The sequence below is a fragment of the Rhinolophus hipposideros genome (genome assembly GCF_964194185.1).
Source record: "Rhinolophus hipposideros genome assembly, chromosome: 9".
Classification (NCBI taxonomy): Eukaryota; Metazoa; Chordata; class Mammalia; order Chiroptera; family Rhinolophidae; genus Rhinolophus; species Rhinolophus hipposideros.
Window position 1 is genome coordinate 64707620 of NC_138055.1, and position 72089 is coordinate 64779708.

Consider the following 72089-nt stretch of genomic DNA (forward strand, 5'->3'; position numbering starts at 1 on the left):
TTTCCTCTTTGCCTTCTACCACCTGCTGAGCTCAAGGCAACAGATTATATGTGTATATATATATATATATATATATATATATATATATATATATATATGAAGCTAATCTGCACCTGGCAGGCAACTTACCCTGTAATTATAGCAAATCACCTAAAAGTAAATAAGAGCCTGGAGTCTTTGAGTTAAAAAATGTTGCTCTGTAAGGTGATGTTGCCATCACACCCTTTTTTATTTTACACTGCATGCCACTGATACCTCCTTCTTCTTAAAATTCTCAAAATGTTTTTTAGTTGACCACGTAGACAACAGAACATTTTTAGGTTTAAATTGATTTACTTATTGTTTTTGTAGTTGTCAATGGCACAGCTATCCATTGTCTGATTGTAGTAAATATTTACTGTCTGTCAGCTTTCACCAAAATGTGCCCCGAAAATAGTAATATTACATGATTCCCATCAGACTTTCTGCAGGCTAAATAACTTTGTGCTAAGCTACTTATATAAATCATATTTCAAAAGCATAAATTGCACATTTTCTCAATTTAAAAGAGATGAACCTGGTATTAAGACCCCAAATGGCTCTGAATGGATGCCTCTTTAAATAGAAAATTCACCAGCTAATACAAATCAAGAAACCAGTTTGCTCAGGCAATCAAACATTTATAGCATTTCTCTCCTGTAAAAATTCTTGCATGTTAAAAAAGGTGATGATTCTGACTAAAGGCTTTCCCACATTCATAACTTTTATCAAGTTTCTCTCTCGAGTATGAATCTGAATTACATCATGGGAAAGTTAGACTCCTTTGGAATAGCTGTGGTCTTCAATATGGAAAGTCAATTAATCTGTAACATAAAGCATAATGGTCAAAACATTGTATGTGAATGTTCTTTGTGAACATTAAAGTGTTATACAAAATTACAATATTATAAACGATGATACTTTATACTGTAAGCTAGTCCAAGGAAAGAATCATGCCTTACTTATTATTTTTTTTTTTTTGGTACGAGTTTCAGTTCCAGGCACAACATAGAAATCTTAAATGTTTTTGAATGAGCAAATAAATATTGGCAGTAGCAAGGTGATAGCTGAAGTTAAAACAATGTTTAGGAATAATGATGAAAAAAGTGAAGTATTTGTGTCCTACAATCTTGACCATTGAAACTGAGGCTTGGTAAATGGGGAGAATGGGTGGGACAGAGCCTGACCCAGAGACCAGGAAGCCCTGCAGGGTAGGGAGAGAGAATCAGAGGCGAATGAATGATTAGACCACAGACAGAGGCCCTTAAGAGATCTAACAGGATACTATGGGGCTCAGTCTGGCAATCAGAGTTCAGGGAAAGTTTCCCTACCTTTAAAATGAGCAAGAGGGCAAAACTGAATCACAGTCTGAAAAAAACTTTCCTCCACTCAGCAAACCAACGCAGGGACCCAAGCACAGAGGCACAAGATAAGAACTAGTTGTTGGAATTACAACATAATGGGGTGATTTAATATAAACATGTTATATGAGTTAAAGGGCAGAAGTTTATTATGAAGGTGTCCCTGATCTAGAAGAGCCAAAAATAATGGCAGCCAGGAAGTGTTCATTCACAATAAGAAAGTCATGAAAAGGTCGGCTGGCACCCTGGTGCCTATGTGGGGAAAGCAGAGACAACTTGTTTCGTCTTTGGTTTTTCCAGTCTTTGGATCTTATCTGAATTATCAGAGTCATCCAGAAAATGGGAGACAGAGAGGATGAATCTCCAACTACTGTTGTATTACAAAAACATTTTAAGTAAAGAACTGGTAGTTTTAGGTATTACTCAAAATGCCTGATTTTTCTGGAATCCTGACTCTCTCAGCAATCACATTCAAATGCTACATGGTCTCTTAACACCACATATAAGGTGGTGAATAGTTGTTTCCTTTTTTTTTTTTTAATTGAAACTAACACTTGGCCTCCTGAGACAAATGAACTTATTCATTCCCATGCAGAGACTATTTTTAAAATGACTTTCCCACGTCATCTGATCCATTACACATGAGGAGTTCTCTGAGCCAGTTGGATAGGGATCGCGTATGGCATACGTAGCAACTGCCCCTCCTTCCCTGTGTTGTACACGCGCCCCATAGAAGCAGAGTGGCTGCATGGTTTGTGAGCTGGTATTATACAAGCAAGGGCTTTGTCTGGGAACAAGGACACAGAACAGGCATTCCCACTTTGCAAATGAATTTCAGTCTTTGGCTTTGACGTGTGTGTGTTGACAAGTGATTTTGGATAGCCTTGGGATTTCCTTGCTGATGGGAGAACTGGCTTTGTTGTCAATATTCAGTATCACTGGTTGTATCCCTCAATGCCAGCGCATTCATGGCGTCATGGAGATGAATGTGACACTTGCAGGTCACCCTGGCAAGGCCAGTGCACATCTAACCTCTGCAGAGCTTTGCTTTCCTTCCATTCTTAACTATTCATCAGAATTTAATTGCCAGTAAGCACTTCATCCTGAAGATGGCCACCAACAGCTAATTTTAAGAATACAAGAAGTCCCAGCATCACCCAAGAAGGACACTTTACCCAAGTACCTAAAATAGCTGCAATGTTCTCACGTGAGTATTCATAGCAAGAGGAAACAGTGCATGGAGGCCAAGTTGAAAGTGGAATTGTGAAGCCAGCCTCCAGTTCTTGACAAATAAAACAAAAGCATCAGGTCTCTTTGTGACAGCAGCATGGCAGTGAATGGGTGACTCCTTCTCTCCCTTTAGAAAATGTTTAGTGCCATAATTATAGAACTCTTTTCAGGCTTCAAGTTACATGTTCTGGTGGGAGAAATAAAAGCATCTATTCCTGATGCTTTGCAAAGAGCAAGAGGCACACAGCACAGGCTACCTTTGAGCCTTTTTCTCATCTTTGGTTAGATTGTCTATGTGTTTCCTCTGGGGCATACCTTATACTCTCTCATTTCCAAACATTTTCTTCCTTTGGTTTCTGATCAATTAAATGCATGCTCGGCCCCGCCCCACAACCTCCACCTTCCTAAATCATGACAGTTCTTTGGTTTGAGGCTTCATTGTCCCTAGCTGCCACTGAATACCACGACCCAGTGTTCTCTTCCCTTTGTGAATACCTCACGTTCTTATCATCTGTTACTTCCCGTGTAATGATGTGGGTGGCCATTTGTTCACATGAACAACTGGTTATCGGGAAAGCCAGCCAGGGAAAGTGAAACGTGTACTGGGTTAAAAATCAAGTAGCCTGAACTTTTGTTTCAGTTTGGCCAGATACGTGACTTTAAACATTTCATTAAATGTCACCATGCTTTAGTTTAGCTCATCTTGGAAATGAGATGATTGGACAAGATAATCTATTTTTCCCCTTTTAACTTTAGTACATCATGAGTCAAGTTTAGTAATGGCAAAAAAATGCATTTATCTTTTTATTGTTGTTGCAACAATACACAATATGTAGTATTATTCATTTACATAGAAAGTACTTAAAAACCAGCACCTACTAGGCCTGGAACTATTCCCATTCAGATATTTCTTCCAATATCTCCAAACCCTCTGACTCAGTATTATATAAGTATTGATTATGAAAGAGGTAGAGTCATGCTAATATAGAAAAGATACTGTAGGACATATGTAGGTTTAAGCTGTACAATGGGATGATTTGATATATTATGAAATGTTACCACAAAAAAGTTAGTTAACACCTCCCTCTCCTCACATAATTACCTTTTTTCTTTTTGGTAATAACATTTCAGATCTAATCTCTTAACTTTCAAGTATGTAATTTAGTATTATTAACCATAGTCACCATGCTGTATATTAGATCCCCAGAACTTACTCATCTTATAACTGTAAGTTTGAACCCTTTGACCATCATCTCTCCATTTCCCCCCACCCCCTGGTAACCACCAATCTATTCGCTATTTTCATGAGTTAGGAATATACTACATCTTAAGTATAAGATACCCCTGCAGCATGATGGAACATCAGTTGGAGTGGTAGAAACTAAGGAGGGAAGACGAGATTGCAGCAATTAAGCATGATGTACTGGACCAAAAGGGGACACTGGAAAAGAAGCTGAAGGGACAGACACCAGGACAGCATCTCTCAGTGATGCTCTCTGTTTTAGGGATATTGACAGATGTTCTACACATTGAACCCCACCACCAACAAAAACAACAAAAAAGTTAGGGAGGTAAATTCTGTGGTAAAATAAATTTGAGAAACAGGTGTCCAAACAATTAAAATATATTTCTTTTCCGCAGGACTTCCCAGAGACTGATGTGGGTTGTGATTCTCCAGGTAGACACATTTGGCCTAAGATTCCCTTCCTTTTTTTTTTCATAGTATCTCTTAGAACTAGGGTTCCATAGCACATGAGTTTGAAAATGAGTCTCTCAGAAAAGGGGAGAACTTAAGCATATTATAGAAATGAAAGAGAAGAACTTCAAAGCCCAGGATGACTGAAAATACGTATATTCTCTCTAGATAGATAAATAGATATATAAATCAAAAGTTGGGTAAAAGACAACTGAAAAGAACAACATATGGATTTAAAAAAGATAAGTTATACGTGTGGAATGTCTCCATTTTGAACTAAAGAAAATCACATTATTGTCAGTTTGAAGGGTTGTTGTTGTTGTTGTTGTTGTTATTTCTTTGACTAGTAATTTCCCCCCAAAAAAACATTCCACCACAGTTGCTATTTTCTGAATCCTATCCTCTACTACATCAAAATTCTCCTCATGACAAGGGAGTTTATAGAAGCCTGACTCTATAATACGAATTCAGATGTGCCATGAGTCCCCAATGGCTAAATTCCTTCTCCCGCAATCCCATTACCACCACCTTCTCCAACTGAACCTATAATTTCATGCTTAGAACATCATCCCCTCTGCCTTAAATAAAATTCCAGTTTAAGATGTAAATCCCCCTAGATGGAAAATTCCTAAAACCATTAAATGAACTGAGACTATAACACTTAGCTTTTACGAATTCAACCACGCAACAAGTAAGTTCTTCAACTCCTACTATGAGCTGGACACACTGATTTGATAAAAGTAACACGTGGTTTTAAGTCCCAAGGTGAAGGATGGGGATACTAAATAAGGAAAGTGAGAAATTGCCACAGCCAAGAGGAGTGTAAGAAGACATGACAACTAATTGTCATGTAGTATCTTGAATAAAATCCAGGAACAGAAGAAGGATATTAGGTAAAAATTAAAAACGTGAATAAAGTATGGACATTACTTAATAATAATGCATCGATATTAGTTCATTAATTATATCAAATGTACCATATACGGTAAGCTATTAATAATAGGGAAAACTGGGTGTGGAGTATATGGGAACCCTCTGTGGTATCTTACCAATTTTTCTGTAAATCTAGAATTGCTCTAAAAAATAACTATTTTAAAAAAGAAAAGGAAGGCTCAGAACACCAAAGAAAGTAGTAGAGGCATCCATAACCTCTCCTTTTCCTAACAGTGCTTGAATTTCCTTTAAATCACCATTCCCTTAACTTTGGTCAGTAGCTTGGATGGGATTGATTCCACTCCCAATGAAGGGTTTTAGGGGGTGATAGGACACTCAGCTGGAGATATCATGCACCTGCTTTTGAAAACATGTTAGTGAACTTCATACTCCACAACCAGGTGTATAAGGCCCTTTGTGATCTGACCCTGCCCACTTTCAGCCTCATCTCAGACTACCTTCTCTCCTTACTCTCTTTGTTCCAGTCACTCCTGAATACATCCAGGATTTGAATAACTGTCATTTCAGTGCCATTTGAATAACACATTTCAGTGTGTTGCTGCACCCATCTAAAACACATCTCCCAGCCTCTTTTCCTGGTCATCATGCAAGTTTCAGCTTAAATGTTTCTTTCTCTAGGAAGCTTCCCTCTGTGAGTGAATCATGAAGTCTGTCAGATGCCTTCCCCACCCCTGCCACCCCATGCTTTCATCGTCCCTGAATTCCCATCACATTTGATCACAGTTGCTGCTGTGCCCCTCCATATCCTCCCATGAAGGCTAAATTCTGTGAGGGCTGAGTGCTCAGGGTGGGGGCTGGGGTGGGGGCTGGCCTTACACCTTCCTCCTAAACCTCATGGCAGCACCTGGCACAGAAGCCACGTGATAACTAGTAATCCATCCATTCGTTCATTAATCATCTCATGCAATCTTTCTGACAAGTTATGTTAATAAGAGCGTGATGCAGTGGGGTCCTAGTACCTCCCCCTGCAACGAGGACAACAGCCCTGACAAGCTTACACTAGCTTGTATCAAAGGACTCGGGAGTTTCCACGCTTTATTATGCCCCTTAAGGATGAAGGTCCTTCAACTGTCTCCTATTCAAAAGATGTGCTGTTAAAGTGAGGAGAATGTTGCCATACGATGTACATTCAGATTGACAGATTGACAAACTGACTGATTCATTCATCCACTGGCATATAAACTCCAAGGGACGAAGGATTTTTATTCCTTTAGTTCATTGTTGTATTATCAGCATCTGCATTCATTCCTGGCTCACAGTAGGTTTTGAATTGTAGTGGGTGATGCGGTGTGCAGCCCAAGTTCCCCCACCCGCTTCAGGATCAAGCCCTGGTAGCTGCTGCTCACAATTGTCTCACCCCAGAAATTGCCCCAACGGAAGAGAGCTGAGTAGAACAAGGTTTCATCCTTTTTCCAGAGGTATAAAGACTCAGTCCTCTTGCTTTAAGGTGGGAGAAGCCTGAAGGGCCATCCAAGCTCCAGAATTTCCTGTGGGAGTGACTAAAGCTTTGCTATGACTACATTACAATTCAGCTCCTCTCTCTGTCCCATCCAACATCCTTCCCTGCCCACAGGTGTTGAATCCAAAGGCTCCTGTCAATAAACTGTCTGAAAGTCTGTTTCATGGGGACCCTGGCCTAAGACACTAATGATGAGTAAATGAGTGGATTGACAAATATGTATTGAGGACCTTCTATATGCCTGCCACTGTCCTGGGTGCTGAGGGTAGAGATATGAACAAGACAAACAATGGCTCTAATCTCAGGTAGATTTCATTCTAAAAAGGGAGGCAATACATAAAAAGGGAGCAAATATAATTTCAGATCGTGATGAGGGCAATGAGAAAACAAGATGTGATAGAGACAGATTGAAAGTGCAAAGCCTTCTTCAAATGGATAGGTCTGAAAGGGCCTCTCTGATTAAGTGTTATTTGAGTTGAGACTTGCATAATAACAAAGAGCCAGACATATAAAAATCTGACAAGAGTGTATCAGGTAGAAGGCACAGCTAGTACAAAGGCCCTGAGGCAAGAATCGGTTTGGTACCATTCAGGAACATAAAGGTCAGCATGCCTGCAGCCATGAATGAGCAGAAGAGTGGCAGGATAAAGCTGGAGGTGAAAGTTGGAAATTGGTCACAGAGGGTCCTGTAGAGTGGTAAGGATTTTGTATAAAGTATTAGGATACAACTGAGCTTTTAATGTCAAAGTTTTATAATTCTCACTTTTCTCATTTTGTATTTCTTCCTTGTTTCTATCACTAGTCCAGCCAGAGACAGTTTTGTTTTTTTTTTCTTTTAGGGCTTTTGTTCATTATAGAAGAAAAAAATACATCGCTATTTTTTCCTTCCTTGAATTAAAGCTGGAATGTATTTAGGCATCTCTTAATATGGTATATCTCTATTTAGTCTGGCTTCTGATGCCCCCAACATATTCCATCAGAAAAACCAATGCACAGCTAAACCCCAAATGAGAAGAGAGTGAAAGTTTTTCCTGGGATCACGTGTGGCTGGGTTGGGGGTAGAGAGTGGGGGTTGGCTACTTTTCATGCCAGGATAGCTGAGCATGAGCCCCAGCCCACGAAGACCCACCACTACAATTATGAACCCAGGGCATTTCAGATAAAGATAAGATAGTGAGCACGAGCTAGAAAAAGATAATTAATCAAGAAGCAGAAATTAAACTATTACCACAATTAAGTACTAAATTAATTCTGAGCTTACGATTACCCAAGGCAAAAGAGCAGTGTCATGAGACCTCTTTGTCTAGTCAAAGGAAAGATATGGGTTTTTAAGGAGACAAAAACTTTTTTTAAAGGTTCTAAAATCAAGGATGAATTATTCTTATGGATACTAATCACAGAAACGCTGAGAAATCGGATGGAAAATGTCTGTTTCGCAAAAACAGTTCATGTGTCATTCACATGGGCATTTCTTATATCAGCTCTTGACTAAAAGTAGTTACAGGTTATGGTATATAACTGTGGTTAAGTGAGGACATCTGGATGAGGCACTGGGCTTATATGATTCAAACGTATTATAGTTATTGACCAGAATGTTATTGGATGGATGGTTAATATTCACTTTGGCAGTTTGCACATATTCTTTTAAATTTTTTTAATTAATTAGTTTTTCAATTACAGCTGACATTCAATATTTTCTTAGTTTCAGGTGTACAGCATCGTGGTTAGACATTTATGTTACTTATGAAGTGATCCCCCAATAAGTCTAGTACACACCTGACACCATATATATTTATTACAACATGACTGACTATATTCCCTATGCTGTACTTTACATCCCTGTGACTATTTTGTAACTGCTAATTTGTACTTTTAAATCCCTTTACCTTTTTCACCCATCCCTCTAACACCCCTTCTATCTGGCAATTATCAGTTTGCTCTCTGTATCTATGAGTTTGTTTCTGTTTTGATCATTCATTTATTTTGCTTTTTTGGAGTCCACATATGAGTATAAAATCGTATGATATCTGTCTTTCTCTGACTTATTCCACTTAGCATAATAACCTCTAGCTCCATCCTTGTTGTCACAAATGGTAAGATTTAATTCTTTTTATGGCTGAGTAATACTCCATTCTGTATGTGTACGGCATCTTCTTTATCCAATTGTCTATTGACAGGCATTTGGATACTTCCATATCTTGGCTACTATATATGAAATGTCCTTCTCTGTCTCTTACAGCCTTTGTTTTAAAGTCAATATAAGAATTGCTACCCCAGCTTTTCTTTTTCATTTCCATTTGCATGAAATACTTTTTTCCATTCCTTTACTTTCAGTCTATGCTTGTCTTTTGATCTGAAATGGCTCTCCTGTAGGCAGCTTATGTAAAGGTTTTGTTCTCTCCTCCATTCAGCTATCCCATGTCTTTTGATCGGAATATTTAATCCATTTACATTTAAAGCAATCATTGACAGGCAAGTAGTCATTGCCATTCCATTATTCATATTTTTGAGATATATGGGCTCACTACCCTTCATTCAGTTTTGCTAAACAAAATTCTTTTTCTTTTAGTCTCTGAACTTCTCACGTATCCCATGGTGGTCGGTTGATGTGTATGGCATTGCTTTCACACTGCTGCCTAGCCTTATTATATTCTTCCTGTCAAATAATCACTACATTACCAAGAGAAGAAATGAGGATTTACACTAGAACTTACAGCAGGATGGGAAAGGAGATTTTCAGTACTGTAATAAAGTCACATGAAAACTACGTGGTACATCTTCCTCCCTTTAAAAATGATTGTGTGACAATAGCACTATCTGGTAGAAATATTATGAGCCATTTATGCAACTTAAGTTTCTAGTAGGCATATTTAGAAAACAGTGAAATTAATTTTAATAATATATGCAACTTAACTCAATCTATCCAAAGGACTATTGTTTCAACATGTCATCAACATGAAAAACCATATTGAACAGCATAATTCTAGAATTTATGACAAGTTTCTCAGGAAATATTTTGGTGAACCTCAGTCTACAGTACTGAAAATATTATGAATGAAAAGCTTTTACTAAGGAGCCAATATTTAAGTTCTAGGTAATATCTAGCATGCAATTACAGAATTAATTAATGTATTGATTGATTACACTGTTCATTCAACAAATATTTATTGAATCCTTAAAATATGCTGTGCGAGTTAGATGTTTCTAGATCCTTTGAAGATGTTTCTAGACTCTAGTTAGATGTAGAGTCAGGAGTTACTTGCTGATTGCTTTACAGAATAACAATCAGCTTTGCCTCTTCTGCGTGTACAGATATGATACAATTTGGTCTCTTTGCTTTCCTGTGTAGAAGGGGGAAAGAAGGGCTCTGAAGGAGCTGAAGCCAACAGGGTGTCAGGTTAGAAGCAGGCACCTGGGAGCACGCAGAAGAAGAACTGCGAATACTGAAATAATAGGAATAACTCCATATAGTGCAATATTAGGACCGGCTGTAAGAACACCCTGACTGAGCAGTGCCCATGATGCTCAGATCAGATCAAACACAACAAACAACTTTTCACATGCTATTTTTAACTGTGGAAAAAAATTGTACATGACTTGGAAATTACAGAGAAAACAAAGGAAAAAGAAATTGACCATAATTCAACAAATGTATTTCTAGTCCACATTTTGATGCATTTCCTTTCATCCAGTCTTTTAAGCCAGGTCTACTCCCCACCACTTAATGTCCCAGGTCTCACAAGTCTGAGGTGTGAGCAAATGTTATGTTTGCTTTTTATGTCTAACTTGTCATGATACGAGCCCCACCCCCAGCAGCTTAATTCCCAGGAACGAGCTGCCTCGAGGGGTCTCCTGGCAAGTTATCCTGGCAAGTCTCCTGCTGTCTCAGGAACACGCCACCTCCCACCCCCCACAGTTCCTCCACCTGGCTCTCACCTTGCCTCCTCATTGTGCCCCGACGCCCACCATCCTCATGATATCCCTGCTCTTTGGGGACACTGGTCTTGCAGCAAATATATCCTCACTCTAGCCCAGCTGAGGGGCTTCTGCAGGTTTCACCCAGCAGTTGCTATGAGATGTAGTGACTCAGAGTCTATAGAGCCCAATGCACAGCCAGTGTCCTTCCTCTTTGTGGTCCTGGCTAACTCAGCTCCTACCCATCAGAACTCAGTAGGCATTTCCACACCTTAAAGTACAGGCCCAACTGAACCCCCAAATGGAGGTTTTTCAGTTCCACAATTATTCTCCCAAGGATGGCTGACAGTGGGAACACATGTCCCTTTATGGAAACATTACGTTCATACAAGGATGTGGTCTGATCCTGCGGCCTTAACAAGGTAATCACAGCAGTCCAACAATGTACTTCTCAAGGCCTGGGCTAGCATCTTTTCTTTTTCTCTTCTTTTTATCCTTCTCTCTACTTTCCTTTCTTCCTTTTTTCTTTCCTTCCTTCCTTCCTTCCTTCCTCCCTTCTTTCCTTCTTTCCTTCCTTCCTTCCTTCCTTCCTTCCTTCCTTCTTTCCTTCCTTCTTTCTTTCTTCCTTCCCTCCCCCATGCCTTCTTTTCTTCTTTCCCTTTTCCTTTTTATAATTTTACTTATCTAAAATAGTATCAAAATATTTCCTGTTATAAAAGTACAACAGGTTCCTATTGTATAAAATGAGAAAATCCAAATGAATAAAAAAGTATAAAACAAAAAGACCCACAGACTTACCATTTCAGAACTAACCACTCTGCCAGTCTCACACATTAATATATTTTAAGAAGAATCTTAAAGCTAAGATAACCTCAAGTACTAGAACCCTGAGCTAACCTAGAAAGGAGTATATCCCTTCTGTAGAATTAAAAATAAGTTAAGAGGGAGAGTTCTAATAAAAATCCGGAGGAAATCTGAGGCCTAAATTAAGATTTGATTGATAATAAATTAGTATTTTCCAGTAAGTCTCAATGTACAGATAGACATTTATTTACAGAAAAGCTTGTTGAAATAATTTGTTTTGCTGCTTTATTAAAAAAATTTTAGATTTAAAAAAGTTATTTATCACTATATTAAATTACCACAACTATGACCAGAAAATTTCCTAAAAGCAGAGAAAGAATTTGGACTGGAACCCTCTAAGGTATGCATTAGTACCGGTACTATCAGATACAGATTAAGGAAATGTAGACCTCTGCTAGGACTTTTCAGCTATTACTATTTCTTTATCTTTTCTTTTTTGAACTAGTAAAAGAATTACAAAATAAAAAAATCAAAAAAAATCTAGATTCTAACTCTGCCTTTTTTACTATCTGGTAACTGTTTCCTTGATATCAAGTAGGGATGAGAAAATCTGTCTTAGATAATTTTATGAGGGATAAAATAAGATATTTGCTATTCAATAACTTTGAAATGCTAAATCAATTGTATGAAATATGGTAGTGTTATTTATTTTAAAAATTACCTTTCAAGTACTTTATTTTTAACGTGGTTTTTACCTTTATTAGAATTATTTTCCTTTGGTGAAAAATGACACCAAAAGGAAAAAATAACTTTGCATTGCTCTACTTTTATATTTTAAAATGTTGGGCTTGAGGTGCTTTAGATTGAAGATCTGTGAGTGACAATCTGTCTTTCCAGAGGAATATTTAATTCCAGCCTTCTAATTTTAAACTAATACCATTTGCTTAGTTTTAGCTATCATGTTTCTTAGAACTACCAAACTCTGTTTTTGTAAATAATTTAGACAGAATGCCATACTTACACCTCCATCACTACCACTAATTAATCTTAGAGACGTGTCTCAGGACTTCAGTTAGAAACCTTCACGCAAAACTAGCAAATAAAAAAATTGCTTCACAACACTTGAAACAGATTTTTATAAATTTTGCAGGGAACTTGACTGAAGAGCTGATGGTTTCCTCACAGAAGACAGTGGTATATTCAAAATTTACGTGAGCATACATGACAAAATTCTTTGCAATTCTACTAAATTTTGGAGAACAAGTTAATTCTTTCTTACGATGTACAGGACACACATGTTACCGACTAGCAAAGGAGCAAGTGTTCAACAGATTTACAAACACCGGTTCTACTATTGTTCCAGCTCCACGTGTAAACTACAGGGATCTCCACTCACCAGGTTAAAATAACATCCATCTGGGCCTTCTCATGACACATTGTAAAGTTAGGTGGCATGATGGTAGATCTGGTCCAGCTTAAAGGATGCCAAAAGTCCCTTGTTTTCTCCCTTTTTCTGTCTCCGTCTCTGTCTTTCTCTCTCACACACAGACACACACACAAACACACATACACACACAATTTATCCAAATAGATATCACTTGGAGTTAACTAACTGAAGATCCTGATTTATATACATATTTGAGGTGAAAGGGAAGTCCTTAAACCATTATGAGTCATCAGAATAAGATTTTTAATTTTACCAGAATACCTATCCAATCAATTTGAAGGAGATGGAACCACAGTCAAGAATATTGAAACTGGGAGAAAATAGAAATATGAAGTATGGGGCATCCGCCAGGATAGTTTGGGGCATGCTACATGGCCATGCCATGCCATAGGGCCTGAGACAATTCTAGGACACTGGGCATGTTGAGGTGGGAGAGGGGCAGAGAAAGAGTGTTCAGATCTGAGCATTTCAAAACCAGCAACAGACCAGGAGTTTAAGCAGCCTCATTGTAAAGGAAAGAGCAGAAGTGTCAGGGGACTCTAGCCAGGTAAGCTCGATTTTATTCACCTTGCATTTTCTCAATGAAAAAAACTTGAACACTGTGTTGAGGTTGTGTGTTAACAGTCAAAGACTCATTAACTCAGTACTTTAAAAGAGATTCTCAGAGACGTGGTACCTGAACCAAAGAGAAAATTTTGAAATTCTAGGCAGAACAGCTCTGAACATTGGGAGATGACCAGAAGAGAATAAGGAAAGGAGAGGGAAGGGTACACACATTATATTATACATCTTCCTTCTTTCCTCCTGGACCATTAGTTCAAGTGATAGAAGACAATACACAATAGCAGAGGCTAAAATCAACATTTAAAGAGAAAGAAAGTCCCCAAGTCAAATATGCAGTCAGTGGATATTGCATCTGGGGGTCAAGCTTCACTTACTTGGACTTTATCTGCAATGTTTGTGGGTTGACTGGAGCTATCTAGACCCCAGATCTTTTTTTAGTATCAGTTGGCAGTGCCTCTTCCTTCCTCCACCCATAGCTGTTAAGTCACCACCGAGTACCTCACCCTTGCCTCCTACTCCCTCCACTCACCCACATCCATCCATATACATACACATGCACACGCAAATGTGCACACACACACACAGATACAGAGGCATAACAGAGCACCCAAGATGCTTGCTTCGGTTTGTTGCTCTGTCCCTGGGAAACTACTTGCTCACTGTAGGAATACAAACTCAGTGGGGCCCTTCTGCCTTCCAGGGGAAAAAAAATCACAGGGTCCCAAATAGGGTATATTTCTGGGGCCTAAAACACCAACAGCTATGCGCTACCTTCAAATGTGTTTCAGCAGAGCTTATAGAAAACAAGATAGTTGATAAGCAATTTAGTTTATCAAAACCAAGAAAAATGCAAGTAATGAACTTGAAGCAACAGAAGGACAGGTCAGATGGAAAAACACCATTCACTTCCTTTCCTCCCCCACACGCTGGTCTTGCTTTCAGAATAAGGTTCTATTACCATGGGGACCGTGCTAAGAATACATGAGAGAAAGCAAAAGAGGGCTGTCACAGGGGGCTAATTCATCCAGCAGATCTGCATGGAAGTGTTGCTTATGAAAGTGTGGTTTAAGGTTATGCCCGGCTAGACAATGTGCAATGGAGATTTTTGAGGTTTTCACTTCACCCATGAGCTGCACGTCTGAATTCATGTGAAAGTAATTTGCTCAGTAAACTCCTGTTGCCAGATTAATTTCAGCTGAGAAAACTCAGCAGCCACAATATGTAAAAACTTGCTGAGACACCAGAAAAACCTCTTGTAAGGCTTCCTTGCCCCCATGACTATCCCATTACCTGGCGTCCAGTCACTCTCAGACATTGATTTGGTGCTCGCTGTGTGTGTAAGAAATGGTGCCAGATGCTTTGGGGACGTGAATCAGAGACATCTCTGTAGTCAAGGAGTTCACAGTCCAGCAGGGAGCTGAGCTGATACACAAATACATCTGACACCAAGTAGAAAGCCACACAATCCCTAGGAGAGGCAGAGAGATGGGGCTACGGATATTCACAGAGTGAGGCCATTCGAAATAGAGCTTTCAGGAAAGGTCTCCCGAAGGAGGTAGGTTTAGCCCTGAGGGAAATGGATCCTGCACTCCATTCAGAGAGAAGAGAATGAGCAGAGCACACGCCAGGGCACAGGTGTCCACGGAAACTCAGCTTCAAGAGCAAATGGGTATATGGAAGGTTCTCAAGGAGCAAGACTGTGGGGCTGTGTTTGGGGTCAGATTTGAAAGACCTTGAAAGATATGTGAGGATGTTGGGACTTTATTCTGAGGGCAACGGAGACCAATGTGGGTCCAGAAGCCCAAGGCGAAAGCCAGGCCTTAAGAGTTCAAGTTAACAAAGATTCTGACACTGAGAAGGACAGATCATTGCGAGGCTATTGCAGGAATCTAGACGAGAAGGATGAGGGCCTAACTCGGGAGAAGTAGGGCTAGAGAATGAGAGCAAGGGGTAGGAGAAGCAAATGAACATGGGTTGATGCATTTCTTTAGCCTGATGTTCCGTGACTCAGAAGCCCACAGCTGGAAAACCCAGCATGGAGGGGTTTCTTCCTGCATCCTGCTCCTCTCCAGCAAAGTAAGACCAGAGCAGAGAGGTGGGTAACTGGGGATCATTGACAGAGCCTGGGAATTGTCCCTTTACTCCAAATAGGCTGTTTGTCAATATGCTTAGAGTAGCAGAGGATGAGCAAAGCAAAGCATGGTTCTAGTCTCATAACAAAAAGGATTCAGACTGAGAGAAAATAGAGTAAAGTTGTTTTGAAAGCAATATGTATCTCCATATCTTTATTTAGACAAGGGGCATGTTTCAGAACATTTGTGTCTTTCAGAAACATTGCTTAAATGGATTTCAGCAGACGGGATAAGGCTACTTTTCCTGGGCTTCTGCACAACATCAGTAGTGCCAGGACGTGGAGGTTGGGGAAATCTAAAAGAGCCAGATCTACACCTGGAGAACTGAGTTGGTTTAACACCACGAGCCATGAAGTGTATGCTCCTTTAAAGCATCATTTGAGTGTGCCATGAATATCAGAAAATACATTTCCAAGAGAGATTTTGTGCCATGTAAGCTAGTTCTCACCTGCATCCAAGAAAAAAAAAGTCTCTGCTACATGACGGATCTTGGAATCTCTTTTGTGGTAGAAATAATTAAAGACGGAACTTACCTCTTGGATATCCCATCAGCTAAGGGCACAGAGCCAGGCAGGTTTTTGTTTTTTGATCTCCTGAGTAGATCAGTTACCACATTAAATCCAAACCAAACAACCTGGAGAGAAACATTCATAACACGTCAAACAGGATGTTTAATTTCTACAAAAAGCACATGAGGGGAATATTTTGAAATCCTGTTTCACAGCCATAATTCACACTCTTTGTACTTGTATATTCCCATAGGTTTTTGGTCACATGAAGCAAATATGGAATTTAATGAGCTCTACACATGGTGGGATGTAAGAGCAGCCTTCCAAGGTGTCAGCTTCTAAATGACTTTGTACATTTAGGAAGTAAATTGATGATGGTCTAGAACCCTTTCGGCACTATGCAGTATGTGCATATGAAAGATGTCACTGTTGTGTGGCAAAATCCAATTTTTTGTGCTACTATTTATTTATTTACTACTCATTGAATGCCTACTGTGTGCAAAGAGTTCGTACATGTGTGTATTATGTGATGTGGCTCTGGGTCCTGGACATAATCACATAATGGACAAGTATAGTCGCATTTAATTCTCACAGTAAGCCTATCTTGCAAATGAGAAAAATAAGGTGCAGAGAAGTGAAGTGCACAAGACAGAGCTGGGATTTGGGACCTCTACTCACTGCCGTTAAGGAGCTTTACTGAGCACCCCCTCATCCTGCTCTTCTCTGACACTGGCATTCTCTACCTATTTTCCTGGTTAATGCTTCTTTTGCTCTTCCTCTTTAGCTTGTTCTTAAATGCAGGTTGTTATGGGTTGAATCGTGTTCTTCCCCCACCAAATTCATATGTTAAATTTCTAACCCCCAGTACCTCAAGATGTGATTTTATTTAGAGAGAGGGTCTTTACAGAAATAATAAAATTTAAATAAGGTCAGTAGAAGAAGCCCTAAATCAATATGACTGGTGTCCTCATGAAAAGGGGGAATTTGGACACATGCACACAGAGATACTAGGATGTGAAGAGGAAAGCAGAGATCAGTGATGTTTCTGTAAGCCAACGAACCCCAAAGATGGCCACTAGATTTGAGAGAGGCATGGAACGGATTCTCCCTCACAGCCCTTAGAAGGAATCAACCCTGCCAACACCTTGTTCTTGGACTTCTAGCCTCCGGAATTGTTAGACAATAAATTTCTGTTTAAGCCACCTAGTTTGTGGTACTTAGTTACAGCAGCCCCTCTTCCACCCACCAAACAACTGTTATAGTTTCCCAGATACCCCATGCCATTCTGTGCCTTGTTCTTTCATTATGATATTTCCCCTTTCTGGAACACCTCCATCACTGTTCCATCTCAATTACCACCTCCTACAGGAAGTCTTCTCTCATTTCCTCTTATGCCCATTCACCAGGAAAAATTCATCACACCTTCCTCTGTGCCATAGCTGTTCCTTGTACCTGCTCCTAAGGTTGTTCTTAACATACCACATTGTAACCTGGGTGTTTATATGCTTACTTGTCTGTGTCCTCTACCCTAGGAGGACAAGTGCCCACCTCATTCCTTTTTATATCCCAGTACTAAGATGGTGCCAGGTGTTGATCCTCCTTGGAATCCTTAGACAGGTTTCCCCAACCACAATCCAAGGGATTGTAAAATATGGACACACAGTGAGAGGAGACAGAATGGTACCCTGATTAAATGCATGAGCACTGCTAGTAAAAGAATGTGTCCTTCCTCTGGGGATGGAAGCGGAAAAGAAGCATCTGTGAAAGCATAAAAAAGAGAAAATCGAAGTGGCAGGGCCTATCCAAAAATTGTCTGATGGGAGAGAAAGACAAATACCCTATGATCTCACTTATATGCGGAATGTAAAGAAAAGAATAAGTGAATGAACTAATCAGAAACAGTTTTGGTGACATAGAGGAAACACTGAGGGTTGCTAGATGGGCAGGGGGGTGGGGATAAGGGGGAAGGTGAGGGGATTAGAAAACAGTCGGTAACCACAAGATGGCCATAGGGTTTTGCAAACTAATTTGGGGAACGTAATCAATAATGTTGTAAAGATTTTGTAGGGTATCCGATGGACACGTGTCTCATTAGGGAGACCACGTCAGGGATGATGTAGATCCCTGATCACTGCACTGTACACCTGAAGCTGAACAATAATGAATGCCAACTATAATTTTATATATATGTATGTATATACTTACAAGAAGCGGAGTACAGCATTAGGAATAGAGACAGTGGAAATGTAATGACTCGGTGTGATGTCAGAGGGATAATGGATGGGGGAGGGGGTTCACACAGTGTGAGGGATATAAATGATAAACGTCTAAGTATTACTTTGTCTTGTGCACCTGAAACTAATAAAAAAAGAGTAAAAAAAATTGTCTGATGGGTAATCTTAGTTTTTAGGTTTCAAATCTTTTTAGTCACACTGGGAAAGTGATGTCCAGAGATGGATTCTTTAGAGTCCCTTGTCTCTTTGCCATCGAACAATGGCTTCATCTCATGGCCCGTGTTGTACATCCGTACTTACTAAACAATGTCCTCATTCCTTTTTCATCTCCATATAGACCAAGAATATGTATGGTATGAACTCCGTGTGCTTCTAGTCCTTGAGCAGTGATCTCTCATGGCAATCGGATTAAGTAATTTTGGATTATATTTGGTCCCCAGTCAGTCTGGTGACAGGGAGAAAAGGCTTGGTTTATGCCAACTTGAGATTTCCTGGTCTGTATGACAGCTACTCTTGTCAATTTGAATGAATCAACTGGCATTCTGGTAGCTACCCCATCTCCCACGGGTTTTGGTTAATGTGAGCTAGAAAATCGAATTAATGTTTATTTGTGATTTGTTAGGAAAGTAGCAACACTAGTTGCTAACACACAAACACCCTAAATATTCATGGTTTAACAATAAAAGTGTATGTCTCAAATGTGACCTCACATCTATTGCAAGTTGGGGTGGACGAGGACTCTGCCCCACACAATAATTCAGTCCTAGCTCCTCAGTGTTTCTTTTTCATTAAACTCGTCATTGTTAGGGGGGGGGAAGCAACTCAGAAGATAAAAGGGGTCTGAGAGATGTATACAGGTCTAGACCAGAAGTGACCCACATTGCAAACACTCTTAGCCAGCCAGAATTCAGTGACATGGTCAGTCCAGTGTGAGGGAGACTGAAACATGTGGCCCAGTCACATGCTCAGGTAGAAGAGAAAGGGGCGACTGGCCAGCCCAAGTAGTCTCTGCCACACAGGGGCACAACAAAGTGAGATTCTAAACCTTCCTTTTGGTAATACCATGACCACTTCTACATTCATCACCTCTCTTTATACCGATTGCTACACCCGTACCAAGAGGAGTTGGTGCACATTCACTGAACAAATGTCACCTTGGTCCTTTGCTCGCTCCAATTCCCTTGGCGATCCTGTGGTTTTAGTCATGCCTTACAAGTGGACGGGCTCCCAATATCTTCAACTCTCTTCTCTCTCCCGAGCTCCAGCCTTACATTTCCAATTCTTTGCTGGACACCTTCACATGAGGTTCCATCACCCCTTCAATTCAGCACAACTGACCTCAGCCACCTTTTTGGTCCTGGACTCTTCTTTGCCCAAAGACCCTCATTTGACTCAACTGTCTATCCCTGTAAACATTTCCCACAACCCTTTGCATGCTGCTGACTAGCAATAAACATCTTTAGTTATCTGAATACATTTTTTCTATTATGCATTTAAGCCACACTGCACTAAGATGTGCTTTGTAGCTTATTGTGATTTTCCTCACAAACATTTACCCCTCTGTAAAGCCAATCTAGTTGTAAACTCAGTTGCATAACATAATGGAAAGTCTCTTTAGGAACTAAGTCTAGCATCTTTTGAGGGATATTAAGTCTTCAGATACCCCCTTCCTCTGCTCCCAGCAAGAGGCATCTGTGTCAATGGCAGTGACCTACTGAATTCTGGCTCTGGTGGTCTGGCCTGCAGCCCTCAGATAGAGGATCTCTGATAATTTTCACCACAGCAACATCCCAAGTAAATTCATCCCCTGGTGATGTTAGTTGGCTTCTGCATGTGTCTCTATGGAGTCCCAGAACTCAAAGTGTGGAAGGGAACAGAGAGAGAACCGACTCCGTGCCCACTTCCCCTCGCTCATGCTGTAGGCCACTGGGTGCCTGCTGCTTCTCTCCATGTGGCTCACATGTCCCCTGCCCCTTTCTACTGCCTTCCTCAGGGGGCAGCACTTGCCAATGTTCCCTGGGGCGTGTGACGGAATGACTTAGGAGTATTACGGTGTGCAAAAGAGAAAATAACAAACACATTTAAAAATAGTTTTAAATGTAATAAACCATAAATATTTATTAGGTATCAGGCACTATTCCAAGAGCTTTTCTGATAGGAAATCATTTAATCCTATGACAACGAGAAGTGGGTACTGTCATCATTCCCATTTTACTGATGAGGAAACTGAGGCAGACAGCAGATAAACACGTGGGCCCAAGAGCACAGACCATAGATTCAGACCCAAGGTGGCTCTAACATCCATATTCTTGATCACTATGCTAAGCTGCCTGTCACATTTGTTTCATGTTTTCAAAATATTACTCCTAGTTGAGCTTACAACTAAAAAGATATTTAACTGCCTATCACATTTTCTCAGTTGCAGTAAATCCAATATGTTGAGTGAAGACTTTTCTATAGTATAGGGCACAAATCCACAAAACTGAATTCAAATGTCCATGGTCTACAGTCATTTGAAAACCAAAAATCATAAACCGTGACAACCATGACATAGAGAGCTTCAAAAGATTTGCAGTCCCCGAGATTCTCACTAGCCTTGAAAACTTTGGGAAGTGTGATTGATTTTCTTTTCTCTGGGTTCTCCTCCCAACCCTCCAATCCAGCACTTGGCACATGTTTGTGAACTTGAGCATGCACTCCTGCACACACACGCACACACACACTCATTGACAGCAAACGCCCGTTGGAATCCTGCAAATCCATTTCAGGATCCTCTGGGCTACCTACCAATTATGACAGACAGGGCCATTTTGGAGTATGACACGCAATTGTAAGATGTTATTCAAACAGTAAAGTAAAAACCTTTTGAATCACTATTTCACAGTTTAGATATGATGGTGAGTTCTAGCTGTGAAACTTCCCTTGCACACTTGCATTTTCTCTCTTAAAAAGGAGAGAAGGGAGAATTCGAACCAGTGAGGTAGAAATTGCACAAATCCTGTAGCCCATTTCTTTCACAGTTCAGAGTGAGCAACCTTTACTGCTATATTCTTCATAGACTCAAGGATTAAATTATTTGTCTGCTAAAACATTGTTAGGCCTAAACTTCTTGTCAAGAATGTCGACTTTGGTCAGATTACCAGGTTATTGGGCTTCTCCTGAAATTTTCTATTAGGTTGGTGCAAAAGGAATTGTGGTTTTTGCAATTATTTTTAACCTTTTAAACCACAATTCCTTTTGCACCAACCTAATAGTTTTGGCAGATGTGTGCTCCTTAGTCATAAAAGCTGACGATAACCTGATTCCTCTAGCTTTTCAAAAACTGATGTTTTATGGAAATATCTAGGCTCATAGCAAAGGTTTCTGGGATGAAATAAACTCAGGGAACTATCTATATTTTCTTTTTCTCTTGAAGTTTCAAAATATCCATTGTCATATTAAATGGTCCAGAAACCCTACAAAAAAGATATCTGATTAATTTTACATAAACTGGCATTCTCCCAAGTAAGATTTGATTGAGAAACCCTTAAGTTTTTCATGATGCATCTTATCATACCACAGAACTTGCGTCCCACAGAGTTGCTGGGAAATCTTGTTGGTAATTTCTAAATAGATTCTCTTTTATCTTGAGGATTTCTCCGTGGTTCTTAAAAAGAAGTCCCCTTCTCATGGGATAGACCTGGAGACACAATTTGTACTTTTTTATTTGGGGTTGTTACCCAGCCCATGGAAGAGAATGAGGAAACTGTGTAGGAAGACTGGGATGCCTTATCTGACCGACATGTAAAGAAGCAATGGAAGCTTCTCCCTACCTTTCCAGCACTTAAGACTCCTACAGCTCAAGAATTCAAGTCCAGTTGGAGGAAGTAATATAGAAGAGCCACATAATGACCCTAGCTTATAATGTTTAGCATTGATTCTGCACCCCTTTCCTCCAGGGTAATTTATCACTGCTGTTACTAATGGAAACATTGCAAAGGATAAAAGGGCTTGGCTCTCACTTCTCACCACAGAGCTGTGCAGTATCAAATGCAATGAAGTGCTTCTGAAACTGACAGCTGGAGAAAATCTTGTCACCACCGTCACAGTGTCAAGTGTGGCGTGACACCTCTGTGTGTGTTTCTTTTGCACCTAAGCACCACTTGGCCAACATGGACTGAATAATAAAAGAAAACTGGTTTTTGCCGGCACAGAGGATTAACTGTACTGCTGAGAAAACCGTCTGGATATATGGCATGGGATGGCGATTTAAACATTTTTTCCCCCAAGGATTCTGCACAGAGTATTTTTCTATGAAGAGTTTGAATAGAGTTACTTTTCCTCACGTTGGTCATGGAGAGAATTAGGATGTTAACTGTTGATCCAATTTATACTGCCATCTGATCACAGAAGTGCTGTACAGGACTCGGTTACTCATGGAAAACAGCTCTTGCCAGATCAAACACGCTCAAGGCCAAAGTCACAGGATTCTGACTTTCCGTGTTCTGCTCTGCCTCTGTTCCTTTTGCCTCTTGGATTGTCATGAACCCCCTGAGCAAGGAGGCCTTCCACCATGAAACCTGACCTCTTGCTATGAGAATTAGGAGTCACGCCATTTGGGTTCCTGCAAGGACTTTCCACGTGAAAATCATCCCAAGTGCAATCAAGGTAGTACTTTGTCATTTTCTTTTCTGTCATTGTCTTATTCGCACCTTGGAACAAAACTGAAAGCTTAAAACTGTATAGAAAAAAATGATACCAATGGTATTTGGTGTACCTACAACTTCCAGTTCTAGTTTGTGGAAAGGGAGGTGTGTGCATGTGTACATATGAGGTGTGATCATAAAATACGGTGAATGTTTAAATAAAAAAGTGTATTACAGAAAAGACACATTGCCATTAATTCTCCTCAGAATACTCCCCCTCACTTTGAACACACTTATCCCATCCTTCTTGCCACTTTCTGAAGCAGTTCTGGAAGTCCTTTTCTACGAATATCTTTACTTCATCCTCCATCATGACAATGCTCCATGTCACACTTTGCTCCTGGTATACAGCAATTTCTGACAAATAAAAACATATGGTATTCTCTCATCTACCTTATTCACCGGATCTGGCACCATGCAACTTCAGGCTCTTCCCCAAAGTCAAAATCACCATGAATGGTAAATGTTTTGCAGTTGATATCCAATTTCAAAGCTTTGTGATCAGAGAATATGCTTGGTATGATTTCAATCTTCTTAAATTTGCTGAGGCTGATTTTGTGTCCCAATATATGGTCTATCCTTGAGAATGTTCCATGTACACTAGAAAAGAATGTATAGTCTGATGTTTTAGGATGAAGTGCTCTATATATGTCAATTATGTCCAATTCATCTAATGTGTCATTTAGGGCTGCAATTTCGTTATTTATCTTCTGTTTGGATGATCTATCCATAGCTGTCAATGATGTATTTAAGTCCCCTAGTATAATGGTAAATGTTTTGAATCGATTCAAGATATTGAGGCAGTCACAAGAGTGCAACTAAAGATGCTCACGAAAGAGGACTTTCAGAACTGCTTCATAAAGTGGCAAGAACGATGGGATGTGTTCCAAACAAGGGGCAGTAATTTGAGCAAAGAGGCCTCCTTGCTCAGGGGGTTCATGACAATCCAAGAGGCAAAATGAACAGAGGGGGATTAATGGCAATGGGTCTTTTGCTGTATTAATTTTTTTTTATTTAAACATTCACTATATTTTTTTTATCATACCTCCTATTTACTTAGCCCTTGTTTCTAACAAACATCCTTCTTTGTGAAATGCATGATGGACTATTTTTACTTGAATGTTATCTCGGATTAAACATTTCTACAGAGCTGGATAGTATGTTCTTAAATCTAATAGACACTGGATCACGTTTCCCTAACTGTGTTCCCTAGAATATTAGTGGCCACGAATACTAGAAGTTCTATAATAAAAGGGCCCATTTTCAAAAAACTTTCTGGAACATTTTATTTTCAGCCCTTCCTTTTAAGGGACAGAAAATTCTATAATGCTGAAAACATCTGTCATATCTACATAAAGAATATATTTTTAACTCAGAGTATCTTTAATTTATTTGACTATTGAATTCAAAATTCTAATAAGAATCTACAGGCCAGGTAAGATTTGCCAACAATCAAAGTCTTTGGGAAAAAAAATAAAAAACCCGCATAACTGGATAGCTAAGTGGTCTTCCTCCTTCTAATTTTCCTGCCTCTATTGTCTGCTCTCTGCCATCACCAACAGGAGCTTTCTAATGCATCACTCTGATGTATTAATTAGGATATAAGCTCTTTGCTCCACTAGAGCTACCAAATAGCTGTGGCTCAAATAAAACAGAAATTTATTTTCCCTCACATAACTGTCTACACATTAGCAGTCCAGGATTTGAATGGTTTCTCTGAAAAGATAGACCCAGAGTCCTTTTATTTTATTCCTCTACCACAGAGTGTTTTACCTTCCACATAGCGCACCATGTCTCACATCTGTCTATATTCCAGGCAATGGGAAAGAGCAAAGAGCAGGACAGGAAATTCTCTTTCCATTCCAGAACATCATCTGAAATTTGCACTTATAACTTCTATTCACAGCCCATTAACCACAACTTTATTTCTTGATCACATCTAGCTGTAAGAGAGGCCAAATATTAATTTTTTCTTAATCTGATAACCATTGCCACACTAGAAAGTTTCTATGTTATAGAAGAAAGAAACAAAGGATATTGGGGAACAGCTAACAGTCTCTACCACTCTCATGACATCGCATGTTATCCTTACGATGATTTTTTTGAGGTGAGGATTTTTATCTCAAGTTTACAAAGGAGAAAATTAAGGCTCAGAAAGCTTAAATAACTCACATATTGCCACCGTGTCAAGAACTATTAAGGGTCTGGAATTTCATCTATTCCCAAGCTAATAATGTAGCCTGCCACAGTTGCATGGATTCTGCCAGAAGACACAAGACTCCTGAGTCCAAGACACAGGACTTTGTTACTTACAGCACAGCAGATAGCATAAGCATCATGTTCCATTGGTTTTTCTTTCCCTTCAAATCCTATGGGTGATGTGAAATGGTCCAGGGAGATGCTGCCCCTGCAGTGGGCTTACATCCCATTTGAGGAAATTTGAGCTTAGGAAAAGACAATCTTTTAAAGAGGTTGTAAGAAAACCTGCCTTGGAGGAAAACACTTTCTTTAGTATCCTAATAAAAAACCCAAATCTCTCTATTCAGGAGTAAAAACTATCTCTAACCTCCTTCAAGTTGTTAGCTCATTATACAACGTTCTTAAAAGATAGTTCCACAAAAGGCTGTCAGTCTCTCTGTTGACAAAGCAGGCAGAAACGGAGAGACCCATGGAGAATTTTCTCCCAACCACAGATAGTCTTGCTATTTTCATTATAATGAAGGCACTTCTTCAACAAGTCTCCCATAGTACCCTGACCCTGCCTCCATCCCGGCACTTCTCACTTTTTTTTTTAAATTTATTTATTAGGGTGACAATTGTTAGTGAAATTACATAATTTCAGGTGTACAATTCTGTATTACATCATCTATAAATCCCATTGTGTGTTCACCACCCAGAGTCAGTTCTCCTTCCATCACCATATATTTGATCCCCCTTACCCTCATCTCCCTCCCCCCACCTCGCTTACCTTCTGGTAACCACTAAACTATTGTCTGTGTCTATGAGTTTTTGTTCCTCATTTGTTTGTCTTGTTCTTTTGTTGTTTTTGGTTTATATACCACATATCAGTGAAATCATAGGGTTCTCTGCTTTTTCTGTCTGACTTATTTCACTTAGTGTTATACTCTCAAGATCCATCCATGTTGTCACAAATGCTCCTATATCATCTTTCCTTAACGCTGAATAGTATTCCATTGTGTATATATACCACAACTTCTTTATCCATTCATCTATCGAAGGACATTTTGGTTGGTTCCATGTCTTGGCCACCGTAAAGAAAGCTGCAATGAACATTGGAGCACACGTGTCTTTATGTATAAATGATTTCAAATTCTTTGGGTATATACCCAGGAGAGGGATTGCTGGGTCATATGGTAATTCTATTCGTAATTTTTTGAGGAACCTCCACACTGCCTTCCATAGCGGCTTTTTATTGCAGTTGTTTACACCTCTGTTTCTCCACCTAGGATGTCCATTCCTTGAAGGCAGTTTTTACTGCCTAGAAGCCCTAGTTTTTACTTTTATATCCCTAGCACCTAACATATTGCTTGGAATACAGAGCATGTTCAGTAACTATATTGAATGATGCATTTTGATTATAGTACATGAGAATGAGGTTTACTTACAAGATAGAAAACCAGCAACTATCATGTTATTGAATTTACTTAAGGTTCTTTTTGCATGGACCCTAGAACGAATGGCTAATTTTCATGATTCAGGCGTCAAAGACAATTCTTCTGACCTCTCTTTGAAAATATCACTCTAGATAAGTTTTCATAGAACTTATCAATATCTGATGTTATCCTGCTTGTTTCTGTACCTATTTATTGTCTGCCTTTCCCTCCTGGAATATAAATGCTGTGACTGCAGGGACTCACCTAACTAATTCATTACTATATCCTTACAAATTAAAACAATGTTCTGCTTACAATGTTCTGCTTATTCATTCATTTTTGAATGAAGAAAAGAATGAATAAATTCATCAGACATTTACTAAGTCTATATCATTTGCTAGGAACAAAATGTTTTACAGTGTCTCAGTGGTCCACAAGGAATATTGTTACTTTAGGTGGCTGAAATAATACCACACCAGGGTTGAGTTGAGTGTCAGCATTGCTTTTGCTGGGGCAATGAGCTTCCAATCCTCACTACAGGTATTCCACTGCAGTGTGGGCTGAGCTACACACACTGCCCTCCTTTGGTCTTACTGGCTAAAGTGTCCTGTATCAGCGTGGGGCTTCAGTTCCTTCTCCTCTCAGGACCTTTTCTGGTCCCTCTATTCAGAAAGTGCCATCTTTCTGAATAGGCACTCTCAGTTCTAATCAACTGCATCAGAGAACTTCCTGATCAATTCAGTGCGCCCCAAAGATCCAAGGATACTGTGTTTGTCCCATGAGGATTAGCCCCTGTTCATGGCTCATTTTCACTGGGGTAGTAGGTGGTTGTTTGACCCTTTCTCACCTTTCTTTAACCCTTCTTCTGCCTCTTGGTGATCTCCTGCAACAATCTTGTCCATAACATCTTTCCTAGGGATCCTTTGAGAAACTCTGTTGAGTGTCCCAGCACTGCACTCTGAAAAAAAGTGGTCAATTTGTTTTGTAAGGATATATCAATACTCATTTTGTTCATTACTCAACCACTTTCAAAAGTGATATAAAGCAGAAAAATGTCAATATTGAGCAACAGAAATAATAAAATCCCTTGGTGGGGAAAGATCATTATAATTTGTTTAAACACTGACATATATTGATACCAACAGTGAATGTGGAGATGGGGCAGGAGTGGAATGACCAAAGGGAAATTACTGGTATATTTAATTTTTCAAGCCATCATTGATTCTAAATGAATTATGATGGTAAAGCTTTTTATAGAAAATTAAAAACCTAAGAGTAGCAATAAATATTACGCATTTTTCCACTTTTAAAAATGAAGAAATTACCACAGCAAAGTCAAATAATTTACCCGGAGTCACAAAATAAGCAAATGATAGAGCTTGGATTCCGTTCAGGTCCTATGACTTCATCTCCATTGAATTTGTGTGCCTCAGAGATTATTGAAGTATTAAGAAGATGGAAACTGGAAGAGTTGGAAACAGAGAGCGTGAAGCAACATTCAAGTGGACAGGCATGAGGAAAAATGTAGACCTTGGCTGGGGAGGGGGGGTTATTTTTTGTGTATTCTAGTAAGAAATACAACAAGGTTGTATTCAAGGTTGAATATATCCTCAAATGTTTCAATCATTGACATATATGCCAATTTAAAAGATTTCAAATAAAAACAATTCATGTCCATTTTATTTTAAAACTGCCAGTTACAAGAATCATCTAAATGTCAGTCATATGCAATTTATGTCAGAGGATGAGCATCAGAAAAAAAATCTACAGTGAATGATCATTGCCACTCAGAAACACGTTTCCCCTGAATGTTACTATGAACTAAAGTTAAAAAGGAGCATTTTTAAAAAAGAAATACAATAAACCTGAGTAAACTCCTGAGTTAAACGGCTTTTTAACAAAATTCAATGAATTCATTTATTTTGGCTCATTTTTGCTTATATAATGAATAGAGTGTCATTTATGACAACATCTAAGAGAATAGTTCTCTGGGGTTGGCTTTATTATAGTACATTAATTAAAATAAATAAATGTGCCATTATTTTCTACAGTTATTCTTTAATCTTTCCTTGAAGATTTTCACACACACACACACACACACACACACACACACACACACACACACACAAACTTCCCTTCCAGAGAAGAAATACAGAAAATATTTTACCTTTATCATATACTATCACTAAGAAGAGAACCAATTTCTAGTTTTGCAAGTAGAAAGGATCAAACAATGAGAAAGAAAAACAGGTCTACTTGTCATACAATGTAAAACGTATAGTCAAGACACATGCAAAAAGGGAATGTCCACATTTTCCAGCTATTCAGTCCCTCTCTCTTGCTCTTAAAAGGGTTGAAGTTTGAATAGTTTTTGTTGTTGTTGTTGTTTTAAAGCAGCTAGGGACCTGAATTTTTCATTCTGGTGTTTTAAACTACAAGAAAATACATGACTCAATACTCAATATCAAAAGAGAATATTATTTCAATTTAAAAAAAACCTTAAAAATATAGGCTACTTTACTATCATTCCTTATGCAATGTTGAGATTTGCATCGTCTTTTCCTATTTAATGGCAGTCTGGCACCAAAAATTCAAAGTCTACTCTAGCTTTGTTGCTATCTATTCTGATAATACATTTTACTAACCAGCAAAAACATAGAATGTGTGGTGGGAGAATATTTTGTTTCAGTGAGAGTCATCCTTCATCTGGTATGAAATGACAATACTGGCTTCTACTTCAAGGCAAGAAAAATTATGATTGTTGAGCTGTGTGTAGGGGGTTATTCTTGATTATTCCTCTCTGGCAAGCCAAGAAATTACCCCAAACTTAAATTGACCCAATTGATAAGACTCTGCTTAAAATAATGAAGAAAATAGTTATAAATTTATTTTCTAATTATCATAAAATATCTGAGAAGGAGAGTTAACTCCAGAGACATAAATGGCCTAATGGAATAATTAAAATTATAATTAAATTAAACCAAGTGATCCCAAGCCTACTTAGCTCTGTAAGTCCCTCCAGAATTATTCTGGCATTTGAGGGTTGGGGCATGGAAAAATCACTTTTCAGGATTTTGTAGTGTAAGGGAGTCCTCCAGACTTTCAAAGCCTGAGAAAAGTCCAAGAAGAAATCAATACCAGGGCAGATGAGGCCAACATTACACCACTTCGTAGTCAGTTCTACTTTACTACCTATGGCTGTGGAGCCAAGGAATTTGACCTTACACTCTTCATCTTCAATTTCCTCATCTCCAAAATTCTGGGACGATAACAGGCATCAAAGAGTTCTTATAATGGTCAAATGATACCATGTATAGTAAGTGTTATGGGTATATTTGGTATTTAGCATTATAATACAAGTAATGCATCAAACGGGAATGTAAAGAGTATTACAGAACAGCTGGAAAAGATGATGTAGTAAATACGTTGAGTTGGGCGTTAACAGTAGAAAAGTTGGGTGTTAATGGTAGAAAAGTGCAGAGATGGAAATTAAAATTGCAAAGGCTCCATGTACAATGAGAATGGGACTCTGGGAATGGAGACAAAGATCAGGCATTAAGCAGCATCTTCCCTCCCCTATTAAGTGCAGACTCTAGAAAGCCTGTCACGGATCAAGAATAGGATAATGAGAAATGAAAGACAGTTTGGGGAATATAATCAATAATATTGTAAAAATTTTATAGGATATCCGATGGACACTTGTCTGATTAGGGAGACCACTTCATGGATGGTGTAGGTGCCTGACCATTGTAGTGTACACCTGAAGCTGAAGCTGAATAATGTCAACTATAATTTATATATATATATATATATATATATATATATATATATATATATATATTATATATATTTAATATATATATATATATTTCCCCCCCACAGGATGTGGAGTACAGCATAGGGAATAGAGTCAGTAGAATAGTAACAGCTTATATACTATGTTAGAGGGGTAGTAGATTGGAGGAGGGGGGTTATTACTTCGTGAGGGGTATAAATATCTAACTATTACATTGTTTTGTACACCTGAAATTAATTAAAAAAATATACCTAAAAAAAAAAAAGAGTAAAGGAGAAATAAAGGCTTTCTCAGAAAAACAAGAACTGAGGGAATTCATTACCAGCAGACCTGCTTTACAAAATAATTTTAAAAGTTCTTTTAGGAAAAGGAAAATGACATAGCTTAGAAACTCAATGTATTGGATGATTATAGCATATGAATAAGTGATATGAATAATAGCAATGCCATAAGGGATGGGAAGAAGGAATTGGGGATACTCAGTTACCTGTACTATATGAGAAATGGAACAATGTTACTTGAAGGTGGACTTATATTAGTTGAAAATGTATATTTGCTCTGTGCTATTTGCTCTAAGTTTTCTGTAAATCTAAAATTGTTCTAAAATAAAATCTCTTAATAATAATAATAATAATAATAATAAAAGAATAGGATAATGAAAATGAGGGAAGTCCAGTGAAGACAGAGGTTCCTGTTCCATGGGACACATAAGCCACTCTCTCAGCTTGGAAAGTGACCCAAGGTTTCCAAATCTTTTAGTTATTTTTTTAAAAATCAATAGCTACCCCCAGTGAATAGGATGGCTATAATCACAATGATAGACAATAACAAGTGTTTGCAAGCCCACGGAGAAGGTGTAACTCTCACTCACTGCTGTCGGAATGTAAAATAGTACAACCTCTTTGTAAAACAGTTTGGGAATTCTTCAAAAAGTTAAACATAGAGTTACCATATGACTCAACAATTCCACTTCTAGATGTATACTCAGGAGAATTGAAAATTACATATGCACAAAAACTTGCACACAAGTGTTCATCGAAGTTATTAATAATAGCCAGAGTGGAAACAGCCCAAATGTCCATTAACTAATGAATGGATAAACAGAATGTGCTATACTCATACACTGACATATTATTCAACCTTAAAAAGGAACGAAATACCTTAAAAAAAATTATGCTAAGTGAAGGAAACAGAAAAAGAATGCCTCATGTGGTAGGATTCAATTTATATGAAATGTCCAGAATAGGCAAATCCATACAGACATAAAGTAGATTAGTGGTTGCTGGGGGTTCGAGGAGGTGATGAGGGCGGGGATTGTCTGCTAATAGGCATGGGATTTCTTTTAGAGGTAATAAAAATGTTCTGGAACTAGATAGTGGTTATGGTTGTACAACTTTGTAAATATATTAAAATCCATGAAATTGTATACTTTAAGAGGGTGAATTTATGGTATATGAATTAGATCTCAATAAAAAAATTGTGCAAGAAAAAAATCAATTGCTAATGTAACAAACTATACTATGTTAAGTTGAAGGCAAATGGGGGCTTAAATTTTACAAAGATTTTAGTGAACCCACGTGAGTCACATAATTCCTTTCTGTTTTTCATTTTCCTCAACTGGAGGAAGAAACAACACCTGCCACCCACATTTGTGATAAGACCTGAGTGTATTTTTAAAAAGCCTGTGTTTTCCAGAAAAAAGGTGTTATACAATACAAGGCAACAAATACAGACAACACTGAACATAAGTACTTTAAATAGAGTCAGAATATGGCAATTGATCTTAAACATGGGGGCCAGTATTCATTTCTCACAGCCAGGGATTAGCCCATTTGATGCACTGGGCTCTAAATCAGTCACCCCTGAGGGCAAATCCTGGGACACACACATACACACACACACACACACACACACACACTAGCACACATAAATACTGCTTTGAGACTCAAGCTCTAGGTTATTACTTCAGTCATCATGGTGTCCTGAATATTAAATTCTGTTTTCAAAATAGATAATCTTGACAAAATTATCAACTCTGATGACTCTTAGAATATAATGCAGAACATTCTTCATCCTACCACAAAGAAAAATGGTGCTCATGAAGTGCTGTTCACATCACTTTTGGTGCCATCCAAAGGATCTCAATCCTGTTCCTTCAGAATTTCTTTTAAGACAGTAGACAGGAAGAATAAGAGACTGACATGAGGACAGGGTAGCTTACCCTACTGTCTAGATAGTAAACATTTTTAGTTTAACCTCTTACGCCAGGGAGAGGCAGATTAGGAAGGGCCATGCCTTGAATCCTGAGTTCTAAGCAGCCATTGCAAATGTGGCTGCCTATCCTTAATTCACTGTAAAACAAATACATTTATAACAAAAGAATCACCCTGCCCCTAATTCATTATTTATACAAAAAGTTCTAGGATTCACACAATGTAAAACCTAAAGCAGGTAGACAGACCCACAGTCTAGTCTCCCTACATGGCTGCTTTGTGCCTCTCCTGCCCCTCGCTGCAAAGCAGATGCACATGGGAGAAATCCTGTGTACTTTCATGGCATAGAGAAACACATGCCTACTTCCTCAGAGCCAGCAGCTAAAAAATAAGTAAAGCTGAATTGCATGTTGGGCTGAAAGGCCCTGGATCTAGTGACTCAACTCTTCACTCCAGTCTTTCCCTCCCTTTTAAACAACGGGAAAAGTAGAAATGACAGACAGGCATTTGTCTGAATAAAATAGGACCGTCACCCTCTTACATATACATACAGACACATGCAAAGACAGAGCCATTTCTCATAGGCAAATGCAAAGAAAAGAACATGATTAGGGAGGACAACGCTCTCCTTTACAGATGTATCTTCCAGGCAAGTGTGTGTGTGTGTGTGTGTGTGTGTGTGTGTGTGTGTGTGTGTGTGTGTACTAATGTTGTCCAACCCTACTGAGTCCCATTATAAAAATTAATAAACCCAAGAATTTCCAGTCAAGATGGCGAAGTAGGTAAATGCTGTGCTCACCTCTTCTCAGGATTATATCAATTACAACTAAACCACAGAACAACCATTGAGAATGGCTTGACGTCTAGCTGAACTGAAGCCTTACAACTAAGGACATACAGAAGAAGCCACCTGGAGACTGGTAGGAAGGGCAGAGATGTGAAATGGGCTGGTCCCACACCTGTGTGTGACCGTTAAAAATTGAGAGGGATATCTTGGCTGCAAAGGTCTTCCCCACCTCTGAGGAGCAAGGAGTTCCAGCCCCTCCTTAGCCCAGAGTTTCAGTGCCAGGGAGAAAAATCCCCATAACTTCTGGCTGTGAAAACCGGCAGAGATTGTAGCTGAGTGAAAGAGAGGGCAACTGCACTCCCAAGCAATCCACTAAAAGGGCCCATGCACAAACTTACTGGCTCACACTCACTCACTCTGAGCTCCAGCACTGGAGCAGCAGCTCGAAAGGTGCCAGGGACATACAAGGAGGAAGTGAATTATCTAGCATCAGAGTGAGGGCTACAGGGGCATCTTTCTCCCAGATGGAGTTGCTAACAGAAGCCATTGTTTCTTTCTTGAGTCTCCCACTCCCTGCTGGCAGACACATGCAAACACTATATCTGAGTCACCATCAAACTGGTTATCACCTTTTGTCTTCCTCACCCTAGTGATTCCCTGAGACCATGCCCACCCAACTTTTAGTCACAACCAAGCCACTTCCAGTGGCTCTTCTGTATAAAAAAGCCACCTCGGCTCATGCTGTGGACTTTCCTAAAATCTCTCAAAGGTTCGCAAAACCCAAACAAATAGCATCTTGTTTTGGCATGTCCCATACCTCTGGCTGAGAAGACCTAAGCCCAACACTAGTGACAGCCAGCCTTGGCTCATGACTTGGCATCTTAAGGCACTTCCAAGCACAGCCTGGGTAGAAGCCATCTCTGGAATGTTTTGTGGCTTATGCCAAGTGGCCCTGAGCATGGCACAGACTGCGGTTGAACTTGGCCTGCAGTGGGTCCTCTCCCAGGATGCCCTGGGGTTGGCAGGCCGAGTGGCCATCTTTGCACTGGGCCAAAGCATCACCTGGCCACCTCCAAGGATGACACACTCAAAAGGCAGACTGGGCAGGCAAAAGAGCTGTGCTAAAGTGAACCCTGACCTATAGGTCAGCCCCTGCACAACAGCTCCTCCATTGTAGTCACAGCCAGTCCTCACAATGAATCAGCCTAAGCGTCACTCCCTCTCACTAATGTGCAAACAGCAACCAAATCTCAACTACAACAGGAGGGCACACACAACCTACACAAGGGACAAAACTGGAGCACCTGGCTCTGGTGACTAGGGAGACTGTGCCACTGGGTCCCACAGGACAACGACTACATAAGGGCACTCTGCTAAGACTGGGAGGCATAGCAGCTCTACATAGAAACAAACACAGGGAGGCAGCCAAAATGGGAAGACAAAGAAACATCTTCCAAATAAAAGATTGGAACAAAGCTCCAGAAAAAGAACTAAACAAAATGGAGACAAGCAATCCCGGCACAGAGTCCCAAATACTGGTTGCTCAATGATCTCAGTAAGAACTTCAACATCAGAGATAAGAAACATAAAAATGGAGATAGAAGAAAAAAAGAAACCTGTCATAAGTAAAAAATATAATAACCGAAATGAAGAATAAATTACAGGGAATCAACAGCAATTTAAAAGATAAGGTATCAGAAAACATCCAATCAATCAGAACAGCAAAAAGAATCCATGCGATTGAGGAAAGTCTAACGGGCTTTTGAGACAACATTAAGCATACCAACATTCATATCATGGGGGTACCAAAAGAAGAAGAGAGAGAGCAAGGAATTGAAAACCTACTTGAAGAAATAATGACTGAAAACTTTCCTAACTTGGCAAAGGAAATAAATATACAAGCCCAGGAAGCACAGAGAGCCCCAAACAAGATGAATCCAAACAGATCCACACCAAGACACATCATAATTATGACACAGGTTAAAGACAAAGAGAGACTCTTAAAAGCAGCAAGAGAAAAGCAGTTACTTACAAGCGACCTCCCATAAGGCTGACAGCTGATTTCTCAACAGAAACTTTGCAGGCCAGAAGGGATTAGCAGGAAATATTCAAAGTGATGAAAGACAAGGACCTACAGCCAATATTACTCTACCCAACAAAGCTATCATTTAGAATCAAAGGACAGATAAAGAGCTTCCCAAACAAGAAAAAGCTAAAGGAGTTCCTCACCACCAAACCAGTATTACAAGGAACGTTAGAGGAACTTCTTTAAGACAAAAAAAAAAAAAAAAAAAAAAAAACGGATCAAAAATATGAATAATAAAGTGGCAATAACTACATATCTGTCATCAATTACTTTAAATGTAAATGGTTTAAAGACTCCAATTAAAAGATAGGGTGGCTGAATGGATAAGAAAACAAGACCCTTACATATGTTGACTACAGGAGACACTTCAGATTGAAAGGCACACACAGACTGAAAGAAAGGGACGGAAAAAGATATTTCATAAAAATGGAAACAAACGAAAAAAAGCTGTGGAAGAAATACTAATACCAGATAAAATGGACTTTAAAACAAAGCCTATAACAAGGGACAAAGAAGGATCCAGTAATTCCACCTATCGGTAATTATTTAAAGAAACCCAAAACGCTACTTTGAGAAGACTTATGCATCCATATGTTCATTACAGCATTGTTTACAATGGCCAAGATGTGGAGGCAGCCTGGGTGTCCATCAAATGAATAAAAGGTAGGTGGTACATATATATAATTGAATATTGCTCAGCCATGGAAGGGAATGGGTTCTTGCCATCTGTGGCGACATGGATGGACCTGGAGGGCATTGTGCTGAGTGGAGTGTGTCAGACAAAGAAAGACAGATGTGATGTGATTGTGCTTATATGTGGAATCTAAAGAACAAAAAAAGAAAAAAGAAACAAACTCATAGATACAGAGAACATTTTGATGGTTGCCAGACAGGAGGGGGGTTGGGAATGGGTGAAAAAGTAGAAGGGATTAAGAAGTACAAATTGGTTGTTACAAAATAGTCATGCAGATGTAGGGTATAAACGGAAGGAATACAGTCAGTAATATTGCAGTAACTATGTATGGTGTCACATGGGTACTAAATTTATTGGAGTGATAGATGAAAGAGGGGTTAGGGGACAGGGTGAAAAAGGTGAAGGCATTAAGAAATATAAATCATTAGTTACAAAATAGTCATGGGGACGTAAAGTAAAGCATAGGGAATATAGTCAATAAAATGGTAATAACAATGTATAGTGCCAGGTGGTACTAGACTAGTCAAGGGGATCACTTCTTAAATTATACAAATGTCTTAACTACTAAAGCTGTACACCTGAAATTAATATAAGATAATATCAAATGTCAACTGTAATTGAAAATTTTTAAAACGGGGGGGAAATGTGAAGGGAAATAATAAGAGGTTCAAATTTCCAGGTATAAAACAAATAAGTCATGGGGGTATAATGTACAGCATGGGGAATATAGTCAATAATATTGTGATAGCAGGGTATGGTGTCAGATGGTTGCTGGACTTATGGTGATCACTTCCTGGGGTATATAAATGTTGAATAACTATTGTGTACACCTGAAACTAATATAATATTGTATGTTAAATGTATTTTTATAAAAATCTTTTTTAAAAATAAAGCAAAAAAAAGGAAAGGGAAAAAAATTAATAACCCAAGAAACCCAAGTTTGCTCCTACACCAGAAGATTCCTAAAGAACAGATGGGGTTCAGCATTTCCTCTGGGTCCTATCACTAAGGTAACTCCCGGAATTAGTACATGTGGGGTGAGCAGCCCCTCACAGTATGAGGCATTAGCAGGAAGACCAAGCGTTGAGGAACAATGGGACACAGTATATAGTAAAGAAGAGAGGGACAGAGACAGACCAGACAGCACAGGCTGTCTGGAGCACTGCCCTCCAAATTCCCACCACCTCTGTCAGCTCCTGAACTGCTGAACAACTGATTTCTGTTGTTACACATCAGCTGGTTTATCTTGCTGGCATGGGATGCAGAGAGGAAGTTTTTTAGGTGACAGCTAAATCAGCTCCTCTGGCTACTGAAATAGTAGCTTTCATAAACATGAAGTTGCGAAACTAATGTTAAAGCTTAGGCTATTGGTCCTCCTTTTCAGGAAAATACTGGATGATACTGTAAACAGAAATAACAAAGGTTTCTGGGAAGAAACGTAGCACAGACATCGTCATGGTACCCTTTGGAGGAGGCAGTGAGAACGTCTCATGATCTTTGTTCCAGAGGTGAGGAACCATTGCTATATAACTCTATTAATATAGACATATTAAATTATTGTTACTGGAAGTGAGGTGTGCGCACACACACACACTTATTACGCATGTGCAAAATCTGACCCATTTTAAATTGGGCAAGGGTGAGAGTGAAAAAGTTTGATTATAGACCCATAATGGATGATGTTTATTTTTTTCCAAAATGACACAAAAACTTAAATCTGCCTAACATATTTTCTTTTTTTAAGAAAACTCAGTTGCTGCATTTTAAAGTTGTAGTCTTCAGTCCCATTGGTTTTCAATAACTATTAACACGGGTGTCTTTAAGAGTCTCAGCTTTTAAACTCAGGGTTCTCATTGTCAAAGAAATAGTAGTAAAAAGCCTGCTTTCATGTGTCTCAGGATCCTCCAAGACTACAGTTGCCAATATAAATATAAATGAAATAACAACAAAGCTTAGAATGCCACCCATCTCTGATAACACCATCAATGTCCCTGTAGCTAGCTTAAGGATCAGAAATTCTGTGCCTTTAGTTCCTGGGGTCACATCTCAGGGTTGAACTAGACTGACCCATCTCAGGCCCTGAGGTCTCTTAACTCCCTAGAGGCCAGCAAAAATTAGTATCCCAAGCATACACTGTGGGTTACACCCAAGATTGTCCTCAGGATAAATTAATTGGCCGAAGGAAAGGATCTCTTGTGTCAGAAATTTTCTTCTTTCCATTTGGCTAAATCCCAATTGTCCATTTGCAAAAGGAGTGGTTTGTGCAAATGTAATAGATGCATTATGTCAGTAAATTGATTACTTTTAAGGGCCATCCCTCCTCTAAAATGAATGTTCAGGAGAACTCAATAGCACCAGCTATAAGGAATTGTGAGTGTGAAGGTTTAGATTTGTCCACAACTGATTTAGATGTGTCCATATTTACTTTCTCATGCAGAGATGTCAGGAAAAGGCCCAAGGGTTGGATGAAGGTGAAAGAGATTGTCAGTTACAGAAGTTGGCTCTCTCCTTCTTCTTAGAAATTGAGTTGTAAGCAGCCCAGTTACAGCACATAACCGAGAAAATCACCACCATCTTTTCTTTTTAATCGAAATGACTTAAATAGTTATCTTGCAGAAAATGTGTTTTAAAAATTAATCTGTACGGGGCTGAGAAAAACTGGATACACTCAAGGGAACAAGGAGCAGGGGTCAGCAAATTTAGTACTGGTTTCCCCACTTACTAGATGTGTGACCCTGATTAACTTTCTTAACAGCCCTAAACCTTAAATTTTCTTATCTCTAAAATGGGAGTTTTGGTAGTATTGCAATTTTTGGGGAAAAAAATGATCTAAATGCAGCACTAGAACAAAGAGCAGAGTGCCTCATGAATGTTAAGTTTCCTTCTTTCCCCTCAAGAGGAACATTTGTTAACAGATCAGAAGATAATATTAGTAACCACGGCATGTCCCATAAGGCCAAATTTTACCTCTGACTTATCCAATTGCTTATGTAATAATGGTACTCAAACCAGAACCACATGGAAGCCTTGTTAAAAAGCACATTGCCTCTCTATACCGGGAGGTTTGGATTCAGTAAGTCTGGGAGGAATCTGTACTGTAACAACCTTGCTGATGATTTCCAAGTATGCCAAATCGCGAAACCCAATAGGTTAGGGCAATGTCAACATAATGGCAGACAACAGTCATTTTGCTTTACTCTAATAATTTTACCTTTAAAGTAGATTAAAAGATACATCCGATCAGTTAATAAAATTTTACAAATCTAGGCTTTTACAAAACTCTATGTAAATATTGCTTAAATCCCTTAGTGCTTCAATTTAGCTAAGCCATGGAGTAGAAACTAAAGATTCCTGACTTCACAGATGGGGAAATACTAGTTCACATGTCATGCCTCCTTGTGAAACCTCCCTGACAACCTCATCCACCCTTGTAGAATTAATCAAATCTCTTGGTTCCTGGCTCTTAGCAAACTATTTACATTCATTGTGTACATGGCCCCACCAACTGTGAGCTTCTGGAGGGGGAGAACCTAGCACGCTGAGATTTCCCCCTTCAACATAGTACCAGGCACATAGTAAACATTAAAGAAATGTGTGCTGTACCTCACTCTAAGTTTCTTAATTTACACTTATCTTATAAAAGCAAGAATATATAGAAAACTTAGACATAATTCCTGGCAATATTTGAAATATTTATTTGAATCTGCAAATCCATTAACCTCTTTAAGAAGAGATGTTTCCTAATCTCATTATTTCTCTTAGAAAGGAAATGAGAAGTAATTCACTTGAAAAGTTCTCTTTGAGTTAAATATTGATTTAGCCTCTCTTATAAATACAATCCCCTCTCCTCTGCTGAATAACTGTTTTTAAATGGATTGACAATGGATGGATAATAAGCAACTCCTTTTACAAATATTTGAAGATACTATCCAAAAACAAAATCCCAAACCATAAACCTCTTTTCGTGTCAATCTAGTGAGCCCTTAATTATTCTTTCCAAGCACACAGTATTATAAAACACAGAACATACACAGGCAGCTTACCTCTTGCTGAAATGACACAAGAGAAGATTCCAGTGAAGTGCTTAGGGGGAATCAGTAATTGCTTTTGCTACACACAAGATTAGTAGAAGAACCAGAAGCAAAGTGCCAGCAGCAGCATTGAGTTTTGTGGAGCAGGGTCTTCCATAAACTTTCCCATGTCCCTAGGGAGCTCACAGTCTGTGGAGAAGAGAGATACATGGACAATCAATTACCAGGTAAGTTGAAACATGCCTCATGGAAGAATACACAGCTATGCTACAGGAATGAAGGGAAAGGAAGAGCTGTCTGAAATCTTGACAGACTAGAAAATACTTGATCTGAGTCTTGAAGGATTAATAGAAGTTCATCCAGTTATTCCTAAGAACAGGTATTTTGCTTATCAAGGTTACTGTTACGTAGTTCAGGTCAAACTACACAAAAATAGTCTGTCAAAAAGTTTAGCAATAAAACATATAAACTGATAAAGGATCAGGGGGAGTAGAGCTGCCTCAGCAGATGTTAACAGCCCACCCAATATGTTTAGACTACATATGTACGTAATGCAGGGACTCAGCTCCCGCTCCCCACATAAGAACGCAGGACATGGTGAGGCCAAAAAGGAACACCCACGGAACCATAGATAGGGGAGTCATACTGCTATATTCTCGATGGCGGCTGGTCGAGACACAAAGCAAAAATCCGCCAGTACCCCAATGCAGGGTCTTTCTGCACCAGTGTCGCTGGCGGCTGGTTGAGACATGGGAAGTAGGATCCACATGATCCGCAATCCGCCATCCACGCTTGCTAACCACACTTGCCAGCTGCAATCCACCGACTGCTTCTCTGACAACCAAACCCCTAGCGTAGCCACAACAGTTATATTAGTGGCTAATGGCTAATGGGTGACAGCTGATGGCCACTCAGCCACAGTGGATGGCCATCTGATTACAGCTGATGGCCATCTACTACCCAAGCCAGCACCTTTCCAGGTGAGGCCAAGAGCCTGGAAACTGCTCTCTGGGACTCTGTCCCCACAACATACAATTCAGTTATGCTCATGAAAATGCAGGCAGCAGGATGTCCAAATTAGTAAGAGAGATAAAAAGGAAGGACATAAAAACTATAAGGGATTTATTGATTTTCCCCAACAAAGACTAAGCCCCTTCAGGTACTCTTGTTAATTCATGAACTTTCCAATTCATATTCTAGGACTCATTCTGCTGTTCTGAAATAGCTATTACAGATAATCTACAGGATTTTATTTAGGCCACATGACCTTCATTTTTATTTCTGCCTCATTCAGTTCAATATCTACTCATTTGTGAGGGTCATAAATTAGGTATTTAATTAGATTACATAGCGACACCTAGTGGCAGATATTGGAACTAAATATTTTTAACAGGATTTTGTGCCTCTTCACCTACTTTGGTCCAAGAAAGCCCTCATATTTCAAGCTCTCTTTTCAGCCCAACCCATCCGAGTGATACGTAATAGTTAATTTTATGTATAAGCTTGACTGGGCCAATAGGTGCCCAGATTAAACATTATTTCTGGGTGTGTCGGTGAACGTGTTTCGGATGAGATTAACATTCGAATCAGTGGGCTCAGTAAAGGTCACCCCACTAATGTGAGTGGGCATCATTACTTGAGGACCTGAATAGAACAAAAAAGCAGAGGAAGGAGGAATTCACCCCTTTAGCTTCCTGCCTGCCTTCTTGAGATGGGACATTGATATTCAACTACAGACAGACGCTTGTGGGGTTTCTCCGTTTCTATAATTGTGTGAGCCAATTCTCCATAATAAATATTTTCACAAATATGTATATATCTCATTATTTCTGTTTCTCTGGAGAACACTGACTTTTACGTGCTACTAACGCAAACCCTAGCAGGCAGCTTGACCTGAGAAATAATTGATTAGAGAGAGAAAAGGAGAAAGAGAAAGACAAGAGGGAGGGAGAGAGGAATAGAGACAAGTGGTTGAAGGGATGTGTTGGAATTGCAGAGGAGTCGAGATCAGTCATGACGGTATTTATTTATTGATTTATTTGGCCATGTTTTTTTGATTTTTTTTTTTAAAAGCAAGTCTACCCCTTAATGCAGAAGAGGTAATGAGAACCTGTGGCAATCTGAAGGAGAAAGGCTCAATTAATATTAGGTTGGTGCAAACGTAATTACGGTTTTTGCAATTATTTTTAACCTGTTAAACTGCAATTACTTTTGCACCGACCTAATATCTTGTTTCTGTCATTTCCACTCAGGCTTGGAAGTATAGAATAAACATGTTTATGATGATTTTCAAGTCCAAGGTACATCCAAATTTAGATTTTTTTAAACAAAAAGAGATAGTTCTTATTTTCATAAATCATAAAATGCCTTTCCCACTTCTCAATTTCTGTTCCCTCCATTCCTTCCTTTTTCACCTTCTCATGGCAACTTGTTTTTCCACTAAATGAGCATATTGAGATTTGGACATTGATCCCATTTAGAGCAATACTGAATGTTTAAAAATAAAGTGGAGATTTGCTACCCTAATATATACTATCAGAAAACCAATCATTCCACCAAGTAATAAAAAATCAAAACAAGCAGAGCCATTCATAAACTTCATTTTAAACATAAAAATATAACACAACTACTAGAAGAAAGTGTGAGCGCATGTGGCAGCTCTACACGAATTGAAGGTGCCAATCTTGGATAAATTCCCCGCAGGGTTCTGAGGGAAATCACACGAGAAACCACTGCCTTCAACCTGTGAGAAAACACAGAGACCAGGAACAATGCTAAAGGACTGGACTCAATTTACAAACCTAATCAGACTTGTAAGAATTCAGACCAGAAAGCCCTCAACACAATTTTAGAGCCGCGAATTAAGCAGTGGCCTTCCCCTGCTTTCCACCATCCAGCTCACTTTCCAACAATGGTTTTCGTCACCCACAAGATGAGCCCCTTTAACGCTCTGGCCCCCACAAACTTAATCTGAAACATAAGGAGCTGCTTGCCCTTTGGAGGTGGAATCCAGAGACATGTTGTACAGAGTAGCCCTGGTTCTGATGCCCAAAAGCTAGTGGGCTCCCTTGTTCCCAGGCTGCACAGAGGACATTAGCCAGTCGATCTTTAGTCATCTCTTCTTTGTATGCGCTCTTCCTTCTATGTGAAGTGTGCTCTTAACATTGTTGTTCACCTTGAAGATGCAAAGAGACTATCCCCTCCTTTGGGAATTTTTCCCTAATTTCTTCCCCACCCAATCATTCATTCTTATTCAAACAATAACCCAGTTTTTGTAATAATTTATTATTATGTCTGTGTTTTCTATTAGCTTACAACCTCCATCGATAGAGCCATGCAATGTAGCCATCACCTACCAGTCCAGACTGTTTAGTTACTCATTAAATATTTCTTGAGCACCTGGTATGCAGTATGCACTGACATGAACCTTGGGGATACAATGATGGGTAAGATACAGGTTCTTCCCTCAAAGTGCTTATAATCTGGTGGGAAAGACAAACAAGAAAATAGATACTTTTGGTAAGTTCTAGTAAGTGCAAATATTGGGGTAAACACAGAGTTCTGAGGACTACTACGTTTGTGAAAGAGTCTGGGAAGGCTTCCTGGAGGAGGAGAGGGTGGGGAAGGACTATGGGAAGGACATCAAAGCAGTGCAAAGGCACAGAGCATGAACCAGCACAGTGTGTGCTATCACACATGAGGCCTGTGGTCTCCTTGTTGCTGGACCCACCCCTACTAATCCATCTTCCTTATTGTCACCTGAGTGGTCCTCTTAATAGACAGATGTGCAAATACGACAAAAGTTTCTCACGATCAAATTTTTTAAATTGGTCCTTGTCACCTGTAGGAAGAATCCACGTCCTTAGCATAACCTATATGTCCTATCATGCCTACTCTGGTACAGTGCCCATTAGTAAATATTTTGGGATGAATAAATAAATTAGTACAAGATTAAGTAAATGGTTAGTGAATTGTATGGGGGAAGAGATTCAGGCATTTTTGTTTTTCAGATGAAGAAACTGAAATTTAAGGTGGTTCAGGGACTGGCAAATTGTGACAGTTGATAAGTGCTAGATCCAAAATTTGACCCCAGCACTATAGCATCCGCGTTCTTACTGCTCTGGGTGTGCTAATCACAGTGACTTGGTCTAGACCCTCACATGGATCAGAGGAGGGCGGAATCAAGGCCAATTAGGTTATGATACGGGGATTGGCTCCCAAAGGGACAGCAACCAGAAACCTAATCTCTACTGTCCTGGGTCCAAGCTCCATTCAAACCAGTATCAGCATTTACATGCAGGGGAATCTGATCCAGTGGCTGGGGGTGCAGGATGGAAGGCAGTCCAAATATAAGCTGTTCTCAAGTTCATACTAGTACTTCAGTCACAATTTCAAGTGGCCTGTCTGTAGGAAATGGCATCTCCAAAGTGAACTGGGATGAGGAGACCCAGGGTTTGGCCAACTCATAAAGAGGAACAGAAGGGATAGGCAGCCATCTGTCCTGCCCTCCCTACATATCGTCAAGCTGACTTGGGTTCAGGAACTGGAGCACTAGGCAGAAAATTGGTATGAAAATCCAGCCCGTGTAGACACCAAGTACATGGGGACTGGTAAAAGGATGATTTAGTGGACACCTAGGTGAACCCAAGTGTTTCCAAGACAGCAAACTATCAGGCAGCAAGACTGATTCTAACTTTCACCTGTTGGTGGGGGTGTGGCAACCCCTATACATCCCCTATACGTCTCCCCGTCCTGGTCAAGTAGTTCAAAAGGACTGAGGAGAGCAGGGAATGACCATTAAAATTCTTGGCATTTTTACAGGATCTCCCCAAAAGCCATGAAATGTGACATTAGGATTTCAGGCAGGTGTGGGAGATATTTCGGGGAGAAAAGAACCATTGTATGGTGTCCTTAAAACTGATACCAAAGGTCCTTACTTTATGAAAACCTTTTGTTATTCTATTTTCTATATTTAAGGGTACAAGGACAAAAATCAGATGCATGTTAACATTTAGCAGCTCTACTTTCAACAGATGTTTTATCCTAAATGATACTGGGCAAGTAATCATCATTTATCAATATGTGGTCAGAAGGTTAATATTTTCAAATTGTATTATAAAAGTAATCAAATATTAAAATAAAAAATATGCATTACATTATGTAGAGATTTAATACTAACCCTTAAATCTCCTTACCAGCCAAAGATAATACTGTTTTATTTTCATCACAATGGAACCTGACCTGTGCTGTCTTTTCCCATGAAAGATTTTGATTGAAGACCTGTTTGACTGAATGACAATATGCAATTGAAGTATTTTGTCACCATCAACATTAGTAATAGCAATAACATTTATTAAAATCAATGCATAAATATAGTATTAAATGTATTGAAAATAAGATGAATTAGTAGACCAATGGGAGCAATGATAGATGAATACAAGTATACTCCCATATGTATGTATGTATGTATGTATGTATGTATGTATTTACCTAAATTATATATATGTGTATTTACCTGAGTTACCTATAAGCACAGATATGAATGTGTGTACGAGTACATATACGAATATATATTAGAACATGTAAAAAATGATGAGGAGTTAGAGAATAAGAGGAAGGAGCCATGAAAAATTGCAAAAGCAAAGATCTGAAAGATCACATTTGACCATTTTGGTTTAGAAAAGTAACCAAAAAGGTTCTGCCTAAAATACGTTGAAGAAAAAAACCGAGGATGAATTGTTTGTTAACTATAATGGTGAGAGATGAATGTTAATAGGTGTGCTCCATGTTTTCATAAGGAAGGCCTATTGGGGTCAGGGGGACTTAATATTGATTTGTTCTCCCTGACTGTGAGTCAGATTCATTGGTGAGGCTCTAAGAAGACAGAGACGCTGAAGAGCTCACCCCTCTGAGACTCATTCAGTGAGTCTGGGATAAGACTTGGGCATCTGCATTGTTTTCAGTGCCGGAGGAGAATTCCCCTGTGCAGCTGGTTTTGAGCACTATTTCCTTGTCCCTGAAGCTGCAGACAGAAAATTGTTTCTTAGTCATGAGATCAGCAGACCTATAAATTTCTCTTTAAATTACTGGGCCTGACTGTGCTTTCCTCCCATTTTGTTCAGCTCTATTCTGTTAGTTGAAAGGATGCTATTTTCTTCAAGGCTTCATTAACTGTCATTTCACACTTGAAGAAAATCCATTTATAAGTTCTAATTGTGGTCTTTTTATTTTTTTTTCAAATGACTTGAAGTAGAGAAGAGAAAGTTGGTCAAAGTGTCCAAAGGGGAAATAGGGGTTCCCAAAGAGATTATAAACATGTAGGGAAAGGGAATGAGAAGGGTGATTCCAGTTTACAAAACCCTGGGGAAACACTCTTTCATCATTTGGAAGAACTCTTCAAAGATTCGAGGTAGAATATCATCAGCTAGTCAGGGGCAGAAGAGGAGAGGGTGATCATGCATTGCAATATGCCTGGTAGAATCCTGGTTTGTGCCTACTGTGCCTGCATAATTGCTAATAACGTCCCTTTCCACTCTCAAACATACTCTGGACTTTAGACAATGAATTACATGGTTATCCTAAGGTTAAGGAAGAGTGTTTAGGGAATCAGATTATAAGTATAGACTTGACAAGTTTTTTAATCTCCAAGCCATGCTCTCCTCCCATTTTGTCAGCTCTATTCTGTTACCTTTATTCCCGCCCCCTGCCACCTCCCACTATCACAGGCAAAGAATATACTGTCAATTAAAACAAAGCAAGGGAAACAAAAGACTTCTCCCTTCAAAATCCCTCCTATTTAACACAGCTTTAATCAATAAATGGAACAATGTACCTTTATGTGTAAATTGAGAATGTATCTTGAACATTGCAGTGAGGGGTAAATCAAGACAAGATGCCTGGCCCCAAGTCTGGCACTGTGTAGCTGCTCGACAAACAGTAGAGGTTAGTACCAGGGCAACTACCATGGCTCAGATGCCAGCCTGTCTGGATTTAAATCAAGATTCCACTACCTCTGAGCAGTGTGACTTGGAACAATTTTGGAATAATTCCTCAGTTTCTTATCTGTAAAAATGGATATAAGAAGAGTTCTTGAGGAAATGTCATCAAAATGGCGGCGTGAGGTGAGCCTCTGTAAAGCTCCCCTGGAATTTCCAACTAATCGAACAACAATAACTCCACAAAGGACTCCCTGCACAGCAGACAGGAAAGACCAAGAGGCCCACTACTGAATTCACCTAAAGGTGGGCGAAGAGCCCAGCAGCGGAGGAGGGAAAGGAGAAGTGCCACGTGGAGTCGGAGCCACGTGGGCGCAGGACGCGGACCTAGCTCAGTGCTCCGAGCTCGCTGCACCCCAGAACTACTGCAGCTGCGGGAGAGGGAAGAACTCGGACTGCTTGGGCTCCGCTTATGGCCCAGAGGGCTGAGGGGGGAAGCATATAACACGGCTGAACCCAACGCTCACGGCAGAGACATCTGAGAAAAGACTGAGGGAAGAAGGCTGAAAACGGTGGTTTAAGCCCTCACTGCCGAGCAGAGAACAGAAGCCTTAGGCACTGAGACTAGCCGCTCCCTTCCTACCCTCCCAGAGCTCGCCTCACCCCCACCTGCCCAGTGATAGAAGCGGAACAGTAGCAGTGTCAGATCAAAAGAACAGAATATTTGCTGTTCTGAGAACTGTGGACCGCAGACACAGATTTGCAGCCCAACTAGTTCCAGCAAAGGGGAGGGAGCTGTGGAAGCGGGACCGGCTGTGGTGGTGGTCGCTGTCATTGCTCTGGGCCACCTCTCACAACTCACCCTGCCTCTGCCCCACCTATCTGGGAGGATCCCTGAAGGAGTAAACAGAACTACTGAAACATACTGGCTCTGGATCTGGTGCAGAAAGAGCTTTGGAACTTCAGAAGCTCTCCCCATCCCCACAGGGACGTGGCACCCTATGACCTAGGCGAACTGTTAACAGAGGAGAAGCCCGTTTCCAAGGGAATCCCCCCATTGTGTGAGAACCTGGAATAGTGCAGAGAAAACATAGCACTACTGTGTGGGAGAGAAAAAAAAAGGCTGCAGTCAGAGAGAAAATAAAACATTCTACCAACAAGTATTGGAAAACAAAAGAAAGACGTCTTCCTATCAACCTGTTGAAGAAGTCACTCCTGCAGATGTCTAGGAAAAGAAATAATAAATCAGTAATTGCCATGAATAACCAAGGCAACAAAACAGCTCAGAAAGAAAGTGAAAAGTCTCCAGAAAAGGAATTTAAATATATGGAAATATGTGACTTAAATGACAGAGAATTCAAGATTGCAGTTCTGAAAAAACTCAACAAGATGCAAGAAAACACAGAAAGGCAATTTAATGAACTCAGAAACGTAATCAAAGAACAACATGAGCATTTTATGAAAGAGATTGAAATTTTAAAAAAGAACCAAATGGAATTTCTGGAGATTAAGAACTCAATAGAAGAAATTAAGAATGAAATAACTAGCTTAGGTAGTAGAGTTGACCAGATGGAGGAAAGAATCAGCGACATCGAACATGGAAATTACACAGATGGAAGAAGAAACGACTTGAGACTTAAAAGAAGTGAAAGAACTCTACAAGAACTTTCTGACTCCATCAGAAAGAGCAATATAAGAATAATGGGCATACCAGAAGGAGAAGAAAGAGAGAAGGGAACAGAGAATATATTCAAAGAAATTTTTAATGAGAACTTCCCAAATTTGTGGACAGAACTGGATCCTTGAATCCAAGAAGCAAATAGAACACCTAATTATCTCAATCCCAACAGGCCTTCTCCAAGGCACATTGTATTGAAGCTGTCTAAAATTAATACCAAAGAAAGAATCCTCAAGGCAGCCAGGGATAAGAAGACGGTAACCTAAAAAGGAAAGCCCATTAGATTATCATCAGATTTTTCAGCAGAAACTCTACAAGCCAGGAGGGAGTGGAACCAAATATTCAAACTATTGAAAGAGAGAAATCATGAGCCAAGAATAATATATCCAGCAAAGATATCCTTTAGATATGAAGGAGGAATAAAGACCTTTCCAGACATACAGAAGCTAAGGGAATTTTCTAATACCCGACCTGCACTACAAGAAATACTAAAGGAGGCTATTCGACCACCATCAACAGGGACAATTTGTGGCAACCAAAACATAAAAAGGGGGAGCGTAAAGGCCTGAACTGGAATATGGGAATGGAGAAAGTAAGCGTGGTGAAGAAAATGGAATATTCTAAATATCAAACTTTCTTTTACATAATCTTAAGGGTAACCACTCAAAAAAAAATCCAGAACTGAAATATATACTGTAATAAAAGAAGAAACAGAGGGAAACATCATAGAATACCACCACACAGAAATAATAGACAACAAAAAAGCAAAGAAACAATGGAGTCACAGCCTTACCAGAAAACTAAAGATAGAATGACAGGAAATCCTCCTGTATCAATAATCACCCTAAATGTAAATGGACTGATCTCACCAATAAAAAGGCACAGAGTACCAGATTGGATCAAAAAACTAAATCCAACCATATGCTGTCTCCAAGAGACACATCTCAGCTATAAGGACAAGCATAGACTCAAAGTGAAAGGGTGGAAATTGGCACTGCAAGCAAATGGTACCCAGAGAAAATCAGATGTAGCCATAATGATATCAGATGAAACAGACTTCAGGGTGAAAAAGATAATAAGAGACAAAGATGGACATTTTATAATGGTAAAGGGGACTATACAACAAGAAGACATAACAGTCATCAATATTTATGCCCCCAATCAGGGAGCACCAAAATATACCAAGCAACTACTAACAGAACTAAAGGGAGAAATTGACCAAAACACAATTATACTAGGGGACTTAAATACATCATTGACAGCTATGGATAGATCATCCAAACAGAAAATAAATAACGAAATAGCAGCCCTAAATGACACATTAGATGAAATGGACATCATTGACATATACAGAGCACTTCATCCTAAAACATCAGACTTTACATTCTTTTCTAGTGTACATGGAACATTCTCAAAAATAGACCATATATTGGAACATAAGATCAGCCTCAGCAAATTTAAGAATATTGAAATCATACCAAGCATATTCTCTGATCACAAGGCTTTGAAATTGGATGTCAACTGCAAAAAGAAAGCAGGAACAAACACAAATACCTGGAGATTAAACAACATACTATTAAAGAATGATTGTGTCAAAGAAGAAATTAGATGAGAGATCAAAAGATACATAGAAACAAATGACAATGAAAATGTATCCTACCAAAATTTTTGGGATGTAGCAAAAGCAGTTTTAAGAGGGAAATTTATATCATTACAGGCCTATCTCAAGAAACAAGAAAAATCCCAAATAAATAACCTCATGTTACACCTTAAAGAACTAGAAAAAGAAGAACAAGTGAAACCCAAGGTCAGCAGAAGAAAGGAAATAACAAAAATCAGAGCAGAACTAAATGAAATAGAGAACAAAAAGACAATAGAAAAAATTAATGTGAAAAAGAGCTGGTTGTTTGAAAAGATTAACAAAATTTACAAACCCTTGGCTAGACTCACTAAGATAAAAAGAGAGAAGACACTAATTAACAAAATCAGAAATGAAAATGGGGAAGTAAGTTATCACTGACACCACAGAAATACAAAGGATCATCCAAGAATACTATGAAGGACTATATGCCACCAAATTCAATAACCTAGAAGAAATGGACAAGTTCTTAGAAACATATAGCCTTCCAAGTCTAAACCATGAAGAAATGGAAAATCTAAACAGACCCATCACCAGTAACGAAATTGAATCACTCATCCAAAACTTTCCCAAAAGCAAAAGTCCTGGACCAGATGGCTTCACTAGTGAATTCTACCAAACCTTCAAAGAGGATCTGATACCAATCCTGTTCAAACTCTTCCAAAAAATTGAAGAAGAGACAATACTCCCTAACTCATTTTATGAGGCCAACATTACCCTGATACCAAAACCTGGTAAGGACAACACAAAAAAAGAAAACTACAGACCAATCTCTCTGATGAATACAGATGCAAAAATCCTAAACAAAATTCTAGCAAATCGAATACAACAATGCATTAAAAAGATTATTCACCACGACCAATTGGGGTTCATCCCCAGGGCACAAGGATGGTTCAACATCCACAAATCCATCAATGTGATACATCACATAAACAAAAGAAAGGACAAAAATTATATGATTATATCAATTGATGCAGAAAAAGCATTTGACAAGATACAACATACATTTATAATTAAAACACTTAATAAAATAGGTATAGAAGGAAAATACCTTAACATAATAAAGGCCATCTATGACAAGCCCTCAGCTAATCTCATAATTAATGGTGAAAAACTGAAGCCCTTTGCTCTACGTTCAGGAACACGACAGGGCTGACCCCTATCACCTCTGCTTTTCAACATAGTGTTGGAAGTCCTTGTCAGAGCAATCAGGCAAGAGAAAGAAATAAAAGGCATCCAAATTGGGAATGAAGAAGTTAAATTATCACTCTATGCAGATGACATGAGCTATGTATAAAAACCCTAAAGACTCCACCAACAAGCTATTAGAAATAATCAATGAATACAGTAAAGTTGCTGGCTACAAAATCAACGTACAAAAGTCCATTGCATTCCTATACACTCACAATGAAATCTCAGAAAAAGAAATACAAAAAACAATCCCCTTTGCAATTGCAGCAAAAAGAATAAAATACCTAGGAATAAACTTAACCAAGGATGTGAAGGACCTATATGATGAAAACTATAAGACATTTTTGAAAGAAATTGAAGACACAAAGAAATGGAAAGACATTCCGTGCTCATGGATTGGAAGAATCAACATAGTTAAAATGGCCATATTACCCAAAGAAATATACAGATTTAATGCAATCCCCATCAAAATCCCAATGGCATTTTTTAAAGAAATAAAACAAAAAAATCATCAGATTTGTTTGGAATCACAAAAGACCCCGAATAGCCAAAACAATCTTAAGAAAAAAGAACAATATTGGAGGTATCACACTCCCTGACTTTAGCTTGTACTACAGGGCTACAATAATCAAAATAGTCAAAGCAATCTTAAGAAAAAAGAACAATATTGGAGGTATCACACTCCCTGACTTTAGCTTGTACTACAGGGCTACAATAATCAAAACAGCATGGTATTGGCAGAAAAACAGACACATAGACCAATGGAATAGAATTGAGAACCCCAAAATAAAACCACATAAATATGGACAGATAATTTTTGACAAAGATGCTAAAAACATACAATGGAGGAAAGACAGCCTCTTCAATAAATGGTGCTGGGAGAATTGGATAGCCACGTGCAAAAGAATGAAACTGGACTGCTATCTGTCACCATGTACCAAAATTAATTCAAAATGGATCAAAGACTTAAGCATAAGACCTGACACAATTAACTGCATAGAAGAAAACATAGGTACTAAATTTATGGACCTTGGGTTATAAGAGCATTTTATGAATTTGACTCCAAAGGCAATGGAAGTAAAAGCTAAAATATACAAATGGGACTATATGAAACTTAAAAGCTTCTGCACAGCAAAAGAAACCATAGACAAAATAAGAGGCAACTGAATGGGAGAAGATTTTTGCAAACAGTGCCTCAGATAAGGGACTAATATCCAAAATATACAAGGAACTCATGAAAATCAACAACAAAAAAACAAACAACCCAATTGAAAAATGGGCAGAGGACCTGAAGAGACATTTCTCCAAAGAGGACATACAAATGGCAAATAAACATATGAAAAAATGCTCAACATCACTAATCATCAGAGAAATGCAAATAAAAACCACAGTGAGATATCACTTCACCCCAGTCAGAATGGCTATCATCAACAAGACAAATAGTAACAAGTGTTGGAGAGGCTGTGGAGAAAAAGGAACCCTCATACACTGTTGGTGGAAATGCAGACTGGTGCAGCCGCTATAGAAGGCAGTGTGGAGGTTCCTCAAAAAATTACAAATAGAATTACCATATGACCCAGCAACCCCTCTCCTGGGTATCTACCCAAAAAATTTGAAAACATTTATCCATAAAGACACGTGTGCTCCAATGTTCATTGCAGCTTTGTTTACGGTGGCCAAGACATGGAAACAACCAAAATGTCCTTTGATAGATGAATGGATAAAGAAATTGTGGTATATATACACAATGGAATACTATTCGGCGGTAAGAAAAGATGATATAGGAACATTTCTGACAACATGGATGGATCTTGAGAGTATAATGCTAAGCGAAATAAGTCAGACAGAAAAAGCAGAGAACCATATGATTTCACTGATATGTGGTATATAAACTAAAAACAACAAAAGAACAAGACAAACAAATGAGAAACAAAAACTCATAGACACAGACAATAGTTTAGTGGTTACCAGAGGGTAAGGGGGGGTGGGGGGTGGAAGATGAGGGTAAGGGGGATCAAATATATGGTGATGGAAGGAGAACTGATTCTGGGTGGTGAATACACAATGGGATTTATAGATGATGTAATACAGAATTGTACATCTGAAATCTATGTAATTTTACTAACAAATGTCACCCCAATAAATTTTTAAAAAAGAAGAGTTCTGGCCTAAAAATGTGTGTTGTAAGGATAAAATGAGTTAGAATATATGTACTGCTTTGAACAATATCTGGCACATAGTAAATACTCAATAAATGTAATATATTATTATTCTTCCAAGGAAATTAAGACTTTTAATCTCACCTTGCGGACTGAATGAATCTCATTTAATTTGAAGTGCCTTTTTTGTGGTGTAAAACATAAAACTAAGACTCATTAACTATTAACTTCCATTTTGATCTTTGCTTTTCTATTATTTTGCGTTCATGAACTATAGCTATTTTTTATCCTTGCTTTTCCTTGCATGAGCTCTCAGAACTTGTTCTAGTTTGTTCTCTTGCTGTCATTACTGTCTTCTAGGAAAGTGGGACCCCACTGGGGCTACATCTGGGTATGACCTCCAGGTCCCTGTCTTATTAATGAGATGAAGGGTTGGGAAAGGAACTACAGACAAGGACCATGTATTAAGCAGAGACTGTATCCAGAGCTAAAGAGAAATTGACAGTAAAGCACTTGTTTCAACCAAACTTTCATCCCAAAGCAGCTATAAAGAAACACAGCATCTAGGGACCGGGGCTTTAGACAGTAGGAAGGAGAGAGTAGGACGCTTTGAATTTTTCATGAGAACTCCCAAACCCAAAGTTCATAAGTAATAGTTCCTTCTCTTCATATAGGTGAAATAAGATGGTAGGCTAATATCACAGATGGAGCAATGTTTATTCATATAAATATATATTTTGTTGGAAACTAATAAAATTAAACATGACAATGCAAAAGCATTCTTTATATTGTTTTGTTAGCTCACACTGAACTATCAGTATAACTACTTGTACTGAATCAAATGAATATATATAACTTATAACCAGTTTATTGAAAAAGCTGAACTTAGTAGGATGCAAGCAGAAAGCAACTTAAATTTTTACCTAATTTCTCAACTTATTCTTCCCCACCCCAGATGTTATCTTGGTTACTCTTGGATAATAAATCTTCTGTTTCATTTTCAACACAATTAAAAAAAAAAAAATCCAGCCAGAGTAATATGAAAATTTCAAACTCTCATTCAATTGGAAACTTTTCCCTTTCCCTGGTCTGGATCTGCTTTATGTTTGGAAACCTGCCAAAAGGAAGGTGGGGCCTACATAGCATGTTATGTAATGTTCTATAATAGATAAATCCTAAAATATCAGCAGTTCACTACAATGGAAATTTAGGTTTTGTTCATAACACGTAGAATCGACTGTAGTGGGGTTGGAGCAATGTGGTGTTGGGGCGTGGGGACTCTGCTCCACCTAGTCATTCAAGGATCCAAGATGCTAAGGTTCATCTATCGTCAAAAATGTGGTTTGCAAAGTTGTCCTGGTCTTAGTTTGGGTTTCTCCAGAAGCAGATCCTGAAATAAGAATTCGAATAAAAGTCGTTTTTATTTAGAAGTCAATTATAGCCAATCACTAAAGAGTAGGGAAGTGAGGTGGGAAAAGGAAATAAGACAATAATGGTTACAAAAGAGAGCAGTAGAGCTTAATCATGCTGGGAAACATGTGCCTCAATGTTATAGCACCAAAGGAGAAGGAAAGTGGGGTATTTATCCACCAACTCCAAAAAGTTATTGGCTTAAGATTGTCCCAATATTGGGGGAGGTGATAATTCCCTGGCATTTCCAGCCTGCCATATATGTGGGCAAAGACAGCTCCAGTAGCTAGAGAAAGCCTTCAGGGAAAGAAACTCAGGTACAGGCAGTTAGAATATAGGTTAGAGTGTATTCAAATGTTAAGGGCTAAGGGCTCATGGGTAAGTCATTTACAGTGTCTGCTACATCCTAAATATCAACATCCAGCTGTTAGGAGGGGGAAGAGAAAACACGGAAGATTTAATGGGAGGTTAATATAGACCAGAGTAGCAAGTAACACATCACCTGCACCCACATTCCACTGCACAGAACTCAGTCACATGCCCCCATCTAGATGTAAAGGGCATTGCCTTTGGAAAAGATAACCCCATGGTGGGTAGTCACTTTCCTGCATGATATACTTATGGATACTCCCAGCTGTCTCTTCACACCTGCCTGCTTCTTCTCCATTTATTCATCTTGTCCTTCTACTTTTCAACCCCTATTCATTCACCTGCACTTCATTCCTTCAGGGTTGGACCTGAAGGAAGGAGAGGAGATATAAGGCAAATTTTCATATTTGATCGGTTCAGTTGAAATCTGTTATTAGTGCTCTTTTGATGTGGTAATGCCACCCACTGACTTTTTTTTCCATGGGGTAATTTTGTGGGTTTTTTAGTACTCACAGTGCTGGTGACATCTCACCTTCCATTCCATGGATGTGGGCTACGAATCCTCTGGTAGGTCTTATAACTCTCTCCAAGCCCCTGATTGCTGGTGGTCCCTGCTTTGTTGAATTTCCCTTGCACAAACCCACAAGGGATTTGTGTCTTGAGCAAAAAGCCCTCTTAAGATAAACCATCCATCCCCTTCCATGTGACCCACGGCAGGCTCACCAGCATCTGAATTTGTGGACCTTTGTCAATACTGCCCCATCTTAAACTGTAAAGAGCAGTTAGCTATAGGGATCACATGCCAAGCTCTTTAAGCTTTTTTTGTTTTGTTTTGGTTTGGTTTGGTTTTGGATTTTGAAGCCACTCTCAATTGGCTTAAGGAAGGGGAAGCTCAACTCTCCCTTCTCTTTTCATGGGAAGTTAGGTGGAAACTCCCAGGATGCTGACTATTCTCACCAAAAAAAACTTGCTTACCAGTTGCTTCGACATCTCTTCAACATGTTTTTCATCTTGTTGTATATATACAGCCTTACACGAGACAGGGGAAGAGCTTTTGCGGCATAAGTCACTTTGGACAGTGTTCTTTGCATGTTCAGCATAGGTGTCTGACCCTTCCCTTAGAATGTGGGAGAATGTGTTACCAGTTGTTTGTAGTCCTCAGGGCCCTTGTGAAGCTCCAAGACAATGGAAAACTTGTATTCAATATCCTGTTACACATGCTAAGGAATGTCTTCCAGCATCTATATTTCTAGTACATTTTGGTGGCTACAATAAGGAAAGAAGAGAGAACTCTGGGAATTATTAGGCCTGTTTCTCCGATTGTAGGAAGGCAATTTTCAAAACCTGAGGTATGATCTCAAGGCAAGAGATTTTAAAGGATATAGCTCAAGAGACATGTAAAGATCTAAAATAAATGAAAATTTGAATCTCAAGTCTAAATGAAGAACAAAATGGAGATCATGGGGAGGGGCATTTAAAGAGAGCAATGTGGTCATCCAGGGAGACATCTCTGATGGATTCATGCTTGAAAAGGACATCTCCACACACATACATCACAGTAGCAGGAGGGGATGAGCAAGCACAAATGCAAATGAGCAAAACAATTCTACATAAGGAGCTTTCAGAAAATTGAGGCACATCATGAACCAAGGTTTAAGAAAAACACTCAAGAGAAAAGAGGGATGATTTTTAAAAGCTATGCTTGGAAAATGCAAGAAAAAGGGAGGAATAAGTCCATTCCTTAGACAAGATGGTACTCTGTTAAAAACAGCAGAGTAAAAGCAAAAGGACTGTACTGCTCTTTTGTTTTATTTTATTTTATCCAAAAGGATGATTTTTCAACTGAAAAATTATAGTGAAAGCATTTCTAGAAGCAAATTGAAGACCAGAATAATGGCAAGATTGTAAAGCAACGCTCAGTTGCCTTGAATGACTATTACAGGGCCATTGCACCTAGTTTGCACTTTCTGTTTGGAGTACTTGTACCCTAAAACATTCCCATTCATTGAATAATTAGTACTGATACCTGGGGGCTCAGCTGAAGACACATCTTAAGACACATCTTCTTCAGGAAGAAGTGTCTTGGCTCCCGAGGCTAGAATAGATGTTTCTTCTATGAGTGCCCTGAGCGCTCTCATCACATCGCCCTCAAAAGACTCATCACAAGATGCTGCCTGTAATTTATCTGAAAGGGGATATTACCTTATTCCCTGTGGCATCACATGGGCTTGGCATAGTGCCAAGGACTATGCTGAGTGCTCAGTAAATATTTCCTGAATTTATAAATTGACTGCATCACTGTATCCTTCTTGATCATTTCGCATAGAGGAGTTTGCGTGCTCCAAGGCCGAAGCCAAACAGATCACTTTGCCTATGCACGGAGTCATTGTTGTCTGAATGATAGAATACAGAGATACCTGGATGTAAAAATACATGTTGTACAGAAAATTATTTGTATTGGGTTCAAAGCTGCAACAGTGATACCTGGAAGAACATCCAAACACTATGCCACTCGGTGTGCTCACAAGTCATAGGCCACAATAATCCCCCCTTAAGCTAGCATTTACAGTATGTCAGGACTTGTGTTAAAGAGTTTTCCTGACAGTCCTGAAAGGTAGACATTATTCTCTCCCACTTTATAGTTGAAGAAATAAGCTCTGAGAGGTAAAGTGGCCTGCCCAGGATGGCAAGTGGGAAACGTGATGTTCAGCCACAGACCTGCATAGTCCTCAGCCTTGCACCTTATGATAGTTTCCTAGAGCTGCCTTACAAACTATCCCAACGGGCAGCAGGGAGTGCCTTATGAAAACAGAGGTTTCTTTTCTTAGAGTTCTGGAAGGTGGAAGTCCAAACTCAAGGTGTTAGCAAGACAATATTCCTCTGAAACCTTGGGTTGAATCCTTCCTTCCCTCTTCCTAGCTTCTAATGGTGACCATTGATGCTTGACATTCCTATTTGCAGTTGCGTCACTCCAGTCTCTGCCTCCGTTGTCATATGGCCATTTTCCTGTGTGTGAGTCTTCATATCACCATCCCTATTCTTATAAGGACCCCAGTCACATTGACTAGGGCCTGGCCTAATTACCTCATCTTAACTAATCACATCTGAAATAACTTTATTCCCAAATAAGGTCACATTCTGAGGTAATAGGGATTAGGACTTTTAACATATCTTATTGGTAGACCCAATTAAACCCATAACACAGTTACCCACTATTATGCTGCTTCTCTGAGAAGTGTGGGAGTAATTTAAGCATGATTCTCTTGACCTTGAGAACACAGAGAACAAGTTATTTTGAAGGGGCACAATGAATAACACAACAAAGTAGAGAGGGAATTCTAAAAATCTCATCTAAACAACCAGCTTCATTGTTTTCACTCTCTGTCACGATGTTCAGTGTATTGTATTCAATAAAATAGGTTCTTCAAACTATTACCATTTCAATAGAGATGCTACTGCTGTGATAAAGTTTAACAAAAAAATGTTACATTTTACATTAGGGATTTGACTTCACTATACAGAAAGAAAGGTCAGTTTGACCAATGTTGGGAGTGAAAGCAGACAAGTGAGTCAGGTTTTGTGCAGCTTATTGTCGAAGTATAACCAAAGAGTTATGAAGTATTTATTGTCAAGAGTGGTAGAGAAAGTCAACTCTCCATGAACAATGTGTGCTTCCTCTTCCAGAGTATGTAGTTGTTGCTCAGCCAGGGATGATGTGACTCTTGCTCACTAATGGGATGTGAGTTGAAATGATGTCTGTCACTCCTAGGTTTCCTAATCTTATTTCCCATCCTTTAGTTGGAGGTTAGGACACCAAAGCTCTGCAAGCATAAGGTAGAAGGATATAAAGAAACTCTCTACCAACCAGGGTATTCATTGGATCATTATGTTAGGTAGGTATAACTAGCAGGTTAGGGTTAATGTAGTACAGCAGGTGGTGATATCCTAATTAATACAGAAAGTTGCACCTTACTATAGGGTGCTGTTTGTATTGTATGCCATCGAGTCAGCTCCGACTCCTGGTGACCCTATGAATGAGTGAGGTCCAGAGTGTCTGCCCTCAACAGCCCTACTCAGCCCCTGTAGACTCATACCTATGGCTTCTTTTATGGAGTTAATCTATGTGCAGTAGTACATGGCATGCTACTACAACAAAAAACAAATTACATTGGCTTAGCAGTCAAGTGTAGGAAGTGAGGAAACAGATCATACAAATGGAAAAAGTAGAAACCAATATTATACAGAGGTGAAATATTTGGTAAAATTGCCACCTGTTGTAACTTGTACAGACTATATGTCTACTGGGCCTGTATCTTTAGAAGTTGTTGGAAAGACTATTAATATGTAATGGCTTTTCTTGCTTGTTTTAGCAGAGTATTACAAAACAATTACAAAAACAACCTTATGCAAAAATTGGCTGATTTGAAATCACAGTTGGAAATCACAAGGGTGAAAAAGCTAACTCCTCCAGAATCTAAGAAGTCAAAAACCTGAAAAATAAAATCTGAGCAACAGAAACCTGTTAAGAGACCTTAGTTAAATAAAGTGATTCAGTCCCATGTTAAAAAATCACTATGAAGTTGCTGAAGTCCCACCCAACCCTATTATTTCAGACACCATTAAGTTGAAAGGTAAGGACTTGGGGGGAGGAAACAGATAAAGTAGTCATATAATTCTACCATTAGGAATGAATTTGAGATGTGATTCTTGATACATAGAACGGACTGGAAACAAATAAATCAGAAGTCTACTATATTTCTGAGGGATCCTTACTGCCAAAGAAACCACTATAATAATTCACTGATTATTTAAGTCTTAGAACCCTTAGGACCCCAAACTTCCACAGGCAAAACATAAGTACCAAAAATTCCACAGACCCCTTGGATAATTCTTTATTTTTTTAAATGAAAGTTTATTGGGGTGACAATTGTTAGCAAAGTTACATAGATTTCAGGTGTACAATTCTGTAACACATCATATATATATCACATTGTGTGTTCACCACCCAGAGTCAGTTCTCCTTCCATCACCATATATTTGGTCCCCCTTACCCTCATCTACCATCCTCCTCCCCCTTACCCTCTGGCAACCACTAAACTATTGTCTGTGTCTGTGAGTTTTTGTTTCTTCATTTATTTGTCTTGTTCTTTTGTTGTTTTCAGTTTTATGTACCACATATCAGTGAACTCCTATGGTTTTCTACTTTTTCTGTCTGACTTATTTCTCTTAGCATAATAATCTCAAGATTCCTTGGATAATTCTTAATGCCTATTTCAGATTGCCCAGGGAGAATATTAGAAAAAAAATTTTTTTTTTCTTCAGAGAATGGAACCAGCCTCCATGGAAAACAATTGAAATAGAGTTTCTCTCAGAGAGCAGATTAAGGAACTCCCCTCCCCTTTAAGCTGGTTCCTGGATCATTTTGACATGTCTCCATTATTTTTTTTTTTTTTATGTTTTGCTTTTTCTGGCTCATCTTGTACTTTTCCTTGTAAAGCTTGTTCACAGCCCTAGAATCAGATATTATTCCAAGGAACTCAATTCCCTCTTACTGGTAAATAGCATTTAGTAACCAAAATTTGGTTTGTTCATTGCTATTAGGATATCTTTAATTCTAGGTCCTTTCTGGGGTACTAAAGGTGTAGGAGATACACACACATATGTCTACTTATCTCTATCCTCTAACTATCACTTATCTTAAAATCCATGAGTTTATGCTAATATCTCCAACTCCAGATGGTTTAATCATCCTTCCCTCCATATTGTAGCTTTTATTCAAAGTGAAAACCATGGTTCCCATTTCCTTAATATATTTACTCATTTGTTCAATCTCCCTTTTACACCCAAAATTTCAGGATTGCTAACCCATACTACTGTGAAAATCAAACTAATTGGAATTCGTATTTGTTTACAATTCTTTTTATCTTCAGACTGAAGATAGAAAGTCAATGTACTGTATCAAAAGTTGCTTGGTTATTCATTTTCTCCCTTCAGTGTGGTTTTGTTATTAATTTGCAATAAAGTTAGGTTCATGTTTCTGTTTATATTCCATTTTGAAAAGCTTTTCTATATTCTTGTTGATGTGTTTAGATTTTTTTTTTACTATGTCCCAAAAGTCAAAATTACATAATAAGGTACACTCAGAGAAATGTTACTCCCTCATCCACCTCATATCTTCTGCCCTTTTCCCATCCACTCCTACAGGTAACCGATCTCACTATTCTGGTTTGTCCTTCCTATGTTTCTTTTTACAGATGCATGTTGAATAAACTATAGTACATCCATGCAATTCAGTACTCTGTAGGTATAAAAAAAAGGACTTTTTCTATGAACTGATATGAAGTGACTTCCACAGCATATTATGAAGTGAAAAATGCAAAGTGCAAGAGAATAATAGTTCTTAGTAAGATAATAAATTATAGTATGTTAACCTAGTAATAGAATATAGTATATTAACTTTTCTTCTTGTGAAAGAAATGAGAATATGCATGTTTCTGCAAAGAGAAATATAAGAAGGATAAACCAGAAACTAATGAGATTGATGACTTTTCATAGTCTTTTGTCTTAAAGATTAATATTTTAAATATTTAATACAGTTACTTCACCTATTTTTGTTGTTTGTATTAGCTTTGTATATCTTTCCCCATCGTTTTAGTTTCAGCATTTCTGTGTGTGGCAGCCATGATAATGCACTGCTCAAATCTTCCTTTTAGAGAATCTAATGCAGGGAGATAATTGACTGATGACCTCTGGTTGCCATACTTTCAGATCCACCATAATATTCCCTCTGATGATATGCCTCACCTGGGATGTTCTCAGCTAATGACCAAGAACAGCAGGGGTAATAGAGATTGGCCATTTGAACCCAATGTGGGTTCAATCTAGTGGTCAGTCTTTGCCATGGACCCCAACAGTCTGGCTGAGGTTTTCTCAGAACTGTGCTGCTGTCTCAGGCTCTTCCTATCAATTATCCTTTCCGCCTTCTCTCTTTTTACATGTGTCAGACCTGCTTCATCATCTGAAGGCTGTCACCTCATATACTTACTCCCTCTCTCTAAATCTTTCACAGGCATTTCTCCCCAAAGCTCTCTTACCCATCTGATTCTTTCTTTGTATTTGCTTCTCAGAAAATTCTGACAGTGTAAGAACAGGCTGTGTTCCTTGTAAAATAATTTACATATGGATTTTAAAATGCAATATACCATTCATTCTTTTAACTGGCTGCCATGGTTTTATTATATTCCTTGTGATAATGAGTATATTTTGACTTGTTTCTATCCTTTTGAATCTTGATTTCTACATATCCCACTTTTTCTAGGATTTTTTTCCCCTTTTTCTGCCTATGATTAGAAAAGTATATATTCTATCCAGTTGTTTCACTTCATGTTCCCAATCACAGGCCACATGAATATTTAACTAAAGGTCTAAAATTAAACACTACTTTATTCCCCTTCCTAAGTAATCCAGAATCCTGAAACACTTTAAATCTTCTCACTCCCACTCCACTCCCAATTCACATACCGTTCCTGCCCAGTACTTGAGGTTTGCATTTTAACCTGTCAAGTTAGCAGGCAATGTTTATTTTAGATTTATATCTCTATTTATCATGTTCTTTGTTCACCTTCTTTCCTTCCATACCAGACATTCCCTCTGGGATCATTTTTCTTCTTCCCAGAGTACATATTTTATAAGGTGTTTTCATAAATGTCTGTTGATGATAAAAGTCAGTTTTTAATCTGAAAATATATTTATTACACCTTCATTTTTAGAAGAGAGTTTTGATGGGTATACTATTCTACGTTGACAGTCATCTTCCCTCTACATATTAAAGACATTATTCAACTGGCTCATGGCTCCCATCGTTGCTGTTAAAGTTTGCTGTTGATTGAATTATTGCTCTTTTGTGGTCATTGCTCTTTTCTCTCTGGCTATTCTTTTTGATTATTTTGATTATTGCTATTTTTATTTGATTATTTATTGTTGTAATAATGTATTATGATTTGATTATTTTGATAATAATCTGTGTCATTATGATGTGTCTAGATGTGCATTTCTTCTTAATTATTCTGAGTAATTTTCTGAAATTTGTAGCCATAATCCCTTCAAATAGTGCTCTTCTTTCTTTTATTCTCTTCCTTTGAGCTTCTGATTTGATTTGTTGGAACTTATTCTATATTCTATATATCTTACGTTCTTTTTTATATATTTCATATCTTTGTCTCATTGTGCTGAGTTCTGGATAATTTCTTCTGATTTTTTTTAGTGTCTAATTTTCAGGTTAACTTTTTCCCTGTTTAATTTTTACTTTAACAAATATTGATTCATTTATAAGATTCAAAATTTTCTACAAAAACGTTCTTTGTTGCTTGTTCGTCTTCGTGGTTTTACCTTTTATTTATTTATTTATTTTAAGTACTCCATAAGCTTCCAAATCTGAAGTTCTCAGAGTTCTAAGTCTTGTGGTTTCCATTGCATATATCTTATGGTGACGTGCTTCCTTGTGAGCTTGGCGATCTTTTCTTGCAATCTTCTATTTGTCTTAATATGTAGGAATCCTGCAGGCCTAAAGTGGATATATTTTCCACCAGAGTGTATGTGTCTATTTCTGTCAGGATCTAGGAGGTACTTCAAATTTGGAACCACTCTAACTCCTTCCAGAATCTTATGTTGATGAAGAATCTCATTCTCTTACTAATGGCTATATAGATAGATTTTACCTTCACTTTCGATTTCTTCTTTGTATGAAGGTTATTCAAAATATGTTTGTTTATTTCTAAGTACTGGAGATTTTTTGGTCACCTTTTTAAATATTTATTTCTAACTTTATTGAATATGATCAGAACTATGGCCTATTGTATATATATATTGAAACTTTCATTAAGATTTTCTTTGTTGTCAAGTGAGCGATTTTCATCCAAGTTTCATGAATGCAGTAACAAATGCATTGTTATTTCCTTGAGTGTCTTGATCAGTTAATACATTCTATATTGTTTCTTATTTGGGGCTGTTAGAGCTATTTCTGAATGAGATATTGAAGTAAGATGTTATCATTGCATTTTTGTCATGTGCTGCTTGCATTTACAATTTTTTTCTGTATATATTTACCTGTTAGATTGTTTTATGGCATACAACTTGATGAATATTGCATCTTCTTCACAGACATTTGTTTTAAAACTCTCTCTCTCTCTCTCTCTCTCTCTCTCTCTCTCTCTCTCTCTCTCTCTGTATTCGTGTGTGTGTGTGTGTGTGTGTGTGTGTGTGTGTGTGTGTAAACTCTATCTTGGATGATATAAATATTTTTATTCCTATCTCTCATAATCAGATACAAATTTCTCTACATGTTTGAAATTCTGTTGATGAACCAGAATTATAAATAAGCCGGAATTATAAAATAAAAACACACCTAAGTCATAAATTACTATATGTTTGTTCCATAAAATTTATTTTTTGCCTTTATTTAAGCAAAATTACTAATTATGTTCTTACAATAAAATTACCTAAGAGACTAAAAATAAAATGTAATTTAATCACAAACATAAAAATTGAATATAATTTTTGCAAGAATTAAAATAGATGAATGATAATCAAAAATTATTTATTGTTTTCAAAAATATTGTTCAAATATTCCAGGGGTGCCAAAAATTGTATACACACAACTTGTATGCATCTTTGGTTATTGGTATATATGGAGCAATACAATCTTAATATAGTTTTTTCTTTTCTTAAAATGTGCATACATTTTTTGACACCCTCTGTATTTAAATTACCTATTAAAAGATAAAATATAATTTATAATCAATAAACAAAATTTTTAAATCAAACTGTTTTAAAAGGCTGAATTTGATATAATTTTAAACATTTAATAAATCTTTATCTTTTTACAAAAATAAAACCTCAATTTTGGTATTCAGTATCCATCTAGTATCAGTGATTTCAAAATACTCCAGTCATGTTATGTCTAATCTACATATTTGCAGATTAAAAACTAATTGGCACTGTTAATACTGTAAAACATTCCTCACCCCCAATGTGCCACTGTCGCAAATAGTATACTAATTTTTAGTACCTCCAGAGCCAGGAATTGGATCAGGAAGACAAGGAATTAAAAATAGACTCTTAGTACTAGTGGAAAATAACACTTTGATATGGAAAACCTATTGCATTTATGCTATCTGAGAGGAAAGATTTGATAAATTAATTTTCTTTCCAGACCTAAGTACTTGTGTTAATCATATCCTCCATGTACTGGAAGAGATCTGGAGTAGCATTTCCCTGGACAATGCTCATCTCTAGAGTGGATATTTACGCTGATGGTTTGTACTGTGCCATCTATGAGCACTGGCTCTTGACATCTAGAGTTATCCAAATGTTCTTCAATAAATTTAGTTTTGGTCTGTCTGTGATCTGAGGGACCCTGTAAAGCTTGAGGGCTCGGAGGTCCCTCTCACCTAGGTGTAAGATGAAAGAGGTCTCTATATCCTGTCTTCTTCATATACCTTTAAAGTAAGGAACACACATTTTTCAAAATTCCTCACATGGCGTATGTGGTGATACACTCCCTGAATTCTTTTTTTTTTTTAATTTATTAGTTCCAGGTGTACAAGACAAGGTAATACTTAGACGTTCATCATTTATATTCCTCACTCTGTGAACCTCCCTTCCCCCATCTACTATCCCTTCGACCTCGCACCGAGCCATCACATTATATATATAAAATTATAGTTGGCATTCATTATTGTTTAGCTTCTGGTGTACAATGCCATAATCAGGCATCCACAGTATCCCTGAGGTGGTCTCCCAAATAGGACGCATGTCCGTCGGATACCCAACAAAATCTTTACAACATTATTGAATACGTTCCCCAAATTAATTTTCAAAAAACCCTGAGGCTATCTTGTGATTACCAGCTGCTTCCTAATCCCTTCATCATTCCCCTTATCCCCACCCCCCACCCCCGCCCATCTAACAACTCTCGGTTTTTTCTTTGTGTCCCCAAAACTGTTTCTGATTAGTTCATTCACATATTCTTTTCTTCAGATTCCGCATATAAGTGAGATCATATGGTACTTGTCTTTCTCTTTCTGACTTATTTCACTTAACATAATGTTCTCTAGATTCATCCATGTTGTTGCAAATGATAAGATTTCTTTCTTCTTTATGACTGCGTAATACTCCATTGTATAAATGTACCACAGCTTCTTAATCCAGTCGTCTACCGATGGGCATTTCGGTTGTTTCCATATCTTGGCTATTGTGTAAAGTGCTGCAATAAACATAGGAGTGCATACTGATTTTTGAATTGGAGTTTTGGATTTCTCCGGGTAGATGCCTAGGAGTGGAATTACTGGATCATAGGGTAGTTCTATTTTCAGATTCCTGAGATACCTCCATACTGTTTTCCATAGTGGCTGCACTAATCTGCAATCCCACCAACAGTGCACTAGCGTTCCCTTTTCTCCACATCCGCGCCAGCATTTGTTGTTTGTTGATTTATTGATGATAGCCATTTTGACTGGAGTGAGGGGGTATCTCATTGTGGTTTTTATTTGCATTTCTCTGATGGTTAGTGAAGTTGAGCATTTTTTTTTAATTAAATTTATCGGGGTGACAATTGTTAGTAAATTTTTTATGTGTCTGTTTGCCATCTGTATGTTCTTTTTAGAAAAATGTCTCTTCATGTCCTCTGCCCATTTCTTAATTGGGTTGTTTGTTTTTTTGGAGTTGAGTTGAGTGAGTTTTTTATAGATTTGTGATATTAATCCCTTATCAGATATATCACTGGCAAATATCTTTCCCCATTCAGTAGGATCCCTTTTTGTTTTATTAATGGTTTCCTTTGCTGTGAAAAAAACTTTTTAGTTTGATGTAATCCCAAGTGTTTATTTTTTCTCTTACTTCCCTCGTGCGAGGGGATACATCAATGAAAATCTTACTCCGGGTAATGTCCATGAAGTTTCTTCCTATATTTTCTTCTAGATATTTTATGGTTTCAGATCTTACATTTAAGTCTTTAAGCCATTTTAAATTTATTTTTGTATATGGTGTAAGGAGGTGGTCCAGCTTCATTTTCTTGCATGTGTCTGTCCAGGTTTTCCAACACCACTTATTGAACAGACTGTCTTTACCCCATCATACATTCTTGCTTCCATTGTCATAGATTAGATGGGCATATAGGCATGGATTTACTTCTGGACTCTCTATTCTGTTCCATTGATCTATGTGTCTATTTCTAGCCACAGCAATTAGACAAGAGAAAGAAATAAAAAGTATCCAAATTGGTAAGGAGGAAGTAAAATTATCATTATATGCAGATGATATGATACTATATATAGAGAACCCTAAAGACTCCACCAAGAAACTATTAGAACTGATAGATGAATTTAGTAAAGTAGCAGGATATAAAATTAATATTCGGAAATCAGTTGCATTTGTATGTACCAATGCTAAAATATCAGAAGGAGAAATTAAAAAAACAATTCCATTTACAATTGCTCCAAATATCTATATAATATCTGGGAATAAATCTAACCAAAGATGTAAAAGATCTTTACTCAGAAAATTATACGACACTAAAGAAAGAAATGAAAGAAGACATAAATAGATGGAAACACATAACATGTTCATGGATAGGAAGAATTAATATAGTTAAAATGTCCATACTGCCTAAGGCAATATACATATTCAACGCAATTCCTATCAAATTACCAACGACGTTTTTCACAGAAATAGAACATATAATCCTAAAATTTATATGGGACTATAAAAGACCCGGGATAGCCTCAGCAATCTTGAGAAATAAGAACAAAGTGGGAGGTATAACGATACCTGACTTCAAACTATACTACAAGGCTACAGTAATCCCTGAATTCTTACGTAGCCACGATATCTGTCATTAGGACAGAGGACAGCTGGCTCGGTATAGGATCTCTAAGTTCAGTTCTTTTCACTGCAGATGATTTTCTTTTCTCATCTGACTTGCAGTTTTCACATGAAGACTCTAATAATAATAGTAACCACATCGTTGCACTCCGTGTCAGGCACAGTTCTAAGCACTGTGTATCAATTAACTACTAGTTAACTTAATCCTCACATGATCTAATAGATTAAGTATAATACTATCACTATTCTACATATGAGCAAACAGAAATAGTTAAGTAATTTACTTAAGGTCACACAATTAGTAAATGGAGGAAGCAGAAATCAAAACTGAACTGTGTGTCTCGAGTCATTATTCTTAACTTCTATATGTTGTCTCACTAAAAACTTTATTTTATGGGGTGTCTAATTTTTTTTTTTTGTCTGGAAGCATGAAAATTTTTCTATTCATGTGTGTAGTTCAAGAATTTTTCTACAATATGCTCAGGTATGTTGTTTTGTTTTGCTGATTTTTTTCTTAGCAAACCCATTTGGAATTTAATATCTTCTTTCAAACTACAAACTCAAATTTGCCTATATTCGAGGAAATTTTTCATTTTTCATCTGTAACATTATTGTCTTTCACTCATCATCTATATCTGTCTCTTTGTGGAAAAACTATTATTTGTACACTAAATCTTTGGACCCATCCCTGTCTTTACTTCATCTTTTCCATTTCTATATTTTTGTTGTGTTCTTTGAGTGATTTCTTTTACCTGGCATTTCTTGTTAGTAATGCAGATATCAACAGAGTCCATCCTTTCCTTTAATTCACCTACTGCTTTTGTGTTTGTTTATTTGAAAGTCATGTTTACTTGTTTGTTTTGGTTCTAGAAAACCTTTGGAATGGGCTCACAGCTGTCACATCAGGGGTCCTCAGGAGTCGTATTTGTCTGGGCACCTACATCTTCGGTTTGATCTTTCTCTGAATGATGACACCATGCAGCTGTGTTCTTGTGTTTTCTGTTGTTGGCTTATTTAGGCTCAGGTCTGATGTACCATAAGTCATGGTGGTCCACCAAGAGGAAGGCAAAGCATTTCTAACTCTTTGGGCCACAGAGGCAAAGGGGAGATCTTGAAGGAAGATCTCTCTTCACACAGTACAGATTTGGCCCAACTGCTCAGGGTTCTTTCCATGTGTTGGGGAGCAGCGAGAACACATATACTCATATGGAGCCAAAGTTTTACACCTAGGGGTACATACAATCCTCAGGGCACCTGGTTCTAATTCTTGCCCTGGCACTTCTCAAAGGGATTTAGAGGCTGTAGCTTGGCCCTCGGGGAGGAAGCCCCACACCAGCTTCTTGAGGGCCATCACCTAGAACCCAAGACTTCCTACTCAGGTCCTATAGTTAAAGAGGACTGGAAATAGAGGGGAAAGAAGAGGCTTTTAGGTTGGTCATGTTTCTAGAATCTGTCCTTATATTCAAAACAACTTACACAAGAATATGTAGTAATAACCAAATTCACATCATATTTTCCTTCAAGATCATCAAATTTTTATTCATCTATAATTTAAACATCTTATCAAATTCCAGATGCCTTTCATACATCTTTAAAATTTTTAATCAATCAAGAATATTTTAATTATACATACACATACCCCCAAATATACAATTTAACTAAAGACAATTTTAAGGAACAAGGCTAAAGAAAAGAAAGAACTGCAGAGTGAAGAGAATCCAAAACAAAATCCCAATAAAGCACCCATAGAATTGCCCAACTTTACATTTTCAGGATGTATCTTGCTCCATTAAATTCCTTGGTAACCTTGTACCTTTGGTATAGTCATCCCTCAATATGTAAAAATGGTAAAAACTTCCGGGCACTGTCAAGGCAGGGCTTAAAATTCACATGGAAAAAAGACACAGACTGTCAATAGCTACTCCAAAAGCAGGACAAGTTTGAACTGCTATCAGGGTTCTTAAACAGTTGTTCCAGAAAATAGGCTAGGGATGGACATAGAGAAGGGGCAAAGTAGCTGAGAGGGCAGGCAGAAGAATGGGCATGGATCAGCAGTGAGAGGGAAAGGGAAACAAATAATTATTAGAGGAACATTTCCAATCACAGGCCAAGAAGGATCCTGGAGCACAGAAAAAAACTGTGCAGTAGACATTTTATCTACTTATTTCTACTGTAGTCAAGGACAACTTTAAGGAAGTTCATAAGAATACATTGAATCTATTAAGATAACATAATCAGAAATAAATAGGAAAGAAAAAAGAAAAATGTACATTGAAAATGTATGTAGTTGAGCTCACAGACCCGGATTTTAGTCCAGGGCAGTCACTAGCTAATGGTCTGAGCTTAGGGATAGAGCTTTGGTGTAGTCTTTCTAAGCCTCTATTTCCTCATCTGCAAAGAGTCTATCAAAGGGGACTTGTATCATAGGGTGGCTGTAATAAGAAGTGAAAGAAATCGACATAAAATGTTTAACACGTCATAATATCCGTAAGTACTCAATGCTATTAGTTATTATCTTTGCTCTTTTATTATTGTTCTAAGTTTTATACCCTGGCTAGTTTCCAGATTGCAGCTATTCTTGTTTGTTAATTAAATATGGCTTAAAGGCTTAATAGAAAATTGATGTGGGGTACAGCTGAGTTCCTCTTGGAAAAAACAAGTGCTTACAAGGACAGCCACCAAGACAGAAAATTCCTTAACTCTACCTGGAGGTGAATTAAGCTAATAACTATATGTCAGGCCATGTTTCACCTTAAAAAACATTAATTAAATCCACTATAAGCCAGAGATGAATGAGAAATCAAAGTATACATATATTATGTTCATAATTTCAGCCTAGAAAAATTTTAAGGGAAATGTAAGTAGACAACCCGTTTGGCTACATAGAACACTAATAAAGCATACACAGAATCGCCTAACTTAAAGCAATGATACTTCCTGGTAGAATCTCTAAAATGAACTATTTACAAAATGTAAACCATGGAAACCAAATGAGATCATTTACTCTTTGTCATCTGATCAGAAAGACCTTTCCTGACAACTTCGCTCCCACTCTGGCTGCTTTTCTTCCTGGTACTTGTCACCACCTAATACACTCTTACTAATTAGTTTGGCTGTCTCTGTCTATAGTGAATTTATTTTATTCCTTGTCTTAGATTGTCCCTTCTGAAAGACTCTCTACAGCAGTAGATGAGGGAGTAAAGTAAAAAGTTAATCCTGTGGTTCTATTTAGAGAAAACTAAAGGAATTCAAACTCAAATTCAAATCCTACTGCCTGTCATTCCACCACTACGGTTTTGTTTTTTCATATTGTAAAGACTTTGCCAATTTTTCTAAGTATCACATTGGAGAACTAGGCTTACTTTTTAATGAACTAACAATACCTTACCAGTTGATACTCCAGCAGAAGATGACGGGGCTGAGGGAGTGATGACAGTTAGGGGAATGGAAGAGTATGAAGACCAGGAAAGAGAAATAAATAATGAGGCTAATGGGGAAAATGGGGGATATGGAAGGATAAAACTTTGCTTAAATTACCTTTATTTTTCTGCCTGACACCTCCTTTATGCAATGCCCAGGACAGCCCAAGTCATGTTTGAG